The 72,089-nt window shown below is 41.3% G+C and overlaps 1 long non-coding RNA gene and 1 other non-coding gene across 2 annotated transcripts; both read right to left on the bottom strand.

Moving 5' to 3' along the window:
* Positions 1–21,448: 21,448 nt before the first annotated feature.
* On the bottom strand, positions 21,449–38,222 carry LOC113937745. The gene is made up of 3 exons (XR_003524705.1): positions 38,088–38,222; positions 35,079–35,200; positions 21,449–22,697 (listed from the first exon to the last, which is right to left on the bottom strand). It is a non-coding gene; the product is annotated as an uncharacterized LOC113937745 (long non-coding RNA).
* On the bottom strand, positions 30,526–30,634 carry LOC113938774. The gene has a single exon (XR_003524981.1). It is a non-coding gene; the product is annotated as a U6 spliceosomal RNA (small nuclear RNA).
* Positions 38,223–72,089: the final 33,867 nt, after the last annotated feature.

Raw genomic sequence — 72,089 nt, forward strand, 5'->3', positions numbered from 1 at the left:
CAGATGTTTGCTTACACTTGACTCCCGGGGCAACAACTGTGCTCTGAAAAACTCTTGCCCATGGTTGACTTCCTAAGCCGGACACAGTCCAGGGTTCGGACTCCTTCATCGCCGGGCGCTGAAGGCCGGAGGCTCACCTGAGAATCTGGCCGGGTACCTCGTGGGACTCAAGTTTTCACATTTGAGGAAACTTGGCGCGGGTCAAAGACCTCAGCTTGTCTTTATCTTCCTGCTGAGTGTCACCTGGAAGTGGATGCTGATCTCTCGGGAGAATTGAGTGGTTTCTTGATATTTTGACTTTAAATTAGTCTAATTAGGTTACCAAAATTCAATTTGTCTGCTGGAACATTATTTTTGGTAGGATCATTGCAGTATTCACTCACCATTCAATCCATATTCCTACAATTCAACTTGAGCATGACAAATATAGTCTTTGAAGGTATGGTGACTTCTGAGTTATATTGCCATTTATTACTATTTTTTTGATCTGTATATTGGGTGTGTGATAAAAAAAACACTAATAATACTATTCACTGGGACTGCTTTTGTCATTCAGAAAACTTCAGTCAAAAGGTCTTTTGTTGGGGGTGGGAGGAAGAAAAGCAAGCATCGGACCAGAACAAAAGTCCCCAAACAATGGCCCATGGGCTAAATCCAGCCTGGCCCGTTTGCTTACATATTATCTGTAGCTGTTTTCCTTGCTACAGTGCCTGCAACAGAGACCAGAAAACAGTAAAAGACTTACTACCTTGCTCTTTACAGACCAAAAACCAAAAATTGCCAACTGGATAAATTGCACTAGAGAATGGCATGGATGTTATGTGGATTAAAGTCTTTACCACGGGAACATTCTCTGGTTTCTCTATCATTATTTGAGACTCTCTTGATGGTCCTCCGCACCTTCTGTGATCAGGTCCCCCATCCCGTTACCCTCCCACTTACTGCCCAGTCCCATCCGGGACCGTGTTCCCCAAACCCACGGTACTCATCCCCACTTGCCTATCGTTGTTAGGCATCAGGGACACTAAGTCCATTAAGATCGGGTTCCTGCCCAGAAAGCACTTGCTGTCTAGCAGGAGCTCATTAACTAGAAAGCACAGCGCCTGCAACAGAAGAGGTGTCACGTACACGTGCACCTTATAGGTAGTTGAAATCAATGGAGCCAATTTAAAATACATGGAAGAGAATGGTTGCTCCCATCCTGGCATCATCTCCAGATCAGCCTGAAAGGTCTCCTTTGTTTGTACTACAAACTTACAGAAGAAACTCCCTGATAAATCCTCGAAAAGTTTACTTAACAGCATTTTCTAAGTTCAAGTCACCCAGGGTCACTAATCTACACTAATGGAAACATTTTACTAAATCTGTCTATATAGGTCTTGAAAAATGTTCTATCTTTCTTTGAGAGAGAGAGAGAGAGAGAGAGATACAGGCCTGATGTTTTGAACATGAAGGACTGCTTTGTTTGGGTTATGGATAATGATTTGTGCCATGTCATAGATTCCATTATGATATGTCCTGGTATAGTAATATTACTGGAGCTGCATTTTTCTCCTGAGGTGATACTTGGAGGTCCACTTATGAAATTGTGTTTAAATGAAGACTAATTAATTGTAAAAGGACCTCTTGGCAAAGATTGCTCAAATTAAATAATAATTACCAAATATCCTCTTCATGTTGTGCTATGTAGACTCAGCCCTTAAGTTCCACCAAGCTCTTCACAAGTCAATCCTGCCCGGTAATTACTCAATAATCTCTTCCTTCAATGCTATAAACTCCTCAGTTTTTTTCACAGCTTCTAGAAAGGAAGGAAGGAAGGAAGGAAGGAACGGAGGGAGGGAGGGAGAAAGGGAGGGAGGAAAACAAGGAAAAGAAAGAATTTCACCTCTGATTCCCGCTAAGACGGGTATCACCTAAGGGCTGAAGGCATTTTTATTTCAACAACTCATCTGAAGTACTCCAACACTAACTGGGTGAAGAAAATCATTGGTGTTGCTTTCAGGTATCCAACAGATGTTGTCATGTAGCTTTGGTTTCAGACTGGAATCCCAGACCTTTCTGGCATGGAGATCTGAATACTCCTACCCACTGTGACAATTACGGAGTGTTAAAAAATAAGTGTGTCCGTTAAGCACTCAGTAGAAAGGAGGAGTGGTGGCTTAGTGTAAAAATGTACATGTTATTTTGGATCTGTTCTAGAAGCAAAGTACTTTTTAGTACACGTGCTGCCGAAGCGAACACGCAAAGTACTTTTTATTGGGACGAGTGTCATAATCATTCCTCAAGTCTTACCACATCTAACTGGTCCTGGGTGCAAAGTAGTTTGCTTGCCTTTATGGCAAATTTGCATAGTGTCTGTCTCACTTGTGTTTAAGGGTGAGGAGCATATACAACTTGGGGAGTTACAGCAAGATGATTTCCTATACTCTTAGGAAAAAATGGAACCAACTCTAAGAATTCATTGCAATATACCTGGAGCTCAAAAAAAAGTTTGTGAGCAAAGGAGAAGTAAGGTGGGGGGGTGTCAGCCACACTCCGGTGCCATGGACTGAATTGTCCCTCCAAAATGTATATGCTGAAGCTCCAACCCCTCATATGATAGTATTTGGAGATGGAACCTTTGGGAAAGAAATAGATTTAAATGAGATCATGAGGGTAGGGTTTTATAAGGGGAGACACCGGAAAGCTAGCTCTCTCTCTCTCTCCCTCTGCCATGTGAGGTCACAGCAAGAAGGTGATGGCAACCATGCCAGCAGCCCAATCTCACACTTCCGGGCTCCAGAAGGGTGAGAAATACATTTCTGTTGTTCAAGCCACCCAGTCTATGGTACTTTGCTGTGGCAGCTCGAGCTAAGACACCTCGTATCCAGAAGAGTCTCATATTTTGTAGTAAAGGATGCATCTGAAGGAACGATGTTGAGTCTGATGCCTTGATTAATACATAAACAGACTCTGAGTGGCTCTTCTACTTATCGCCAAGATACAATCTGGCACAACAGTTTTGTTTGACAGACAGCATTGGCCCATGCTTGTCAAGTAGCCAACGTGAAATAACATTATTACTGTATAATGCCGAGGTAGGCTGCATAATACTTCCGTGGCATGACACACACAATGAAGAGATTTCCGAGTTCTCACCTGCTTGCGTAATTAGCATCACATGTTTGGAAAATTGAGGTCCCGCGATCCCTGTTCTCACCAAATTTCCTTCCTTGCAGGGTGCTGCCACATTATGTGTGTTCACTTTCGAGAATGATCAGAGCGATGCCTCCATCTCCAAAGGCTCTCTGTGTCCCTGCGGTCCCCACACACAGCATCCAAAGCCCCCACTTCATCTGGTGGCCTTGCCCCAAATAAAATAACCAGGGCCAGCTTGAGGAATGAGAGGAGAGAACAAGAGGCCGTGGCCTAAAAGCCCTGGCTTGGAGTGTGGTTTATCGCTCTCCTGCTGGTTTGAAAGGGTTCTGTAGCCATAGGCTATCTCCAGATAGAAAGATGGTTCAGTGACATCCCTTTGGTAAATAAGTAGCTATCCCTCCTCCCTCTAAACGTCACACTGAAGTAGGCTGTGTTTTCTGATTAATTCAGTTTGAATACCGCTGACTGTCACGGTAGTCATATGTCACTGGTGGCAGCTCAGAGAGCCTAACCTTCTCTAACATCAGTGCACACAATTCATTTTAAAATGTGGTCTAATAGTTACTGAATACCTGCAAGGTAAAGGGAAGATGGGAGGCATTTTCCCTCAAAATAGCCTGCAACCAAATTTATGAAAGCAAACTCTGAAGGCACCGCAGTGTTCTTTGCAATGCAAAGGCTGCAAGTCACTTGGAAGTTTCCCCGAAGGACTGTCTTCATCCTTCACCAGAGCCTGACCGAGCCCGTGGTACTCAGACATGGGAGGAGATACGGCACCTCTTTAATTTTCTTGGGTGTATAATCAGGGAGGGACAAAAGACCACGGTGCTTGTCCTCCCGTGGTCTGAGAGCATCACCCTAGGGGTTCACGTCGAGCAGCAGAGGTAGGCAAGCCCTGTGCCCAACGACGCACCTCGCGTTTGCAGCTCTGGAGGGAGAATGGTGTTCTGGAGACCCTGGGCTTTGGCGTCAGAACTCGGTTCAGATTGTCACTCTTGCTGTTTGTTCATCAGCTTCCTAGTGGAAGGTGAGCTACTAGACGTTCCCGGCCCTCAGTTCCGCAGTCACAAAATGGCAAGAGGAGCACCTCATTAAGTTGCCACGGCGAGCAAATGAAACCCGGAATGGGAACATCGAGCCCTGGTGCCTTGTTCTTTGAACGCGCGTTAGAAAATACTACTGCTAAAATATGTGTAGAGCTTTTATGCATGGCCATGTGCAAAAGTGACAAGGCTTTGACCTAATCTTGCCCCAGGCTTTGGCCTCTGCCTCCAACAATAAATATACGCTCCCCTGTTTACAACTCCATAAAGAGGGACATGTATTTCTCTTAACAATGCATGATCTGAGCTGTCTCCATGATCAATTACTTTATATCATTTTCAAATTGCCACATGTTTACATCTTTCCAAATAGCTGTCTCCTGAACCAAAAGGGCCTGCCTGACTATGGCATGGTCAGAAGGGTTCCCTTCAACTTATCACATCTAGAAATGCCACAGACAGAAATGCTTCTGGGCTATTTGCTAAGAAAACTAGCATAAGCTGCTTATCAGAAAATATTACATTTTCCCTGAAAGGTGAGCTGCGTTGTCAGTTGCTTGGGCTGTGTGAAATTCCTTTTTTTGTCATGATAGGTCACTGCACAGAAGCTAACCAAAGACTGCCATCTCCCTGGTGGAGGCCAAGGCCCTGGGCGAAATCCTGCAAAGCTAGCTTTTGTTTTCAGGACAAGTATGCGATGGTTGGAATCCAAGCCCTATATAAATCTAAGTGGTATTAGTGTTGTTCTAATTGTGCAATTTTTAAAGACATATCAATCAACTCACTTTATGGGTCCAGACCCTATACAAAGTTTGGTGTTCTCTAGTTCCTTATGCTGGCAGAGTAACTTGGCAGAAAGTACTTTATTCTCTTTTCTAAACACCTCAGCTTTAGGTTCAAGATCCAAAATTTCGGTACCCGAAAGAGGAACCGCAAGGTGCCAAAATCTTGAGTTTCGGGTCCCGTTTTGTTTGTTACTGGCGGCATTGGGCCGGTCTTCCCAAATCTCTGCCACTCGGTTTCTACATCTGTAAAATGTCAACGAAAGTACCATTTCTCTCTTGGAGTAATTATGGGGCTCGTGGGAAAACACTGAAGTAAAAATTCTTGCTCACTGCACAGGCCAGGACGAATGTAAGCACGGAAATGACTATGATTACAGTCGAATGTGTTATCAGATCGCACACAATCCCAGCGAGAGGCTAATCACGGGCATTTTCAGAGCTTGGTTTTATGCTCGGTGTGTGGGGCCCGGCCAATCAGGTGCTGGTTTAATGCGGGGTCGATAACGACCTAGGAGGATTGGATTCTGCCTGGTTTATGGTCTGGACTATACAAATTTGCATTTTGACCAGAGACCTGTAAGAATTTACTGTGCTTCATGGGGTTTTACAATTGAGTCTATTATGTATCATAATATTAATAATAACAATAATAATAATAATTGAACAGTCACAGAGGGTAAATGGCTTTCTCTAAGACATAATGGCTAGTAAAGATCAAGACTTAACTTACACCCAACTCTGTCTGAGTCCAAACAGCATAACCCAGAGGCATGTGGCTTCATAGACGCTGTACCCAATGAGTCTTCTGAGAAAGGCGGTGACCAAAAGTCATGTTACCTTAAGCTCTTTCCTTTAATTCCCAAGAGCAAATAGAAATGGTTTACATGTGATTCCTGTAGATGTAAAGACAGAGCACCCAGTCACAAATTTGGAGCAGAAGTATGAAAAAAAAAATAGAGGAATGTTTTAGTTTGAATTTACCTCCCTTGCATTTAGAAGATTCAAATTCTCTCTCTCCTTTTCCTCCCTCCTCTCCTCTCTGTTTCTCACTCTCTCTCTCCTACTTCCTATGTCTCCTTCTACCCTTTTTTTTTTTCTCTCTCCCTCTCCTAGGGAAAACATTGGCCCAGGAATAAGAACACGAGATTTCTAGGCATCAGAACCATATTTGAACAAAAGCTCTACTACCTCCTAGTTGTGAGCTTAGGTACTGACTGAACTGCTCAGACCTCCACGGCCTCGCATCTAAGATAAAGCTACACTCCTTCCCTCTATGTAAGGCCATGGGTGAGCCATGGAAAACAGCATAAACAAGGACCCTAACAGGATGCTCTCCATTAAGGAAGAGAAATTCCTCCTCAAACCTATACATAGTATCTGAACAACTGGTCCGGGAAGAGCACATTCAGATCACTCAGATTTTATCACTTTCTAAATATAAAGATTCCTATCACATTGATGTATTTGCACTGAATTGAGCGACTATTTTCACATCACGCAGAGGGAGGCCGTGTTTTTCTGGATCGTGTGTCATTTGGCTACCAGCTCACGGATGCACCTTGCATGGCCTCTACCATTCTTTTCCATAGTTGGCCAGTGGTCGGCCTCAAGGACTCTCACACGTGCTCGGTGACCAGTATTTTCCAGCCTCGTCCCTTCTCCAGCTCCCCCTCTCCCTGGTCATTCCGACACCTGCTTTGCAGCCAGCCCAAGTGCCGAAATCCCGAAGAGGAGTCTGGGAGGGTTCTGGGAATGGGTTTGGCTTGCTTTACTTTGCAGTTACTGGTTTTAGGCATTATTAGCTTCTAACCTCATGTTCTTTTCTGAGCTTGTCACACATTGCCTCTAATTACCAGCCTCAGTGTCCAGTATGAGGCAGGAGTTAAAGCAAACAGTGCCGAAAACCACTACTATCTGAAACCCAAAGTAGCCCCCACGTGAGGGACAGGAAACAGGCCCCGAGTCCCCCGGCATCCCTCCCATGGACATTCCCTGAATTCCTTCCAACTTCCTTTCCTTAAATGTGGAGATGATTTTCTGACGATGCAAAAATCACACGCCACGTGCCTTAGAAAGCATACCCGTGACACCCAGGTTATTTCTGTTCTGAAAAGGATTGCACCAAAACTATGTTGAGTGCATGGGAAAGCAAAGTGATGGAAGAACTTACTAGAACCTTTTATTTATTGGGGAAAATTGTAGCTGAATCACTTAACCCACTGGGGAGAAGCACGGTAAAGAAAGAATTGTTTTTCTGACAATTACCCGTGGCTCCAGTAATCAGAAGGCCGAGCTAGAACCCTCGGAGCTGTGCTGCTTTGGGTTCGCTCTGAATAAATACATATAACCTAAGACACTTCGATCTTACATATTCCAACATTGTCTGCCTCCTGGATTTGCTATTATTCTTATTATTCCAAAGCGTACCCATGTTTCTGTTTCAAGCAATGGTAATCATACACATTTTTGAATTGAAGGAAGGCTCTATAATCTAGTGTATCTTTTTGTGGTGCATTCATCTGTAAATGTACTTTAAAAACTGCAAAGCACTATACAACAAAAGGTATTTACTGCGTGTGCTAGGTGTATTTTTTATTTTTTATTTTTATGCGTAACCACGATAATAATAAAAGGATTCCTGACTTGGTTGCAAGCTAGCCATACTATTTCACCAAACTCACCCCTCCGCCAGCTTCTCTGCTTCCCTGTGAATTTGCAGACCGGGCCTGGTGAACCCTTTCCAATCTGACAAACGTCACAACCCACCCACCCGAGTTACCATATGTGGCTCCAGCTAGGAGTATCACCACACAATCATACATTTTTACAATGGGTCTATAAAACAACCATTATAATAAATGTCTGCTTAATTAATACATTAGGACATAAAGCAATTTATTATGCTCTTATTTGCTATCATTCTCCCCGCTCAAATTTAATAATGCAAAAAGGTTTCTCAGATGCCAACCCCTGGAAATAATAAAAATACATTCATCATGGATGTTGAATGCAGACACGCCTAGCACCACTGCTGGCAAAGAGGACGCGGTCAGATGTGGAGAGAGAAGTCGGGGCTGCGTGCACAAGCCAGGCTGGCGGGGAGCGAGCCTCCACGATGGAGGAAGGCGCCTGGTGCAATGCTGGGCATGGCAGCAAGGAAGGTGCCCGGAAGAACTAGTATTACAATATGCAACAAAAAGGGGAGGGAGAAAGGGAGCAGGGGTGAAAAGCTTTCAAGTCAGTTAAATTCATGAGGGCTATGGAGGCTCAAATTGAAATTATCTCACTCTGTGCTGATAAATAAAGGAGCTCTGGTACCTAAATCATGACACTAACTATACGTTTCGATTTTTTTAAGTAGTGATTAGGTGGATACTCTGGGGAACCTACCAGCCTTCACAGAGATAACAGACTCAACTTAATATCAACTTAAAAAGAGACTTGAATTCTAACCAATCTCATGTAATGAATTGAAATTCTATAGCTTTCAGAGGGGGGGAAAGATAAAAAAGCGGCACGGCTCCATCCTCTAACTTGCTGTCAGGAAATATAATTTGTGCTCTCGGTGATTCACCTAGCTCATATGCAGCATGCAAATTTATTTCCCTAATAATCAGACCTGGAGATTGCCCAAGAGGATTAATAGCATCATTCCTTATGACCGCCAGGATATTATGCACCTCTGACATGGAAAAATTGTGTTAGTTCTACAGAGAAAACGCAAGGATATTTGTCCTGCTAGACAATATAATAGGCTGGTGCATCATCAGATTACAATGTCATTTCAAAAACCTTGAATACAAATAATGGACAGTGGGGGAAATGTTGGAACAACCTCCCTTAATTCAGTAGCCTTGAATTCACATGTATTTTTGTGTGTGCTAGGTGGTGTATGCATATTTCTTTTATTAGAGCTTTCCAACATTGCATGCGAAAAGGCAGGGGTATTATATATTCCATGAGATCTCGTCATTGTTTCTTGGAAAACGGATGAAAAAGATGTGAGAAAAGGGTGCTTTTGATGGTTTGGGTTTATTTTTAACCTACCCATACACAGCCAAAGATACAGCGTTCAGGAGCAGAACTTTCATTGGTATCCACTGATTATCTGGAGTTTACATGTGGGGTGTGCTCCTTGGTATGTACACAAATACAGGCATCTAAGAATTTAGTTTCCTCTCCTGTCTTTATTCAAACACGAAGTCATCAGTATCTTCAATCGCTTAATATTTGATAACCAAGGTAAAATAATACATTTCCCAATCGTTGTTTGGGACTATATTTTATTTTATTTCTTTATCTTTTGCAGTGAATCGGTCAGAAATTTTCCAGAACAGTAATGTCTCCAGCTGTACTTTAGACCAAAGAACGCTGCCTTGAGACAAGACCAAATTTCATTATTATGCGCATGGGAGCAATAAGATTAGCTCCTACTGCTGCCCCTAAGGTGGAGCAGCAGGATGAACCAATGAGATGATGCTAATGTGCATGTTAATAGTATTCTGCTAGAAGAAGTTGGGATAATTAAACATGTACCGTCTCTTTAAGACAGAGCCACACACATTTTCTTCGGATGGGTGTTTTCAAGAATTCCAATTTCAGGTCATAGCCATTTCTGAGATTGCTTAAGAAAGAGATGGGAATAACTTATCTTATTCATGTATTCAAGGAACCTTATAAAATGTGCAAAACATAACAGTTTTAAGGGGCAAAACATGCATCTTATCTTGACAGAGCTGCTTTATTATGTGTACTGTTGTATACTGACCTAATATATGGAGCATTTTTAGCTAATATACCTTGCAGGAAACCAGCCTTTAATGTGATGGATTTTATGGTATCTCATTAGGGTGTGTTTATATAACCTGATACTAAACACGTTTTCAGATTCATGTTCCTTATTAAAATTGTGAGCCACATTGATTTTTAGTTGGAACAGCAACAGAGTCATTTTTACTATTAAGAAGGGTAGCTCTGAACTTATTCCCAGAGCACAACTGTTTTCTGTACAAACTTGGGGACTTCCCCTTTCACAGCTTCAATTAGCATGGTCTTCATGGGATGGCCCACTGGCCTCTGATTGCTTAGAAGCCTCTGTTATGTTATTATCCATCATGCAGAATTGTTAATGTCATAGGAAGTTTTTCTTTCATTCCCCGCCCCCCCACCCCCAGAAGGTAAAAAAATAAGTCTGTTAATCCTCCTCTTGTTTTGTCATCAGTATCTTTGATTTTATGAATTAGCCCCAAATAATACTGATAGATTGACCCTGAAGAGATACATATCTTCACATCTGAGCTGTGGGGTTTTCAGAACTGACACTACCAGTCACTCAGTGTCTGTGCATAAGTGGCAAATTAAAAAAAAAAGGGGGGGGAATCCCTTAACATTTAAAGTTGTGCTAAACGAAATAATGACTTTCACATGGTGAAGTCTCGTTTTTGTAAACTGATCCTGTGGGGTAACTCAGAAAGTCAGCCGTAAATAGTGTCCCAGGGTATTCCAGCAGAGGTGGGGGGAAATAATGACCTGGAGGTACTGTAAATAGTTTAAATTATTGGAAGGTCTTTCTAAGAAATGTAATGTGAGAAGGGAGAGAAATGCTTTTTCTCTATTGTGAGGCGAGTACCCTTTGGAGGTGATCCAAATTCACAATGCAAATATTTAGAGAAAAGGACTATCTTTTGAGAAAAGCAAAAACTTTTCTTACTTGTTTCGGCGAAGCTAATTAACACAATCCAACCAGGATGGAAAAAAGAACATCCAGACAGAAGCACGCCCTGTTTATTTCACTTTTGCATTTCAAACTAAAGTCACAAGACTTTAACAGGGGCAGGGAAGGGTGGGGAGGGGGGGGACTAGATTTTTAACAGTGACATAAAAACCTATGGAATGAATACCGTTACCCCTGATAGATTGAAAATTGTTAATCATGTGACTGTACTTTAACCATATTTATAACTTTAATTATAATCCTGGAATTGTAGTTCACAAACCTCAAGCAATCGCTCTCTCTATTTGGCCTAAGAAATTTTAAGTCAGAACTTGTTCTCAGAAAAGAAGACAGTTTCCCTTTATTTTGCCCCTGGCATGCTATTCATTATTAAACATTAACGTTGTGTCAATTACTTTCGTATTTGATTATTATCCCCGTTATTGCACCAGCTAATCAAGTCTTCTTTAAAGACGTGTCTGGCAGTGACTGCAAACCAACATACAGGAGAGAACTGTTTGTGTTTTCTGTCTCCTCGTTAGCCATAGCAATTGGTTATTTTAATTCACTCCACCACCCTACTACCCATCACCATCATCCCCAAATAAGGTAACAGGATGACTTACCCATTTATTTTAATCAATGTGAGATTGAACTTTCAAAGAGTTACTCTTTCGCTACATACAAGAACCAGGTTCCCAGACTTGTTTTAAGTGAGGATGAACCGAGCTATCCTGAGAACAACTCTGTTGTTAGTATTAACAGCTTCACAGTTATTCGGCTTGAGGTGTAATTATTTTACCATTATTACATGCAAAGCTTTTAACAAAACAGTCGTTCCCTCCATTTAAGCAGAGAGTTTTATAATTTATTACATCTCTTTGGTCATCAACACACTATACAAACAGTTGGCCACCGGTGACCAATTACATTAAGGTTAAGCAACATAACTTTAAATTAGAAATAAGCTAATGTATCTTCATCAAGGGCCTGCTGTGTTTTCACTGCTGTTTATGAGATGATACTAAATGTGGATATAGAGCACGCTCACTGGGACCAATTCCTTTCGGCCTGAAAATGGGTAAGTCTCGAGTGTACCCGGGTCCAGAGCTAATTAATGGGATAACATCTGCTTTAAGCATTCAGCTGGAGTAATTTCTATCAACTTCCCAGCGAAGGTGCCAGGGAAACTGTCAGAGAACTAAGTATCTATCATGAGCCATATTAATCTGTGACAGGACTGCAAAAGGCACATTTCGGTCTTGGTTTTCTATTTATTTGGGATGTTGCTATTATCAGCACAGGGTTCCCTCCCACTCTCCCTCTCTTTGGTGTGTGAATAATTGTGGGGGTCTCTGCGCAAATAACCTATTATATACACTCAGGCCAGGGAGCAGGTCCTGTTTTCAAAAATTCAGTGGCAGGGAGATAAAAGACAAGAATAAAACAGCCACGTTCCTCCGGAAACAATCAGTTTTAGCCACAAAGACATTTATGTTGTTTTATCATATTACTTAAAAACGCAGCAGGATTTGCGAAAGAGAAATACCAGTACTGTAAAACAAGGTTCAGAAGGGATAAGCCCACTTATTTCATGTTATTTCATGTTATCAGCTCTTGCACAACACGATTCCAGCTTCGGTAGCAACTAAATAAAGGCACCTGTTCTGTGCGGTCATTTACATAAATCCAACCCGAATGGAGGGGGAAAAAAAATAGTCATTCTCTGCCACCACCCTGTCTGGTACGTGACGTGTGCAGAGGCAGCAACAGCAGCGGTCCCCTCAGCAGAAGCCTCCCACCCAGCTAAACCTTTATTCTGCACCAATCCTATAGTCTGTATTTATTTTTTGTCCGTGTCTTTGTCTGGCAGCAGAGCCAGAGAAAAGAGTTCGTTTTGATGAAGAGTTCGGGAGGACGGGGTTCCGCGTGTCTGCGCTTTTGGAGTCCTGTACACTGCCCAGGCAGTCACGCGAGCAAGCAGCGCTGAGCTTTACGATCCCGGCGGTCAACAGAGAGAGAGGGGGGAGAATATACATTGTTTTTAGCGGCTGAGCTGAATTATGCTGATGTCACTTTTTAATAATCATGGACCCAATAACTGGCATACATAAAATATGATCCTGAGGAAGAAATTAAAATAATGACCATTCACCTTTACTGAAAGCTGATGGGTCAGAGGCCAAATGTCAGCTCACACTGAGTATGGGGGAATTCATGGTCTCAAATCCCACAGCCTCCTAAAAAGGGGGCCGCTCAGGGTTATTTATGGAAATGAAACTGAGAGGAGAATCAAGATATTTTTTAAAAGAACCTTAACACTTATACCATAGAGGGGGGAAAAAAAGACACCATTTTTCTTTAGATATTTAATAATCCTACGAAATTTTTAATATTGCTAACTCGAAAGTGTGGTTGTCCCCAATTCACATATTTATGCGATAATCTTGTAATAAGCTAATAAGTTGTACTGGTTAATTGCCAAGCTATTTTGCATACAGTTAAGTTGTGCATATAAAAATATGCATGATGAAACATGTAGTATTTTATCACCCAAAGCAACTAACATGCTCATACCTAATGCATGCACACACACTGTAACCCAGGACAAATTGCTCGTGTTAGTTACTACCACAGGCTGGCAGGCCAGAAAATACATTTGGTGCCTAATATGCATAAGCACAGAAATATGGTCAGGCTCATTACTGTAATAAAGCTGTGATTTGCCAGCAGGATCAGTAGAAACACACTTGCAACAGTCTGTCCCTTCCACTGGTTCATGTGCCATAAAGCAATAAGGTTGTAACAAGGGTGAATCCTCAATTCAGTTGGGCTACCTTGTCTGGGTTATTTGAACCCTTATTTGCCTTAAGGGGCCCATTTGCTTGTCCTAATGTGTACACAGTGATAATGTAGCCATTTACGCAATAAGGAAGGTCTGCAAAACAGTAGTCTGCTCTGCAATAATGTGGAGTAGCGAAGAGTGTGGGGGACTGGCAATGCTGGTCCAATTACATCAGTCCGTGGAGGCGTCTTCAAATCAGAGAGGTGGCTTTCGAATGTGCTTCAGAGCAAGTGGAGTGCCGGACAAGAGAAAAGCCAGGTAGATTTCTTTTTAGTGCTCCAGTAAAATTAGAGCCAGGTTGATGAAAGAAAATGCCCTGGGTCCCCTGCTTGAAGTTTCCATATTAAACAAAAGACTCTTGAAAAATTATAGTATTTACGTTGAGTAGAATTTATATTACTTCCATGAAGATGGAAGTTTCCTAGTAGGAAAGAAGGCACTACAGGGTCATTTCCCACGGGGAGGGAAGGGACATTCAGGAATGAGTGCAAAGGACAGTCTGAGCGCAAAGATGAAGGTAAGGTGGTCCCCAGTGACCTCAAGCATTGTGGAGCCCTTTCTTTGTTGTCCCAGTCATCGATCAGATGGGCTTGGGAAGGACATTCTTTGATGGTAGAGAGCTAGAAAATAGAAATGCAAGTTCTGGGTCCACGGGCAAAAATGCTGAAGATCATATGGTACGTATTTTACTTTTACTTTCTTCCTTTTTGATTTTTCTAGCTTTACATGAAAACTAGCTTTGCATCCGTACCCATGTAAACAGGGTGAAAAGCTGGGGGTGGAGTATGAGGAAAAAAATAACAAAATTGAAGTATCTAGAAAGCACAAGTCTTTCCCAAGATTTGGAAGAGAACCTATTCATCAACTAGAAAAAAAATAATCCAGAAACTTGCACATTCTACTTCCAGCAGTGTTTACCATACTTTTCTAGGAAAAATATCAAGAGCGCCAAAGCAGCATCGTTGCTCTGGGCAACCTCAATGAACTGCTCTTGGGACACCTGTGCTGAGGAAGATTCTGAAGTCACAGGAGGTCTCAACACGCACAAAGAAGGGAATGGCGGTGTGTATTCCAGCTCTCTCAACCCTCAGGTGCCAATGACCGGCTTCAGATGTCATTCACTAAGCACTGCCATCCTCTCTGGTCTGAGTGACCCCTCCACATTCCTCATTCTTCAAGATGCAACCTCACAGAACACATCCTGGCTTGCTAAGAACTTTGGGTCAGACTATATAAAGAATGATTGTACATATTCACGTTAGATATCAGGTTTATGTTCTATATGTTATTAAATATGACTCAGTTTTTAGCCACACACCTTCACACGGAAAATAGAATGTGTAAAAATAAGTTGAGGTTTATGTTGATTCTTTCTGGGAAATGGACATGCCTGGTGTAAGTGAAACGGACGTCCCCATGGCTAAAGGGGGGCACATCCAGGTTGGCCTAATGGAAAAATGGAGAAGACAGCTCTGGGTAGTGTAGCTTTGCTGGAATTCAGAACATTCACATCCTGCTGCTGCTATCGCCCACTGGGTCTCCCAGGCCAGCAGAACTGCTACTATGAGTTGATACCTCATCTCCAGGATGCCCCAAATTGAAGGCAAACACACTACTAGGCAGGGGTCACACACAAAATCAATAACCCTATTTCCTATTATCCAACCAGTTAATAACTTCCAAAGAGAGGGTAGGAGTTAAGGGAACTGCAGGATCTTCTCTGTTACTTATTTTATTTTTATTTATTTATTTATTTATTTATTTATTTATTTATTTATTTATTTTAAATGAGGTGTGCTTTTTTTTTAAAGATTTTATTTATTTATTTATTTGAGAGAGCGAGAATGAGAGAGAGAGAGAGCACATGAGGGGGGGGGAGGGCCAGAGGGAGAAGCAGACTCCCCGCTGAGCAGGGAGCCCAATGCGGGACTCGATCCCGGGACTCGATCCAGGGACTCGATCCAGGGAGTCCAGGATCATGACCTGAGCCGAAGGCAGTCGTTTCACCAACTGAGCCACCCAGGCGCCCTCTGTTACTTATTTTAAAAAGATGTGACGTAGACTGAGTAGGAACATTAGCCGCAAAGAGCTGTGCTGGAAAAGGCCTCTGTGGACAGAGCTGACTGTGAAGGCTCTGGGTTCCTGAGAAGAGAGGATGGCAAATCAAATCCACGAACAGTTTTTACCTACCTCCTAGATGCTCTGAGGTCCATTGCACAACACACAGGCATGGCATGAACAGACGGTCGAGGGTCACAGATAAAATGGCTTAGTAGGAGAGATCTCACGGTGCTTTGGGAGACCACTTATCTTTGTTTTTACTTATTTTCATGATTTTTTTTAAAAACTGAGATTTTGTTTACTCTGTAGCAGAAGATAGAGAACTACAGCTAGCATTTCCCCATTTATATAGCTTGGGAGCTTTGTCACATTTCTGAGAACCACATGGGCACTTTCAATACCACATTTCACCTGTGAAATCACCCCCCCCCCCCACCCCGTGCTCTGCTTACCGGCATAGTGTCTGCCTTTGAAGTGCTTCTGGTTTCAAGGGAGAAGACAGATGAGCCAAGTGGCTAGAATACCTCCCCATACCGCATGTCACAAACACCCCAGGGAGAACAGCAAACAGACGGCACACCGTTGCCACGTGCATCATCATCGGCCTGGACCCCAAATGGGAGAGACACAGTCCACCTCAGCCACGGGCGATCAGGGATAGGCCTAGCGTATGTTTCCTGAAGTTGCTCCGGGCTGGTCCTGAGCTTCCCTTCAGAGTGGAGACTGTATCTCATCCTGGGAAGAAAGTCTCCTTCAGTGGGAACACAGACATCAGTCTGGACCATCATATGTGGCCACTTTGATCACTGGGGCAATCTTTTCCAGACTGGCCCTTTAAAACTTGAGTTTCCTGGGGGGGGGGGGGGGGGATCCTGGTGCAGGGAAACAAAAACAGCTATTGATGTTTAGTTTCAAGGCATTTCTGTACTTTGGCTTTTCTTGTCTTCCTTTCTCCCCATGTTCCCTTTTCCTCCGACGCCCGCTCACAGCCTCCCTAAGGTCTCCCTGGATTTGATCTACTGACCTGGGTGCTGAGGCTGGATTTGAAATCTTCTGAAGGGTCCTTAACATGCCAGAGTTAACAGGCCTGCCTGGGCCAGCTGCTGTCTCTGAGCTGCCACAAACTCCAAGGATTGTTTGGCAATAAAAATCAGCTATAAAAGTGTGAAAAATACCAGAGACCTAAATGCGAGAGGGAGGCAAGGGGGGGAGACATGGCTCTTACACCCTTTTAGTGGACATCTGATTTATTTTTTAAGTGGAAAAGCCACTTTTATAGCTACTGTAGTTCAATTATCTCTAATTTTACACATTTTATGCAAATTCTTCCATCTTAATTGCAAATGAGAAGGAAACTTATTTTTTAAAGCAAAAAACAAGGTATAGTTTTGTATTTCCTTTTCAATTTTTAATTCCTATTCGTGGTTCAGCACCATTAAACTTTTAAAACTCTTTTTACACAGTTGTTTAAAATTATACGTAATTTAAAGCACACTCGCATGTTCACAAACACCCATAGCCTTAAACAAGTAGTTAATTTTATTCCCAGACCTCACTCTCCCTCTCCTGGAAGATACTTTGATGTTCTCCTACTTGTAGTTTCAAAAGACTGCAAAAGGATATATTTAAAAGGTTTCACAAAGAAATTTAGTATCTTATAAAGCAAGCACATTGGAACACATTCTAAGCGTCAGGAAACCTGCATGCAGGTTTTTTGCCGAGTTGCCCAGATTTCTAACCAGCAGTGCGCTGGTTGATATTTGACAGCCATCTCTCTTGGGGAGGTAACTAACCACTCTCTCTGATTCCTGGTGGTCGACAATTTCCATGGTGTAAACACTGCTGTCGTGGCCAATATCAGGCTGCTGCCGTGACATCACTGAACCTGGTGGCGGGAAGAGACGGTCTCCTTTGGCCCCTGTGAGGCCGAGGCACCTGGAGCACACCACTGCCTCCAGCACCTCCCACTTGCCTGGGGGTTTTTCAACTGGCTTTGCTCAGACTTGGCACCTCTAGAGACAAAAAGCCAATAAGAAACAAGGTTTCCACATTGGAGAGGTGTTTCAAAGATGTTACAGACTGACGGGAAACAGCATAATGCTTACCAACCTAGAGTCAGGAGTTTCCCTGAAGAATCTGGCAATGAGCAGCCACCTAACCTGTGCCAAATCTTTGCCCTGGAGTCTGTCTCCTCATGTCTACAATGAGAATGAAGTTTGCTCTGCTGTGGGCTTATCTTCTAATGGCAAAAGAGCTAATCGTTGTAGAATCACTTGGTAAACTGAAAGGGATATGCAAATAAAGACTAAATATCGTCAGGGTACATTTAACAATGAGACACCAACAGTGTCTCAAGGCCACCATGGGAAACACAGAGACATACATGACAGAGTGCACAGAATTACTCTTCGATAGATTGTGATTTAGGGTTTTCATGACAAAATTGCCTCCCAGTCCTTTGTGGGAAATTTAAGTATTTTTCTGAGCCCTGAATCTGGAGAAAAATCAGTCAAGGCATCAGGAAAAGAGAAAAAAAGTACTATGACTCTCAGAGAGGATTAAAGCTTAATTTTGATCTGAGCTGGCCTTCTCCATTGGGAAGGACAAAGTGAGCGCTGAGAAGGCTAGGGCTGACAGTCCCTGGCAGGAATGAGGGGCGCCCACCCAAGGCTTCAGAGATGGTGGTGGCGCTCAGGGGCCCGCATGGCCTCCTCCCCTCACTACACACAGTATTACACTGGAACCTTCCTCTGGTGCCCACACAGATAAGTGGTGGCCAAGACCTTTCCAGGCCAGGTCCTCTCTTCCTTACCAATCCTATTTGATTCCAGCATATCGAGCAGAGGGGACACAATCATTTGCCTCCAACAAAAATCCAGGCTCCCCTGAAACCAGAAGCACTGGAGAAGAGACAGGAAGGTGGCGTGCGTCTCATTAGGCGCTCTGCCTGGCAATAATCAGGCTCGCTTGGCTAACGGCGGGCTCACGGCAGCTGGGCGCACACTTATTTCCGTGAAGGCAAACGAGGAGCACACATGAGTCCCCGACTTTTACCTCTTCTCTTTTCTCTGTTCCCTTTGTGACTTCATGCTGGTTTGCAATTTGTGTTTCCACCACTGTAGTTAATTCTAAGACACAGTCGATCAACTCATAGTCTTCTTAGTAATGGAAGTGCCTCTAAATAAAATTGCGTGAAGCTCCACACTTCAATGGAGAGGATCCCTACCAGCCCTTCCGTCTTATACTTAGCTGGCTACCCTTCACTGAAGTTACATTGATAGCATAATTAATGAAATAAGCTTTTCTTCTGACTTGCCTAACTAGCTATGCCAGGTGACTTGGAAATTCTCTCTTTCTTAGGCAGCACTGCTACCTGGATGGGCTGAGACCTTCCCACATCACCTTGAGCAGCCAAAATAGTCCACCTTGAGCACGTGACTGAGACCTGACAGGCTGAAAAATACACAGGCCTCATAATGCATGTCAACAATTTTACTATCTGGTACAAATGGAAACTTGCTGAATTTATTCCCTAAAATGCTTTTTATGCTTTTCTTGGTTCTGGCTTAGTGGTAATGTATTTAAATGTCTGGGAGAAATATTCAAAAGAATGAAACACATAACTTCAGTTGAGATGCCTACATTTCAAACCAAATACTGGCAGATCAGTGAGTATCTAGGTTAATACCATCCTTATTTGATTAGGATAATTCACAGAGACACTGGCTCATCCTGCCTTTTAACCAATCAATATTTTTAGGGTTATGGTTTTCAGAAGGCAGGTGATAATTTTGGAGATAGCATCTCAAGGTGTTGCTGACATTGAGATGCATATTTAATATGTTCTTGGAGTGACAGAACACAGCAATGTTGGAATCTCCCCCTGCCCCAGAAATACACACCCACCCACAGTGCCACTAACCTTTAAATATTTGAAGTTCTAAAATAGATTTAGCAAAGGGGCTCTTATGAACATCAATGAAAATTTGGAAATTTAAGGGGTGGGCAGTGCCTACCTTTCCCGCAGATGTGCTTGCTGTCTTTTCAGTGTCCCGGAATCCCCGAGAAGGAGAAAGAAGAAGCAGGTCTCCACACAAAGACCAACAGTGGGGATGGGAAGCAGGGGTGGTGAGGACGGCTGTAGCTGTGGGCTGGGACTTCACCTAAATTAGCACATGTCGCCTACACGAGTAGGGGATTACATGAGAACAGGGTTAGGTAGGGGAAAACTAAGGGCAAAAAAAAAAAAAAAGAGAGAGAGAGAGACTTGGATTTTTTTTTAGAATGTCATTAAAAAATATCTATTTTAATTTCATGTGACTAAAATTATCTGCTTGCTTTGTATTAATCTTGCCTTGACTGAAATTAGTTGTCAGACCTCTGTTTATAGCCTAATTACCTTTTCCCTGAAAAAAAGGAGGTAAAAGAAATAACAATAAATTTGTAATGCAAAAGCTACAAGTTTGTAGTATTAGTACAGATTAGGGATGGTTCCAGGAACAGGGTTTGAAAATAATTTAAAGGAATCTGGAGGAGGCTGGTATTTCTCAGAAGACTATTTTGCCCTTACTCTCCTCATTGTTTAGTGCCACAGTTATGACTCGTGGCCACAAACACTTGAGAGTGAGTCGTGCCCGGGGGCGGCTAATTTAGTGCCATCTATTTTATTTGGCTCTTACCAAGCCAGCTAGATCCTCGAGTGTTCACACTCAAGATTGTGGTTGGCAAAATTTCCTGTCAAGGGCCAAACTGCAAATATTTTAGTCTTTATGGGCCATCTAGTCTCTATCCCAACTACTCAGCACTGCTGTTGTAGTGTGGAAACAGCCACGGACAATATGCAAACAAATGTGTGTGACTGTTTTCCAATAAAATTTTATTTACAAAAAGAGGCAGTGGGCCAGATTTGGCTCACTGGCCGTCATTCGCCAAGCCCTGCTCTGGACAATTCAACCAATGGAACACGAGGAGAAGCTAATGTACACACAGCATGGCAGAGAACTAGTGTTCAACAAATATATTTTAAACAAACGTGAGTATCAATGCAACAAACAAAAATGTACTCAATAGCAGAAATGCAGGATTACCTCCAAGTCAGAATTCATGGGTTCAAAAAAATCACTGCTTCAGTAACTTCTTGTAATTAATGAAAATCAGTAGCAGATGAATATGATGGCAACACAGAGAAAAGATAACCAAGAGCTCCCTGTTTACCGAAGCCTAGTGAGAGGCAAACTATGTCCGATTAGCCATAGACAGCACCACCACATTACCATGCCACGTCTGGCTGAAGTTTACAACATGCCCCTCCACCACTGAAAGTGGCTAAGTCAGGGTGATGTGAAATGTATTTTTTAAAAATATGCATCAAAATGAGCAGCATTTAAAAAGTTATCTCCCTTGAAAGGGCGAGCTTCAGCTGTCCCATAAATAAGCACCAGATTTGGGAAGAAAAGTTATGGGTCTCCATTTTGTCCTGCTTCTCGCCTTGTGGCCGGTTTCCTCATCTGTATTATGAGGACTGGACCAGATGATCAGTGGTTCTCAAACTCTGACTCTAAGCCCCTATGATGCCAATGCTACTTCAACTATTTGCTTTTTAGGTAGAGGATCCCTAACTTATCCTATTATGCTTTTTCCCTAAGGGTGATATGTTGAACTGGCTTTTTCTCCTCCACTAAGCAAGTTTCCATTCCCCCCCAAACCCTCCCCAAACCCCTTGAGCGGAGAGTCTCATCTGAAATGTGAAGACAGCCCATCTCCCCACAGATAGCCAGAGACCCAGAGCAGTCAGGACAGCAGCTGAAGGCCCCTCTCCAGGCCGAGCCTGCAGTCATCTTGGGCATCCTGAGCATCCCTCAGCTGGAGGGGCTTTCCCCGCTCAGTGCCTGGACCATTGCCAAGAAGATCTGTCCAGCTGTAAGCCTGATTTTATATAGTTATTTTCACTTATTTTTTATTTCACAAGATGTAAACGAATCTGTTTAACTAGGAAATCACGTCCCTTGAAAGTGATTATAACCTAATTTGACATGCAGTATTTGTACACTTATTCTAGTGTTATGATGCATTCACCATGTTTACATAAATAGAGATTTCTGTATAATTACTACAAGATAATGTAAAGAGTTAATCACATGAAATCCCCCAAAATCTCATTTGGGTAAATTTTTTTTTTTAATTTGAAAGTAAAATTTCCTTTGGAAACAAAGTGGGCCCATTTCCAAAATGTTCTATAAATCATCTTTGAGAGCCTTAGAAAAACATCTCCTTTCTTCATCCATTCTTGTTTGCTCATTTATTGATAGAGTCAGATAATTTACTGTGTACCTATATGTGCCAGATACCAACAGAGATAAAATTGACACATTTCTTGCCTTCAAGAGCATTACATCTAAAGAAGTCTGGAAGACTTCTTGGAGAAAGGTGAAGCTCTGCCTTGATCTGTTCTGCTTACCTTTGACTTTCTACTATGTTTTCTTCATGAAAAATACATTGGAAGAAATATACAAGAATGATTTGCATAGAAAGAAATGGAGGAGGGAGAGAGGCCAAATTAGCATGAAATTCTAGAGGAAGAGTTGCAAATATTTGAAGTGTTCTCTTTTTATATCTTATTAGCTAGGAAAGGTATTTCCCCCAAACTGAAATATTTTACTAAAATTAAGAAGGAACAATCACATAAAGAACAACCCAATAGTTCTATACCAATTTAAGAAGGGCCTATTTGTCTCTCTTCCTGAGGTTAAATAAATGCTTCTCTTTGCACTGAGTTGCTTCCATTCATTCTGTTCATACCATATGTGTAGCCCCATCTTAGCATCTTTGAGGGTTAAAATTTAGGAAAAAGGCCTGCCAAGGTAGATCACGCTGTCTGAAGAGTATAAAGAGGGCTGGAAAAACGTCTACAGTGGCATCAGTGCTGGAAAGGTGAGGATGTCACTGCAGGTGCACATTTCACAAACAACATACTCTCTTGTCACTTTCACTGGACGCTGCACATTCAGGTGAACCACGGATGAGAAAGTCCTTTCATTTCCCCTGGGAGAGCTATTCCTCCATCAACACGTTCCTTCTCTCAAATCCTTGGGCTCTTCTCTTTACTGTGTTTTCTAGAAGACAAATAACATTTAGACATAGTTGTAAAATAATATCTTCGGTGAAATAGGACAACTATTTATTTTTAGGATGAGTTCCATACAATTCCCATCCAAAAATTGTCAGGATGAGAGCTAGAGATTCAAGAATGGAGTGTCCCAATACTTCAATGAGATGTTACTCAAATCAGTGTGCACGGGTAAAAGTACCGAGTATGCCTTATTGTTCATGAGTTCATTTAGTTTACTTCAGAAAGAAAGAACCCAAAGTATACATCGTTTGGCCACAAGGTCCTACAGAACTGAAACATACTGTGTATTAGAGTGAGCATGGTATTATACCATGATTTGTTCAACTATGTATTCCTAAACTATTTCTAGAATTGACTTATTCCTAAGCCATCAATTAGGCAACCCTTAAAACATAATACCCTACAGGCTAGCTAATTAACCAAGTACAGCCTATTTGCTATGTAGGTTTTCCATTCAGGTCTGAGTTCCATTTTGTCCTCCCATTACAGATGCATCATAGAGTCATCTTTGTGAAGAAGCATAATAATGTACTTTGGATCCTAGTTCTGCTGTGAGTCCCATGGTCCTAGGAGCAAGTTACTCAACCTCTCAGTGCTTTGGTTCCACTTGCTGTAAAATGGAAATAACAATTCCCATTGTTGTGGGGATTTAAATACCTTATCACAGAGGGGACTTAGAGCTTTGCCTGGCACATTGTGAGGGGATAGTCAATGTGTGCTAATTATAGTGGAAGCTGCAGTAATCATGCTGGCCTTGGATGGCATTCATACACACTCACTGCTATATTGTACCTGTTCATTTTCATTCAGCCTATTCCCTAAATTCTAAGCCCTTGTGAAACATTATTAATGCCAATAGGAGCCTAAGGTAATGAAAAATAATCTGAGTATATGTATTCTCTCTACTTCCCCAAATCCCTAAGGTATTTTTGTCTTCCATCAATGTGGCTAATTGTGAAGTGACTACATTCATGACCACTTTTTTATTTGCATATTTGATGTTTCTAGTGGAAACACTAGACACTAACAATGACACTATCAATAATATGGGAAACTTCCTGATTAAAAAAAAAGTCCCTTTTTATTGTCTGCCTCTCCTTTTGGCCCACTTTCCTTTCTAAGTGACCCTACTCACCCAAGCCAGACTACAGAAGATGAACATGCAGGAAGTGCGAAATTTCCAAGTTTCACCTTCCCTCTCCTTCCACCAATCTGTGCTTATTAAGCTCCTCGGGTAAGTTTACTTATATTTGACAGGAGTTCTTTATTGGCAGTAATCATCTTAGGAAAAGAAATGCTCTTTCCTGCTGCATCTGTAGCATTTTCATAGAGCCACATCCAAGATAACTGGATATAGTCTCAAGGGAATGACAGCAAGTTTCTGAGGAGAGTCTTCTCTGTAAGAGCACCACATGCCCCAATTTTGAGGCGAATGCCCCAGTTTTAACATGCTGTCTCCCCTGTGTTCCCAAGAGCAGATCTAATGTTCTCTTCCTCCAGGTCTCTGTTGATTGCCTGAACTGTGATAGTGCTGCTTGAAATGGCGAGGGAATGGGGTAGAATTGGAGTTATCCAAATCAAAAACATGTCGGATGAGACTCACAATCCAATAATAGACACTCTATGAGGCCTCCCTGAGGGTTGTCGGGTTTTTAGCAGAATATTAGCTGGCTACTTAACACACTCTATTGTCTTCACTTAAAGGCTCTAAATCCGGAAGCTTTGTTTAGTTTTACTAAATAAGATACCTAAGGAAATGGAATCCCTTTTACTCTCAACTACTATGGATGAGGGGAAAGCATTCCACTGTATCACTGCTCTTTGCACACTGCAAGAAAATGCACTACCATGAAGACCTGTGTCTGGTCTGCTTATTAAAGTGTTCATAGAATCATTTAATGCAGCTACTTTTCCTTTCATGCTTTTCAATGGAGGGACATGAGAAATAGGTTTTTTGTTTTTAATTTCCTCTAAGCTCTAAAATGCAACATTTTGGATTTGAGAAACCCAAATAAAAGACAAAAAAGTACAGCAGTGTCTTGCTAAATGTTATATTGGTTTCTAAATAAGCTTAGGAGAGAGCTTTAGTCAAAACAGGATTACAATTTCTCTGGCTCACCTTCTGCAAACATAACTTGCTTCTGCCTGTGGCACACCCAAAGCGGAATATTAGATGTTAGATGTGAGATTTATAAAAAGTGATACAGACAGAAAAAAAGCAACGCTTCTAATAAATAATATATTATTATAAGAGAAACAAAGTGATTGAGTAATGTCACGCTAAAGACTCCTCTCCAACAGCTAGAACACCTGCTCCAGCATTGTTTTTGTTCAGGTTTGTTTTCTTTGCTTGGTAGAACTACATCCAGGAAGAATAACCTACATGAAGTCATTTACCAAGGTGACTAAACTACCTTCCGTTAGGATGTCAAACTGTCCCAAATTGGGAGACCAAATAGGAATTGGGATGTTGGAGTGAGCACATACTGTGAAACACTGATGGTTATTCTCATCCTAACTGCTCACGTGGACCTCAGACTGCTTTTGAGAAATCTCACCAAGGCCCAGGGACCATTTTACACACTGCCTTTCTAAATTTTACAGTGAAAACAACCCAAACTGGAATGAATCAACATGTGTAAAGGACTGTGAGGCAGCTCTTGTCTCTCCCTAGATCTCAATGATTGTTACAGAGGTGAAGTTTCCAGTCATTCCTCCAGCTCCAAATTGTTATTTGATCTATGGCAAATGTCAACAGTTACTGGGGACCTATTTATTTCTATTGCATGGGGGAAAATGCACCTTATTTATCAGAGGGATCAAATGTAGGCAAGAGGCCAAAATGTGGCTGAAAATTTACAAGTGTCCTGTGATCAATATTAATAACAAGTTTGGGCCTTATTTGGTTAGAAAAATCATTATTACTAAGTAAGAACAAGCTTGGATGTTGTAAACACATTTCTTATACAAGATTCCTGATTTATCCACTTGCTATCTAATCTATAGGCCACAAAATATATAGTCATCTTGATGCCATCCATCCTCAAAGCACTGACATCTCCTATTCTAGAAAAGGCCATTTCACATAGTTTTCTATTATAATAGCTGAACTTGTCTCTTAATGGGATTCAATGGGGTTTCTAGAGTAGAGGGAAAAATAACAATCATTTCCATTTCTTCTACGTCTTCAAAGCAAGATTTAGCAATGATTTCACATCTTTTCTAAAGGAACAGGCTCTGAATCTTGGGCCATGGGAATCAGTTGTGATAATCATGCAATGATACTCTTGAACCTCTAGTCTTTTCTAAAGACTATTTAGCATGGGTTGGCCTATATTTGCTAGGCAGTCTGGGAAGCTGAAGAAACAGAAACTTATTTTCTCACAATTCTGGAGGCTAGAAGTCCAATATCATATTGTTGGAAGGGTTAGCCACTTCTGAGCCATGAGGAAAGGGTCTGTTCCAGGCCTTTCTCCTTGGCTTATAGATGGCCAACTTCTCCCAGTGTCAAAAAAAGCTCTTCCCTCTTTGAGTATGCCTGTATCCTAATCTCTTCTTTTAAGGACAGAAATCATATTGGATCAGGGCCCAACCTGGTGATCTCATTTTAAAGGCTCTGTCTCCAAATACAATTACATTCTGAGGTGCTGGGGGTTAGGACTTCAACAAATGAATTTTGGGAGGATACAATTTAGCCCATAAACAGTAAGGGATGTACAAGTCATCCAGCCAATACACGGGAACAAAACCCATTCTGTCTACTTCCACTTAATTCTAGTCTTGGGTTAGTGATTATTGCATGGCTATATGAGTCAACTTTTTCACAACTTAACATCGTTGTGCTTTAACTACCTAATACCGCATGCTTGGAAACTTAGACTTTATGCACGAGTGTGGAGGAACATATATCAGTGTGCAGAGATCCTGGATATAATAACACTCTTATGATGCCACTTACTTTTTATGGACTGTAGAGCATTGAGCTCTGATGCCCAGGGATCCTTCTGGACCTACTACTTTTTTAAACAGTAAAACAGCAATAAACATAACATTAAAGTAAGTTATCTAAATTGCAAATTAATGTAGCAACTGTTTAGCATATAACTAGACAAATGCATATGAGAATGTTCATCAAGCCTATATGGTGGGAGCCTCCTGGCATGAAGAGAAAGTCTTCAAGTGTGTCCTGTGACATGTTTTCAGATAAGTCACTGGTGTATTGTGGCCAACTTGGGATGAAGAACTTGGAAAAGTTGCCACGTGTGCAGTTCATTTTAGGCAAACCACTACTTAGCTAGTTGATCTGGGGTTCTGGGCTTTTCAATAAACTGTACTTCATTTCAGGGCTGTGGATGACATCAGAGAAGTGTTCTAAGTCCATGAGAATCACTTGTAAAGAAAAATACCCAAAAAACTTTTGGGTGCCTGCTTTGTGCTGAGCACTGGGGGGTTTGAGGTGCCTGCCCTCAAGGCTTGTGGACAGGTCAGACACCTACCTGAGTGATGATAAGACAATGTGCTGATTGAGAGAGGGGCACACTGGCAGGACCACGATTTGGGGAGACTGAAGAAAGCTTACTGAGAGTGTAACATTTGACCAGGCTTTGAAACAATGATATCACAGGTAGAAAAGTGGGGCAGGTCATGGACATTTGAAAGTGTGTGGCATATTCAGCAACCAGCACGTGGTGACGTGGCTGTGTGAGGGGAGTGAGAGAGAAATGGGAGTTAAGGTTTGAAAGCAGGATAGGGACACCCAGTCAACGGCCTTGTACACATACTAAAATGTCCAGATACTGTCTTTTGGACAATGAAGACCAGTATTTATTTTTTTTAAATTTACTTTTGCTAGCTTTATTGAGATGTAATTGAAATTTAACTTTGTATAAGTTTAAGTTTTACAATGTGTTGATTTGATATATTTATAAATTGTAAAATAACTACCACCATAGTATTAGCTACTCCCTCCATTGTGTCCCATAATTACCATTTTCTTTTCGTGGTAAGAACATTTAAGATCTACTGTCTTTGTAACATTCAAGTACATGATACAGTACTACTAGCTACAGTCACCATACTGTACATTAGATCCCCAAACTTAACCTTGTAACTAGAAGTTTATGACCTATGACTGATATCTCCCCATGTTCCCCAACCCCTGGTAATTACCACTCTACTCAGTTTTTCTAAGTTTGGCTCTTTTATATTCTACATGTAAGTGATATCATATAGTGTTTGTCTTTCTCTGACTTATTTCACTCAACTTAATGCCCTTAAAGTCCATCCAAGTTGCTGCAAACAGCAGAATTCCCTCTTTCTCGTGGCTGAATAATATTCCACTGTATGCCTATACCACGTCTTCTGGAGTACCTGAATCTGGTTTCATCATTTTAAAGTAAATACTTCTAGCATTAATGTAGCAGAAGACCTAGAGGGACACACTGGAACTATTTTGAGCTCAGAAAACTATGACAAAGAGCTCAACTAGGGCAATGTCAGCAGACAGCATGGACGACAAAGTAGAGAGAGTTATAGGATGCAGAAGGAACAACATGAGTTAGATGCAGGGTCTAAAAGAGAGAGGGAGGTCTTCCTTCTTTACCCTGAATTCATATAGCTTTACTGGTGTCTCAGCACAGGATTTTGCTGAGGCCATTATGTTACCCCATATTAAAAAAAACAAAACAAACAAACAAAAAAAAACAAAACCATGGCTATAAAGATTGCCTATAGATAGTGTAGAAATGCACCACTCACTTTTGCCATTGAAAAAACCCCCACACTTGTTTATTCAATCTCTGATTCACTAACGTTTTTACATTGACAAGTTAGACAAAAGTGAAACTGCAAAGACCAGTGCTGGAACTTCCCTCCATCAATGATATCGGCAACTTCTTTGCTGATTAGATAATCACTTTGAATGTTTTCTTAACTTTTTATGCTGTTCACAATGTAACAGCTATAAACCCAAGATACCTTTAATCTGTATGATTGACATTTCTCCCACCATTTTCATAAGTTTTCAAATCAACAATTTACCAAGCCCTGATTTGCAGCATGTGCTCATTTTCAAGGTACAAATACTCCCACCATGGCTGAGTTCAGGGTCCCAACATGATGCTATTGAGCACAAAGTGGGAAAGAGATGAACAGTATCGCACCATCCTGTAGTATTTTAGCGCAGGATACAATTGACCTAAACATCTCGAGAGTACAGATGAATGTGGTAAGATAATTGGGAAGGGAGAAGTGTTGAATATATATTACCTTTCTTTGTAACATGATTTCTCTAAGTTTTCCTTATTTACTTTTTAATAGTGGTTGTACCTAATCAGCAACTCAGAAAATTCCTGAAGAGTTAGCCATCAGTTCTCACAATCTCAGCATATCCTGACTCATATGAAGGATACACTGAGGGTGAGCAGAGAGCTCTAAGGCAGTCGCTCAGGGACCCAGGCTGAAAAGCCTCCACCGTCTTGCAGCTGTGCCATCTAGAAAAGACTGCCTCCAAAATTACGACAGAAAGAGGTGGGACGGTCACATGAGTTGGACAGAAAATGACATATTTTCCTTAAAATTCATTTTCTTGAAATGTTTAAAAGATTACAATTTATGTCAAGGCTGGTAAACGTTTTCTTTCTCATGCTCAGGAATTGGAAACACTGAGTTAGTCTATACATTGTCTGCTATGGTCACACCACCACAAGATGAAATATCTTCTTGCAGGGAACCAGAAATCTTCCTGACCAGGGGCACCTGGGTGGCTCAGCTTGTTGGGCGTCTAACTCTTGGTTTTGGTTCAGGTCATGATCTCCGGGTCGTGAGCACAAGCTCCACATTGGGCTCCGTGCTCAGTGCAGAATCTGCTTGGGATTCTCTCTCTCCCTCTCCTTCTGCCCCTCCCACCACCTCAAAATAAAGAAATAAAGTCTTAAAAAAAAAAAAAATCTTCCTGTCCAAAACTGTCCTTTTCATAGTCTTTCTCATCAGTAAATAGAACCACATACAACCAGTCATTCATGTCTGCAACTGGGGACATTTGTTCCCCTAACACTTAAAATCCAATAATTTGACAACTCTTCCTCCAAAACATGACCTGATTCTTCCATTTCTTTCCACCTGCACTTGGAGGACTCTGCTCCAAAGCCACATCATCTCTCCCCAGGACCGCCTGAAGAGCCCCCAACTCCCACGACTTTCTTCTTTTCCAAACTTCCTCACTTCAACCCATTTTCCACAGTGCAGCCAGAATACTTTTTAAAATGTTAATCAGATTATGTCATTCCACTGCCTAAGTTTATTTTCTATTAAGCTTAAAATAAAATCCAAATTTCTTAACTTGCCTGACATAGCCCTATAGACTTTGATCCTGTCTGTTTCTCCAACCACATCTTGTTCCCTTTTCCCTTTTTGGAGTACTTCTGTCACACAAATGTTTTTGAGCTCTGTGAACATACCAAGTCTTTGCCTACGCCGTCCTCTCTACCTGCAATGCTCCCATGCTTGCCTTCGAGTTCTCAGCTCAAATATGTCTTCCTCTGAAAGATCTTCCTTGGTTGCCTAACCTAAATTAATCCTCCCTAGAGTTTTCCCATAGAACCCATAGTGCTTATTACGAATTATTTAAGTTTTTATTTAAATTCCAGTTAGTTAACATACAGTGCTATATTAGTTTCAGGTGTACAATACAGTGATTCAACACTTCCATACATCACCCGCTGCTCATCACAAGTGCGCTCCTTAATTCCCATCCTCTATTCAATCCATCCCCCTGCCCACCTCCCTTCTGGTAACCATCAGTTTGTTCTCTAAGAAATATGGAACACTTCATGAATTTGCCTGTCATCCTTGCACAGGGGCCATGCTTATCTCTGTATCATTCCAATTTTAGTATATGTGCTGCCAGAGTGAGAAGAGTACTGACCACAATTTAAATTGTCTGTGTGTGCATGTGTTCAATGTCCATCTCCCCTACTAGAATGGCAGTTCATGAAAGCAGTATGTTTCATTTGTTCAGGATGATATACCCAGTACCTATATACCACCTGGCACATTTTAAGTCCTCTTGGAGACCGGGAGGAAAGAAGAGAAAGAAGAAGAGAAAGAAAGTAACAAGGAAAGAAAGAGAAAAACAGAGAGAAAAGGAAAGGAGGCAGGAAGGAAAAGAAAAAGGTAGTCAAGCTAGCATATTTTCATTTCTACTCATTTTTTTCACTAACAAGATGGGTGACCTTAAGTAAGTCACATAACCCGCTTTGTCATTTTTCCTGCCCGTAAATGTTTGAGCGTCATCCTAGATGGGATGCCGTCAAGAATAGAGACAACTGTCTGCATTTGTGGGGGAGGGAGGGGAGGAAAGTTGGAGTAGAGGGGGGGAAGATCTAGAAACAGGTCGGTCCTACTGTGGGGTTGGGTCTCTGGGGGTGGGGAGAAGGCAGGGGGCGGAACCTCAGATACCTTTGTTTTGCGAAAGCAAGGAGCACCCAGCCAGTGATACAGGAACTCTGTTAAGAAGATGGCACTGCATGGTCCTTCCAGGCCGATGGGCTGGTGGACTTCCCCACCCCCAGCATGGAACAAGCACCGTGATCCTGTAGTGGAGGAGAAGAGCACGGAAGCGGCCCTGGGAGGCCCTGAAGGCAGCTTGCCTCAGAGGTGATCCGTATGGTTTGGTGACTGTGGCAGTACTGACACGTGCCCAGCAGACAGATGGCAACCAAGGGCACACACCCCACCCCTTCCAGCCACCTCCATCACCTCGGTACTATGATGAGAGACAATCTCAGGGATTTGATGGGAGGAAGCTCCAGAGACTGGGTTGACATGACTCCCTCCTGCAAAACAAGGCCTCGAAATAGGAGAAAAATTCACACAAGAATGGCTATATGTACTTGCACACCTGAATCTATGAGTTGAACTCCAACCTGCCACATAATAATTTTGATTAGTTTCCTTTGTCTTCCACCTCATTAACCATGTGCTCTTGGTTCCTCTCATCCCTCACTCTTGTCTGATCTCTGTCTCCATCTATCTTCTCCCCATTTCTTCCTTTTATTCTTCCTTCCCCCAGTACCCTCCTCCAGACATTTCCTTTTGTACTGCACACTACCTTGTAGCCCACAGAATCCAGAGCAGAAGAAGCCGAACCCCGAAATGGAGGCCCCCGTCTAGTCTCTGCCTCCCTCATGGTCCCTCCAAGCTCTGTGGCCTCAGTCATGTTTTCTGATGTTTTAACGCCTCTCTTGTCTCCCCTGCTCCCCCAGTGATTTTCTGCAGTCTCCCTTTTTCTTTCCATGTTGGTCCTTAGGACTCTTCTGTGATTTCACTAATAAAAACATTTCCATTAATCAAAACACCTTAAAAAAGAAAAAGAAAAATCTCTCTGCCTATGATATAATGGCCAAAATCCTTCCCCTGACTTTCCGTACTTCTCTAAAATGGAAGACTCCGCACTCACTGCTTCCACGAGTCTCTTACCGAAACCCTTTTCTCCAGATGGACCTGGACTTGTTACTAAATTCACACACGTCTTCATCTTATCCAAGTCCCTGCTTTTGCACCTACTGTTCCCTTACCGAAGTGACCGCTCTCATCCTCTCCCCCTGTGCTCATATCATCACGTTTCAAGGAACAGCCCAGGCCTGCTAGAAGCCTCCCGGTGCACACTAGCCACGTAACCAGTCCCCCATACTCCCAAACCTTACAGCTTTTATACTTCTCTTGGACTCTTATTATCACTGTCATGTACGGTTATTTATCTTTTTAGCATATACATTTTCCCTTCTGAATGAGAGTATTAGCTCTTCACCATCAGGGACTTACCTTTTTACTATTAGTATTGTTGTTATTATTCTTTTTAACAGTGAAAACAGTGCTACACATGTAGCAGGTTTCTCCTTAAAGATGCACTGAATAACACTTACTGAATGAATCAATGGCATCAGCTTAATATATGTCTATTAATTGAATAAGGAGACATGGTAAGAACAAAGTGAGGATGTACGGAATAAGTGAATGCCTGCAATGAAGCCAACAGACTGCCCAGATGTTCTCACCCACGGGGAGAGTTCCACAGCTCCAAGTCACAGTTGGATGATATTTACAAGGCTTAATACCATCTTTACTGACTTATCTCGAGTTTTCACTGATATCAGAAATAAATGTTTTTGTCATGCAGCCTAATTTAAAATTCTTGGCATATATGAGCATTTTATTCATAATGGGACTATTTATAATCATGTGTTTTGTTTTAATACAATTTAACTCAGAGTTACTATATAGAGACCATTATATTTTTCTGATGGCCCAGTAAAGCCAAAGATATTTTAGACGCACATCTGGGCCAGAGGCCATGACTTTGGGGATGAGGGCATGGGGGTACAGAGAGGTTAAATGCTATGGCCCCACGACACACAGCTGAACTGGTGAAAAATCTGGTCTGGAATCCAGACCCCCTGAGTCCCCATGTTGTATTGTTTCCTATACCCTGGTGCCTCTGTCAGTGAAAGGATGAAAGGACAGTGTGCAATAGGGACACTCCCACCCCACCCCATTTTTAAACACTATAAAAGATGACAGCACAACGTATTCTGTGCTGTGAGCAGGAGCAGAATTTCCAGCATCCTGAGCAAGTCCCTGTGGCAGTTCCACTCAGCTCAGGCTGGACTGAGATGGGTCCATGCGTTTGATCCAGCCCAGACACACGTGCGATACCCAAATGAGCTGCAGCCAGAGCTGAGACTCAACCACGAAGTGCAGGAGTGGCCAGGTGGGAAAGAACCGCCTCGGCCCCACATGTGTGTGGCATTTAGGATCGTCAAGGGCTTCTGCTTACTCCATCCAATTCACCTTGACTCATCAGACTTCAGACCTGTCTCAGCTCCGTGCGAGAGGAGGCCCAATGTACTGGTCCTCCCAGTGTCCCACATGTACCTATTAACAGTGGCCTGTAGGTCACAAAAACATAACCCACCAGCACAGGTAGGTGATACAGGAAAAAAACAAAAACAAAAACAAAAACACAAACAAAAACTTGGCTAATTAGCCAAGAGATTGGATTCCAGAGATAATCCTGCTGTTGTTCAACTGTGTGGATTTGAAATTAGGTATTCAGTCTACACACTTGACTCAAAAGGGGGCTGGGATTAGAAAAATGCTTTCCATACAGTGCTCAGATAGTTTCATAGAGGTACAGTAGAGTCTCCTAGGAGCGTCTCTGTAGCTTTATCAGCTGCGTTATCACACTGGGCGTCCACGCCTCCCGACCTGACTTCACAGCTGTTCTGTCTTCACCTGGGTCAGTATCCTGCATTATGCTTAATCGGAAAAAAATAAATTCTGCTTTAAAAACAATAGTAATAAAAACAAAATTACTGTGGAAATCCACTGGAGTAGCTAATGTCTAAGGTGCCTACCAGGTCCTTTAATCTATTAGACATTTGTGGGCAGGCTGAGCCTAGGGTGCTGTTCAAATCATCCCAAGTAGGTCTGATCCGGCCTGGGATCAGTCTGTGTTTTTAAAGGAGCCCACCAGAGAGGTTCTTCGAGAAACACCCCTTCCCCTTGAGGATCCTCCAGGCCATAAAGCAATCCAGAATTCTAGTTCAAATCAGGTCATGGATGAAGTAAATGCCTTGTAGTTTTCCCTAGGGCTTAGACCCACTGTGAAGAAGCTCTGATCTGATTTAATTGAATTCATTTCATTGAACATCAATTATATGTTAGGTATTCGCTTGGTACTGTTATGTACCAAGGGGCTGATAGTTGTCCTTTTGTTTTTTGTTGCTGTTTATTTGTGTTATTTTCTGTTTATTTTTCCATACTTCACACAGAAACTGTAACTCCTACTTCTCCATAGAGTAGGGAAACATAGGGACTGGTGTCCTTTCTTGCCCTTACATATCTCCATTGAATTCTTCCAATCCCTGCTTAACACCAACTGGGTGTCCATTACCGAATGAGGCACAGGGATAAACAGAGGAAAAGTTCAAAGAACATGGGCCCTATCTTCAAGGATTTAGAGTGTGTCTGAGAGAAGGGCCTCCCACAGGTAACACCAGCAGGTAACAAAGGAAGAGTGCTAAGCCAGCTCAGATCACCTGCCAACGGTAAACACTAGATTTACTTGGCAGAATGAAAAGGGCAAGCTAGCATTTTTAGAGGGCTGACCTGTTTGTTGATGGACTAAAAGAGTTTGGACCCAGAGAATGATCCTTATGGGAATGGGGAGAGAGTGGAAAGAGAAGCCCCAAGGAGCACTAAGGGGGCTGGCCGCTCTGGAGCCAAAGCCGGCGGTGTGGAGAGCGCAGTGCGGCAGGCAGTCTCTGCCACTGCCTCAGTGGAGGTGGCCCACCAAGTGCCTCACCTGCTCCGGATCTCAATCCCTCAGCTCCTCCACGGAAAGCAGCTCCTGGGCTCCTATTTATCTCAAAGATGCATCTCCATTTCAATGCGTTTAATGCTTGCCACGTGCTTGGAGCTCACTACCTGTGAGAGAGGCATGCGTTATTATTACCATAATCATCGTTTACCACCTGCCTGCCCCACTTGAACCCATTACTCATGCCATCCCTCTCCCAGGAGGGGCCTTTCGCCATCTCCCAGGGTCCTATACATACGTGCTCTTTGGGGGATGCATTTACCAAACGCTAAATCTTAAAGCGGCTACTTCCAAATGCTTGGGGGAACTTGAAAGGGAAAATGGTATTCGATTTGGATTCCTCAATAAATATGCTTATTTTTTTCAGAAGTTGAGGGCGGGTCAGTGTCTCTCAAAGGCAGGAAGAGAAAACAGCCTATGGGGCGACATAGAGAAGGTAAGAGCCGACATACCCAAAGTAGGGGTCTTCCTACACTCGCACAATCTTTCCCCACTTTCCTCTTTCTCCCATGATCTCGGTCTCCTAAGCCAGTAATGATAATCTGGGAATAAATTTGCATTTTCTAAGGGAGAAATATTGCCAAGCCTGTTAATCTCATGCAGATGTGATGTTACTTTTACTATGTTGTAATATGGCTTCTTAAAAAACAAGTCGGAAGGGGGGGGGGATGCCCACCAAAAAAAACAACAAATATTCGCCAACCCATATGGTCAGTAATTGCTGTTTAATAGTCCTCCTATTACAAACCTGAGAGGCAGCAGTCTGAATTACCAGTAGAGTATTAATAAACAGGAATGAGTTAATAGTGCATAAAGACCTTCTAGTGGAACAGTGGGGGAGTTGAATATTCTTTTCTTCAGTCAGCTGTAAGTAATTACTGCATGGTGTGCTTCTGACTATTACCATAACAGAGCAATTGGACGTGAAGAATGGATAATAGTACGGACATGGAGGTATTTTTAGAATATCAGCAGTGAAGCAGGTAACTGGCCTACTCCAGTAGAAACCTCTAAATAAGTTTAGAAGACTTTTTTTTCCCCTCTCCTTATGACATTTAGCCAAGGTAGAATTTTAAAAAGATCAATCTAATAAATTATTTAAAATAACTTTACAAAGAGGATGCCTGTGATATGTAAATAAGAAGGCAAGAAGGGAGGAAGCAAAAGTGTAAAAAGCCCAGGCGGACGGCAGGCATGGAGCCGACGTTACTGTAACTACATAATCACAGGTTCCTTCTTGCTCCTTTGAGAGTACAGTCTGGATGCGAATCTGCTTGACTGGCTCCCACTGGCTGCTCAGGTGAAAGTGAAAATATTCAAATCAGAGCTGTAACTATGATTGCTGGAGTTGTGGGTTTTCTAAAATTGAGTTAGTCATCCTCGGTGATTTAATGATGCATATCATTTATTTTAAAATATTATTACAGGGGCATTGACTGAGCTGCAGCGCCTTCTTCGCGGGACCGTCCATTATGCAATGCGGCAGGGTATGTCATGGGCGGCGGCAGCCGAGATATTGTCTCACGGAACACCATATGTTCTCAGGCGAAAACAGCTTGAGACTTTGATTCAGAAAGCGGTAATTTTGCAAATGCACACAAATATCATTTAAGGAATATTTTGAATTTTTTTTTTCAGGGTATAGGTCCTTCTCTTGCCTCCTGGCTGCACAGGCCGATGCTGATTTTTCAATTTGCAGGTTTGTTAAGCATCATGGAATGTTTTGGTTCTCAATCAAGAATATTCTTCCCAAGTGGTTCCAAAGTCCTCCGCTTGAAAATAAACGTGTGTCCTGTTTGTCTCCTAGCAGCATGCGTTCCAATGTACAACAGCGGCACAGGACAGAGGAAGGCAATGCCTTTGATTGAACCATCCCATAGGCTTTTAACCTGCCACTCTCCTGGGCTGGGAGCTTTCTGCAGGCCAGGCGGCATGCTGTCTTCTTTGGGCGGTGCTGGCAGCTGGAGTCCCGCGGGGATGCTTAGGAGCCAGGACCCGGGTCCTCCTGCTGCGGGATTCCTGTCCTATCTTGTAGCACAGGAGCTGAACTGAGGAGGGGCTGTCTCAGCCTCAGGGCTAATGACCTCAGAGACCCACCTGAAAATGAGGCGCCACCTATGAGACAGGTGGCGATGCTTAACTGATCTCTGCCCAGTGCTCTGAAGTCTGACAAACAAACGTGTGTGAGATACACTGTCGCATTTATTTCTCCTGAAAAACTACATTATTGTGTCTGAGCTCTGCCAGCCAGCATATTCTGATTCATCTAGACATGGCCCCTTTCTTGCCAAAAGATGCTGCGGTGAAAATTTATACCTGTGTAGTTTACCTCTTTAGCTGGTCGTTCTTAAAAGAAGTCAAGGGCACACCTGTGGAGGTGTCATTATAACCCAGGGACAGCAGTAGCTTCTCCCTGTTGCTGGTTTTCATTTACTTTTTTCATGTATTTGAAAAAAGAATAGTTCTCTTTCCCTCAAGTCTACAGAAAGACGAGGACAAAGGAAAATCTGGTTAATTAAATACCAATTTTTAACAAAAGTTTTCACATAGGACAAAGGTCAATGGTCATTTCTAGAAAGTGCTCAAGACCTCATGATTTTGGGCAGAGTGTTTAGCATCTTTGAGGTTTTGATTTAGTGAGATTCTGAGCTACTTAAAACCAACTTTGCATGTAACCACACTCTCTGTGGTCATGAGTATGCCCCATAGAAAGTCATTCTTCACCCTCATCAGTCATGAACTTCTCAAGGGCAGGGGCTATACCTCCAGGGTTTTACACCTCAGCTGACCACCCTGTCTGGCACGCCAGCACATAACTTCCCCAGGAGGAGATATCACCAGCAATCGGAGCTGTTGCTATTTCAGCTCTAGAAAACCCTCTGGAGAGCAAAAGAATAAGAGGTTTTTCCCAAGAGTGAGAGTAAGGGGAGAACGGAGGCTCCAGTGCCTTTATATCTCCATTTAGCTCTAAGAAGCTCACGGGGAAATAAATACCTGGAGTTTTTAAGAATCCAAGTAGTTTCAGAGGCCACCATTTTCTCTGAGTATTTTAGCTGGTCCCTCTCTAGTCAAGAATCCTTTGTATCTTCAGGTATTCCCATTGAAACAACTTAGTAGGCCAACACTTCGCAGGTTATAAGAACTGGCAAAAGGGTAAATTATTTGGAATTGGTTATACAATTCAATTCGTATAAAAATTTCCCGACTGGTTGAACTCATGGGTTATCATGACAGCCAGTAAAACTCACAATTATTTTTCAGCATTTGGTAAATAATCCTCTGAAATGTCCAGAATGATATTGCATATAATAGTAATTATAACAGAGGTCTAAATAACGTGGTCTTTACCTGCTTCATTGATTTCATCTCCTACCATCCTCCGCATGGTCTTATTTCAGTTCCCCCATCACCCTCAGCTTATCCTTGCATCCAGGTCTTTACGCCATCTATTCCTTCAGGCTGGGAGACATTCAGCCTCAGTGTAAATGTCATCTCCAGGAGACTATTCTTAACAGTTTTCTGGGCATTCTCTAAACATGACTCTGCTCTATTTTCTTAACAGCGTTTATACTAGTTGATATTTTCTTGTTGGCATGTGTGCTAGATCAAACTGTTCTCAATTTTTAATTCCCACCCTGCTATAACATGCATGCCACGTAACTACAGGTAGAAAATGACCCCCACCCAACTGACATTAGGCTTAGCTATGTGACTAACTTGCATTGGGTAATTAAATGTTGGCAGACTTGATAAGAACAGACTTTAAATATGCTGTGGGTCTTGCTTATGTCCTGGTGCTCTTACTATTCCCTATAAGAAAAACATATCATAATTAGTCATTTTTTGAAGAAGAATGAGGACACTGTTAGAATAAAACTGAACCTAATCAGAAGCCTAGAATCAAACCCCCCATGACCTGAAGTAGCGCTGTTTCAGCCAACCCACAGGACCATTAACAAGAAAATAAACACTTGTTGTTTGAGCCTCTGATATTTGGGTTTGAGTGTGAGGCTTATCATTCATCATTAATGTGGCAATTGCTAATTAACATGGAAATTATACCAGAAATGGCCTTCTGCTGTCAAAATCCTTTAAAATATGCATCATTTGGTTTGGGATCATGTAGTAAGTAGAGAGGAAATGATAAAAAATTATAATAAGAAGCTGGAAAAAAATGACAATTCGTATTATAATAGTAACAAAACACTTGATAAAACCATTGTCTGCAATAACTTAGAAGGCAGAAGAATATACTACAGTCAATTACTATGTGGGCTGGGACATTTCTGAGGCAGAATATTCATGGTATGAGTTGGCTGCTATCATCCACATGTGATAAGTAACTACAAGAGAGAAATGAGCTTGGGAAAAATGGACTAGTTTGCAAGGAGGAATGAGGGGACTTGAAAGAACCTAGAAATTCTGGGGATTGTAAGTTTGAAAACTTAAACCATTTCCCTGTAAATGTGTGGCATTCGAACACTGCCGTATAGCAAAGACAAAATAAAAAAAGTGGTTGTCACACCCTCTGTTAAGACCCCTGAAAAGATTAAGGAGATCAAGGGTGCAACTCATAAATGAGCAAAGGACCTACACTTACATCTAGAAAGAATCATGTCTCTAAAAGAATAGTGGGTTAGGCATTTGGCACATGTAGTAGACCAGAATCTACATGGGAATCCCACAAAATATTCTGGGAGAATTGGTTTCGAAAAATTGCCACTAGCCTGGATTTAAAAAGACTATGTCTGTTTGAGATACATAAAGATCTCTGGGCCCCCAAAATTTTACAGGCAGGAAGCAGGCTGAGAAATCTGCTCAGCAACAAAGAAGGGCATATTCTCCAGTACTTGTCAGAAAGGCCAAGATGAAAAAGGAAGAAGCTCCAAGGGCCGAGTAGACTGCTGATCAACTCTCAGGTGTAGAACCAGGGCCTAACCAAGGTATAAACCAACCTCTTTGTAGGGGAACCAGCAAAATTTACCCAGAAGAATTTCAAAATTGCTATAGAGTTGTGACTTCTATCTTTCTCCTCGTTTTCTCCGTGTTGAATGCAAGTGTTCGTTTACCCTGTCCCTATTCCAACACTGTATGTTAGATATGTGGAGGCAGATAACACATCTCCTCAATTCACAGATGCCATAGATGTCTAAATCAAGAGCAGTTCCATCTAGACCCGACATGGATCATGAGATCATGGACTTTGAACCTGATGCCATAACTGGGTGAGCCATGGGGCGCCTGGGTGGCTCAGTCGGTTAAGCGACTGCCTTCAGCTCAGGTCATGGTCCCAGGGTCCTGGGATCGAGACCCGCACTGGGCTCCCTGCTCGGTAGGGAGCCTGCTTCTCCCTCTCCCTCTGCTGTTTCCCCTGCTTGTGTGCTCTCTCTCTCTGTCATATAAATAAATAAAATCTTAAAAAAAAAAAAACAACTGGGGGAGCCTTTGTAGGTTTCCTGGGATGGCACTGAGTATATCTCAAATGCAGAGGGATCCTAAAAAATTGTGACCAAGAGGGAAGACACTGGTAGATAGATTGAATTATTACTTTTAATTCTTCATTTATTTCCTAGCACAAAATTACACACTCACATTTTTTTCCATAGGACTTAAAGGTATTCCCACTATGAATGAAAAATATTTCCTTGATCCATTCATAGTGGGTTTGGCATGTGAATTGTCTTGGTTAATAAAATGTTAATAAATGTGACAGAAGCAGAGTTTTAGACTTGCTGGCATGATCTTGCTTGTTCTCTTGCACTCTTGCCATTCTTCATGAGAAGCACAGGCCCCAGATAGCAACTGGTCCAGGGATTTGTTTTCTCCGGACTAGTGAATCAGATCCCAACTGACAGTTTCAAGCCATGGTAAGCTGAACCCTACAACTCCAGCTTACCTAAGAATTGCTAATGAGGTAAGTGAGTGTTTGGTGTTTTAATTCAGAGATTTCAGAGCTATTTGTTTCACAGCATTATTGTAGAAAAAATTCTGGCTGATACCATTTACATGTTTGTTTATCGTCTGCTGCGTGGGCATAAAAGGTCTAAGAAAATAGGAATATTTTCTATATTGTTCGTGTATATATTCCTGTGGACAGAAACATTCTAGGTTTATGGTCATTGCACAATACACATTTTAAATGGATAGATGAAAATGTAATATATAGTAAGAGACTACCAACTTATTTCTATTTTTTTAACATTTTTAAAAATTTATTTATTTGAGAGAGAGAGAATGCACAAGCAGGTGGCAGAGGCAGAGGGAGAGGTAGAAGCAGACCCAGGAGTCTGATGTGGGGCTCAATCCCAAGACCCTGGGATCATGACCTGAGGGGAAGGCAGACACTTAACTGGCTGAGCCACCCACATGCCCCAAGAAACTACCAATTTAACACTAACTATTAGAACCCGATTTGGCTATCTCATTTACTGAAAACTTAAGGTTAAATTGGCAGTGGGCACAGAAGAATGGCATACCTATAGGAAAAGAAGCCATTTGGAGTTCTTCACAAGAAAGCATTAGAGATCTCCTTAAGTGGCGTTATGAATGTCTGATACAGAGACAGCTGTAGTGATGAGAATAGCTAATTCGGTTGAGAAAAATTATGAGACAATGTCCTAGTTGTCTTTATATCCATAGCTGCAGCACAAAGTGGGCTCTCGATTACATGTATTCTAAAATGAATCGATTTTCAGAGCTCATAGAAACTTCTTATACCCTATTTGGCTTTTAGTTATGGAAGATATTAAGACATCAGCAAATAATGCAGGCCTGTGCTTAATTCTTCACTCTGCTGGAAATTCTCTAACTTGGGAGGAGCTAGATTATGCCTGTGGGTCAAGCAAAGTACTCTCTTCTCTTTCCACAGATGAAAAGTGAGGAACTCTGCAGATACTAATAGAACTTGGTTTTTAGCTTTTTGTATTCTCCAAATCAACTCCTGTTACTTTCTTATTCTTCCTTAGCGATCCTTTCCCTTAGCCCAAACATCCCACCCTTCATTTCATGCAGTGATTCCTCTGAACAGTCTATTTTCCATCCGTTGTCACACAGCCTCTACTAAGGACTACATCCTGTGCTAAATCCTGGGGATATAAGCTAGACAAAGTTCTTGCCACCGAGGTGTCTATTGGAGAAGGAAGACAAATAATTGGATGATGTTGTTTAAAGTAAATGCTACAATTGAACAATACATCATAAGAACACAAAAGTAGGGCATCTCGATGATACTGAGGCACCAACAAAGAGTGGGATTTGAAATAGAAGAGGAGATACAGAAAGGAGATAGTGATGTGAAAGAAATATTCCCAAACATGTTTTTGCTTATGCTTATAGGAAGGGTGGCCCCCATATAAGAAAATAAACACCAGTGTATCCCTAAAGGAAAATTACAGGGATGAGCAGATATACACTTTAGTATAATGGAAGAGGAAAAAGAAAAAAAGAGTTTGCAGAGTCCTAGAAGACTCTCTCCCACCATATAGTATACATACCTTACCACAATCTTAAGGAACATGATGAAATGTCAAGGAAGCAAAAAACAGCAATTATTCCAGGAGAGAAAAAAGCAAAAATCTTTTGAATGAAGCAGTTTTGTCCACTTGTTGAAAATGCCTTTATTTTTTTTTTTCTTGGAATGGCACTGGGAGTCTATAAAGAGAAATTAAAAAGTAAATGAAGAAAGTCTAGAATGTAAGAAGAAGACCAAATTGTATAATAGAGGAGAAACCAGGATGGAATTTGGTCTGCCAAGACCAGGGTGTGAAGGGACAAAGGATCATCAGAGTCTGGAGCACTTCACAGAAACTCAAAAACAATTCTCGTGAGTTGATTGATTAGACAAGAGAAGGTGCCCTGAGGCCAAGGGGTCAAGAGTTTATGTGGTCAATTTAAAAGTTTTCTGACTTAGCAGAAGGCATTTTGAAGATAGCTGGAAAATGTTTAGTTAACTGAATTTGTGAAGTGAATGTATATCCCCCAAAAGTGTTTGTTCTATGTCTGCTTTCTATTTTTTAATCTTTCATATCTGTCAGAATGAAATTGTGCCAATGACATGGAAGAGTTAGCCTTTTAATGCTATTTATCTTTCCTTCCCTCTGTATCACTCTGCTCCAACTTCTACTCCCACCATCCTGGAAGGCTACGTGGATTCAATATTCTAATGGCAAATCTTATTCTAATACTTCCTGAAAACAATTGTTTCTCATGTAAGTGTATGTCTTTTTAAAAGAAGATAATTTTAGTAGGAGAGCATATCTCCCAGAGAGCATATAATTTCCCAGACAACCTTGCTTTCAAGGGATAACATTAATAGGAGTTTGACCACATTTCTTTATTAACTGCGATACAAATAAGGAAAAATCATAGATAATTCCCTCCCAACCACAAGTTCTAATACACAAACTATAAATAATTTTATGATTCTTCAGACAGAAGCCAAAGGCAAATCAAAAAATGGTGCAAATAGGCAGATGCCATTATATCCTCTTTTTTCTCTTTAATTCTTTATAATCATCAACACATGTCGTAATTGTTATTTTCCATTGTCTTCCTTTATATATTTTTATTAACGGTGCAAAGATACAAAATATAACTGAACATTGAGAGGGAAAAAAATACCTTGAAAAAAATTTGCCTAGTTGAAAACAGCTTATGTATTTACATGCCTATTTTGTATTATCAAATTGCATATCAAATTATGTATTTGAGCTTCATAACAAATTTGGTAGGGTAGTGTAGGGAAGGGAGGTAGTGCATCAAAGTAGGTAGGGAAGATGGTTTTTTAGTCATTAATGCCTAGATAGAATCCCGTTGGTTAGCTGTAGGATGTAGGGCAGGTTAGTTAATGTCTCTGAAGCCCAGTGGCCATTGTTTGTAAAAGAGGTCTAATAAAACCTACCTCATAGGTTTATTGAGAAGACTAAATGAGGGAAAACAAAGGCCTTGGTACATAGGATTAAATAAATAATATTGATTTATAAAGTAAATAAATAAATATAAATACCATCTAGGATCAGTATGGCAAAGGTATTATTATTTTTTCCACCTGACATACGTGTCCGGAAGTGTGACTAACTACACCATTGACCACACTGAAGGAAAATTCTCGCTTTTAGCTTGCAATATTCAGTGTCCATGTTTAACACTTCTAACAACAACAACAACAACAAAAGAACCTATTAGGAAAATATGTATTGATGCCATTTTAACTCAGTTATTAAATATCTTTCTAACGAATGTGTCCATCTAGTTAACAATCTTTCAAAAATGCAGTGAGTCACAGTCTGAGCCCTGACAGAGCCCTGAAAGATCAGGCGGTCTCTCCCCCGCATTGCTAGCCAACTCTCACGTTAATGACATAATTAAATGGCTATAAAGTTCCATAATTCTTGCTCCTTTAATTAACCAGAAGGAAACCTCTTATCTTCTCAATGTTGAAGATTCTGCTGTTTCATTCTGTGTAAGTTTCAAAAGGCTACTATTCAAATTCCATAACAATTGCAAAGAGCACTAATTATTTTTAAAAAGAACGAAGTGAGAATTTGAGCGGAAATGCAAACTTTCAGCTAAAATTGTTTCTGTATAGCATGCTGTGAGTTTTCACCAGAAGTTGTTCTAGATGCCAAACATAAACTTAGCAGAAGCCAAAAGCACTGAAGCAGATGATTCCTTCGAAAATTCTTCTGGACTCAGGAGGTGGAGCACTAAGACACTTCCAAAAAGATTCAAGTTCTTTATGAGGAAAAAGTGGGAACTTGGGATGAGACACAGAACACACATTGTAAATCGGACAAAAGTTTCTTAAAACCTCTCCCTTTGTTCCTCTGACCTTCCATTAATTTAACAGTTCTAATTCAGGTAGAAGCTGAAATCATCTCAATTAGAAGCACAATGGGGAATGGCTACACATAAAAGGAATCCAGTGGTATTGTCTTGGCAGGAAGAGGAAGGTGGGGAATTTATATTCTATAAGCTGTTCCCACTTCCTGAGGAGCATGAGCAAGACCCAGAACGCAGAGTGGCCTGGCTGAGCATGGGGCTCTCTGTGATGGAGGGCATGGTGCCTTCCCAGCAGACACTCAAAGAGGACTTTCCAGGACAGAGGCTGGCTATGCTATATAGCACAGACTCAAAAAGCATCAACCAAAACTGAGGTGAGTCAGAGGCATCCGGGGGTTACCTGAGAGTGCTGACCAAACAACAGAAGAGCAGGTCCCAATTCAAACCTGCAGACATCCGTGGGGCAAAGAGCAGCCGGGCCCAGGAGAGACCTGGCCACGGAGGGCTGCCGGACCAGACACAGGACAAGGACTCAAGCCCCCCTTCCCTCTGCCTCTGATCAAGCCCCTCGGCAGGCATGTACCTTAGGGTAGGGAAAGCTGTGCCCAAATGTGTGCTTCAGGGTGTTACCCTCGCTTGGCAAGCCATGTGCCCTGGGCTGGAGTCAGGAGTTTCTCTGACATCAGTCCTCTCAGAAGAGTGGCTTTCTTGGCCTTTTCGTATTTCATTCTAAGTTGAAGTCTGTGTTAGCTATAGACACCAGGACATCATCTTGAGGAAGGGAAGGAGGAGGGAGTATGAGGACAATCCGAAAGACAGAGCATTTTCCTCAAGAGACTAAGTCTTTCAAAGAAGACTCTATATAAACCATCATAACTTTGAATGGATTGAATGTTAAAATGAAAGGAGACCCCACAAACCAGAAATGACTGAAATATTGCTAATGGATAATAAGTTGTTTTTACCATTCAGTGAAGTGGAATTACACGGACCAGATCAGAGTTTTTAGAAATTAAAGGGCAGCATTTATTTTCTGCATATCTGAGCGTAGCAGGAAGAAATTTCCAACTCCATTGTGTGTGTGTGTGTGTGTGTGTGTAACATAAAACTAGAGGATTGTACTCTAAATATAATCACTTTTTTTCTGCATAATGAGATTATGGATGTTTATATTTTTGATTTTTCACTTTCACATCCCTCAATTTTTCTGTCATGAGCATGTATTAGCTGTTTAAAACCAAAGATGGATAAATGCTATTTTTAAATAATTTGTTTACATCTTTTAGTCATTTTTGTCTAAACCCCAACTGTTAAAAAAAACACATGAAGTATTTGGTCAGTCTGTTACACACACACACACACACACACACACACACACACACACACACACACATATATACACACATACATACAAATATATATAAAAAAGTCATAAATTCTTTCTAACTTTAACCTTGCTCTGTTGTAATCCCTTTATTCCAAGATCACGTCGTATGTCCTTTTTTCTCTTAAAGTTTCAAAATGGCCTTTGGCCAGATGCAATAAAATTTTGCCCTGACCTGACATAAAGAATGGAGTATGTATATGAAAGCGCTTTGAAAACCTTAAAGGACTTGAAGAACGTCTGGTGGTATTGGTGGTGGGAGGCAGGGCAGTCGAGGGGTAGGGGGAGGAGGCACAAGAGGAGGAACGAGGTTGTATCTTTTCATAACATAAGTTTCAAAGGTCCTTCCTGAATTAATTTGCAAACAGAAGTAAATGGCGTCACTGTGTGGCATTCCTGAATGCTCACAATTTTTTACAAGTTAATCCCAGGCCTGTGATAACATGGTACATACCTTCAAGCTGACATTTTTCTGTATCATTTGCTGCTAAGAGCAATGGACCTCCTTCAATACAGTCAAAACTACTTCAGAGCTATTGTTCTCCTCGTGTGAATCCGGAGGCCACCTCCTGTATCTATATTGTTAAGAGTGGTCCTAGAAGGGAGTACTCATTAGGACAACTTTGAATCTGAAAACTGTCTCTTGAATTTGGGTTTTTTATTTGTTTGAGAGGAAGGACCTACAGATGTCAGAAGGACAAATTCTAAGAACACTCCAAATTTGGATCTCCTTAGCATCCCTCTCCCTCAGATTAAAAGAGGAATGATTTGTTGACAAAGAGTCTGTCTTCACTGTCCAGGTTTCCCCGTGCAAGCTTACGGTGGAATAAGTATGCTTTAATGGTGAAGAGCATATGACATGAAGTCAGACATCCCGATTCACATCCGAGCTCTACCACTTGTTAGTTACATGACCTTAGAGAAATCGCTCAACCTGTTTGCCTTAAATGCCTCAGCATACATGGGGATTATAATAGGACCAGTTTCATAGGGTTCTTGAGAGATTTAAATGCATCGATATATGGAAAGTGTGATGTGAACAGCATCTGGCCTTACTAAGGACTCCATAAGCGTGAATTGTTATTAAGAAGGGAATCCTATCCAGACCACCACAAGCCTCTGAGGTTTACAACCTATCGCCCCTCAAGGAAGATAATCCTGAGATGGCCTGGTAATTCTGAGAAAGAAATACTTCTCATAGTTCTTCACAGTTCAAGCGTGTGTGGTGGTGACCAATGTGTGCATGAACAGATGTGGAGTGAGCCTTCTGAATTCGCTTTGGCAGCAGCAGGGCTGCGTTTGTGGTGAGTTAGCCACACTTTCTGGCTTGGTTGTCTCTGGGATGACTCCATGGCCCTGGATGTAGTTTTGTGACATACGCAACTGGGACAGGGTTCAAAATACTGGTCTTATGCCTCATAGAAAGCAAGCAATGGAAATTGCATAACACAAAAATAATGTTGAGCTCATGGATTCACTATTTTCTCACCAGCCTTTCTATACTAACGGCTCTCAAACAGGCATTGGAATGAATACTACTGAACCATATCAAAAACCTAGAAAATGTGATGCACAAAGTTGTGCTTTTACCTGGAGAGTCCTTCTCTTTCCTCCCTTTTTTTTAAAGATTTTATTTATTTATTCATGAGAGACAGAGGGAGAGAGAGAGAGAGAGAGAGAAGCAGAGGGAGAAGCAGGCTCCCAAGGAGCAGGGAGCCCGATGCGGGACTCGATCCCAGGACCCTGGGATCGTGACCTGAGCCGAAGGCAGACGCTTAACCATCTGAGCCACCCAGGTGCCCTCTTTCCTCCCTTTTTTGACCAGAGGAGAAAGTACAACTAGAGAGGAGGGAGAAGAAGACTCTTTGGGTATCTGTTAACATTTTTTAGAAATAAGAGTATTATTTCTAGGGCATCCTCACCATACCCTCGAAAAGTGACTTTCATATGATTTCTGGCTTTTATGGGGTTTAGCCAGCTCTTTAGCAGTCTTTGGTAAATTAATATTCACTGAAATTTTTAATAAACACACAAAAATTTTCTAGAGGGTATTAAAAATTGATCAGTTGGCTTAATACCATACCTCAAATGCCTGCCCAGAGGGTAAGTCCATCTCATAAATACACACTTGGGAAAAATGTTGAAGTCAGTCCTAAGCCACCCCTGCTCCATTTTAATTCATTCACCAGACAAGTAGTTCTGGGTATTATTCCCTCTGTCCATTCTTTTCTATCTCTGGATCCTTTCTCTCTCCAGATCTCCCATTCCCTTTGTTTTCTCCCATGATGTTAGATTATTAAATATATATGCTTTAATAGGCTCATAGAAAAGAAAACCACATCAGATTTGTTTTGGGCAGGAGGGGTCAGCCTGAATTTCCAGAGTAGGGCTCAATCCTCTACCACACATTTCCTCCCACTCCAGGGATTGCATTTCATCTTCTATCCATCCAGCTAAGGAGAACAGAGGCTAATTTAGGAGCCTCTTTATGCCTGTACATATTCAGCCAGAGGGGTCACTGTTGATTGATGCAAGACACTCTGTCCTCCAAGAGCTCGCCAAGTCCCTGCTGGTCCAGAGAGAAGCAACCAACAGTAACTCACCCTTTAGTGCCTGTGCATTTCTGTGCCTCCAGCTAGAAACTGTCAATAAAAACCAGAGGCAACTTATGTTGCCTTAGATCACTAATAAACGCCTCACACCACCACCTCAGAGCCCTTTCACAAAAATGTACTTCTCTACAGATAGATGCCAAGCCCCAGCAGCCAATTACTACAGAAATGCCTCAAAGGCTTGAAGGAGGAGGCAGGGAGAGAGAAGGGGCTCTTTTCAACGATAAGAGTTATATGCTTCCTCCTAATAAAAATTGTTCCCTTTTGTGGAATGCTTCCTCTAAGCCAGACACTGGGATACGGTTTAACCTACATTATTTCATTCATTTCCTACAATTCTGGGACTCCAAAGCTCCAGCCCATTTTACAGATGAGGACACGAAGGCTCATGGGGGTTAAACAGCTTCTACTTTCTGCTTCTCTACTCCCCTGGCCCCCCCTAGGTGGGCTTGTGGGTGTGCGTTGCAAAAGCAGCTGGGAAATGCCCAGGTGCCAGGCAATTCAGGTTGATGTCTGGGCTTCAGAACACGGCCACTCCTTCTCTTACATTGGAAAAAGACTCAATGGCTCATCTAGTCCACAGACTGCTGGAAACAGACTCCACTGTATTCTGTCCATCATCCAGATGTTGTCAACACCTCCAGGGCCTTCCACTTTATTGGTCAGTGTGGAATATTCCGGCAAATTTCTTTTGGTACCACAGAGCACTGGGTGCCTACTCTGTATATGGCACTGTGCTAGGTTCTACATAGGCTTAAGGGAGTGGAGAGTTAAATTAAAAAAAGAAAAGACAGCATGGTCAGAGTCTTCTACAATTATTTTCAATCATGAAACATTCAAAACAACAACAACAACAACAACAACAACAACAACAAACGGCCCCTGGGTTAAATGCTAGGGATAAAGAGAACAAACATGCCCAGGCCGTAGATTTTATCATTTCTTTTCATCCTTTCTTTGTTCTATCCCTGTTTCCTAAGGAGTCTTATTATCTCTCTTTATACATACAAGTCTTGGGCAGATTATGTGGCAGGATGAAGTACCTGCACTGACCAAAAATCCACTTGGCTACTAACTACAGAAAAGCTAATGTATCCACATCCTGAAAAGACCATGTAGCTGGTTACGGTCTGACAGGTTAGAGCTGTCAGTTTCCCACTTCATCATGCCTCTGTCCTGCAAGAACTGAACCACAGACTATTATAAACTTTTGACTTTTTCTCAACCCTCCCTGAAAACTCACAACACATGAACATTAAATACCCAAGATGATTGCTTATCTGTAATATGTATGGCATGAAGGACCCGGGGGATGCTTCCTTACATCCCTTCTAACTGAGCTGTTCTGCAACGTTTCTGTGAAGTGAAGGAGCAGACATAAGCTGTGTCCTCTTTGCAAGAGAGCCGAAGAGCCTCTGGATATGGTAGATCCAGGCCTGAATTTTGGGATGAGGGTCATCACCCATTTCCGGTGTGGAGAAAAATGACCTACTATTTTGAAGATAATACTACTACTAAGGATGGTAATATTTTGTCCTTCTGCAGTGCTTCCCTATTTCTCAAGCACGTACACAGCATGGTTTCCTGGGCTCTATGCACCAAACTTTACACTGGTATAAACATTTTAATATTCTTCTCAGTGATAACACATCTCTATATTTCATTTGATTGCCACAATCAGGAAGAGAAATATTGCTGTGCCCAGTTTACCAAAGAAGAAACTGAGGGTTAGAGAGGGTACTTTTCGCAGGTTATAAAGCTAGAATTTAAGCCCACATCATTCTTGGCAAAGTCCAGCTCTTCAATAATCTTCATTTGGTGCACGGGGAAACTGAGGTTCTTCCTTAGGGAATCATGGAAGAACTAGATCACATGTGCCTAATCAGCCACGTTCCCCACCTCATGGACAGGAGTCACAGTGTTAAGTATGGACCATGGCCAATGAAAGCTTGCCCAGAGCCTTTGTGTGGACTGCAAATCCAGTCTACTTCCAAAAGCCAGGCTCTAAGAGAGGGGTTTCTGTTGACACTTTCTCTGTATGTTTTGTTATGCTTGTTTTTGTTGGCCTAGAGAACCAGCAGCCAGGGACAGCAGGATGACTTTGAGCCAAGGGGCGGGCTGTTCACACCCTAGGGACAGGAGTGTTTCACTAAGTTGCTGCCGCTTGAAAGGACAGCCGCCACGCCGTCTTGCTCTCTCCCGGTTTTGTTATCCCTGAGATAATAAATAAAGGCTCATTCTGTTGTGTCCAAAAGACCCTTTTCAGGAGACCTGCTCTTGCTGGAAGTCTCCCGAGCCTCCTCACCTGATTACAGTCAGATGCTGGGCATTTCAAATTAAATTAGAACAAATAACAAAAATGAAAGGAGAGTGGGAAGGAGGAGGCACAAACCAGCAAAACTGTATTCATGGAAAGTAGCCAATGAGGAAAATGGAGCCTGAAAAACTCAGCTGATGTCAGCAGAGATTGACGTTTGCTGGCTCATCTGAGGCTAAAAAGAGCCACAAGTGAGAATGTGTAGGGATGACAACTCCAGGTCAGTTTTGTATAGAATATTCTGATGTAGATATGGGCAAGAGAAACAGGAAGATGTTTTAAATCTAGACCTGAATTTTTATGGCTCTCAGACTACGATACGATCTCTATTTGCTTACACGATGGTGTAAGCAACCTACAAGCTACCGATCTCAGAAGGTGGTAAGAATATTTGTCCCACTGTGCCACTTTTTCCTCTACCAAACCCTGCCAAGGACGAAGTGGCATTTGAGCTCGAAATTCTGCTCAAGATGTGCCTAGAGAGACCCACTGGAGTGTGGATGGATGGGAAGGCAGATGAATTTGTGTAGTACCTGCTCCCAATATTGCTCTAATGTCAGTAAGATAGTTTAAAATCACATGGAAGGATTCAGAGACCAAGAGTACAGTGTGTCCATTACCAGAGTAATTTAAAACAGAGTCCTTATAGTTCCATTAAAAACAACTCGAAATCAAGCAGCCTAACGAAGCCGCAGAGGCACTTTGGCCTCCTTGATACCACTTTACCTTAGTTACACCTTCATCACAGTTGCCTGATTCGTTGCTATCACCTATTTCAACTGCCCTAAATATTGCTGGATCCTAGAACAGCATTAAGATATTTGATAAGACAATCTAACTTCACCATCCAGATGCTGAAAGGACATTTACATTTAATGTGCTTTTTCAATCCTATTAGCCCAAGTAATATATTGTACAGTAAAATATATTGTCTTATTACCGTACTTTCATCATGAAGAAACAATGAGCACACAGAAACATAATTCATATTATACTGTCTGTCACTAGAGAAGGGTTCTTCAACAAACTCAAACTCAATCTGGATAAAATAAGCTGCTTGATGCTAGAGCGTTCACTTATCTTGTGCCAAAACTAGTTGCATCCACATATTAAAGGCCATTATTAACTAGGCAAAGAGATTCAAGAGAACGGAACAGATGATTACCTTCTAAAAGACATTCTTGCACATAGCATTAAAAACACGATTTGGTCATGCGGCTGTCCCCGCACATCACTCTTCACTTTGATTTCCACTGGCCAGGCAGACGTAAAACTTCCAAGTCTCTGAAGGAGCTGGTGCTACTGGGTATTACCTCAAAAGTGCCGGGTATTACCTCAAAAGTGTGACAATTCCTTTATTAAGAAAACAATAAGCATTCGGGAGTGATCAGTGAAAATGTCTCTTAAGGCCATTTATTTTTAGCTGAGCGTTGTTGTGACTGTTTCCATGGCTAAACCATGAATATGTTTTCTGCACAAGCCTGGTCAGCTAGTGGCCTTAATTAACTTCCAAATGGAGAATGCTGTGGTTTACCACTTTTTAAATATCCACCACACCAAGTTACAATTTCACCCTTCCACACCTCACTTAGTCAAGATACCTCAGAAAACTCATGATGCTGAATTACTGGTGATTTAAAAATAGGTACCACGTGTAATTATCAGACTGAACACACAGGCTGTGAGGAAAGTTTACTAAAAGCTGGGCAGCTTTCATTTCCAGACTGAATGATATAATTTGTAAATTGAGGCAACAGGATAAGTCACTCAGAAAAACTAGAACAAGCTGTTCTTACTCATCCAAAGGACTTTAACACATATTTATTAAGGGCTTGCTTTGCATTCCAGATACTGAGTATTCTTCCAGATTCTTCACATCTAGGAATAGCAGGAGGTGGTAAATGGAGTTCAGGATATGGTGAAGAGGGAAGAGGGCACCCTCGACATTCAAGATTTTAAAACAGTATGCCCCCTAGAGAAGGAAGAGTATGAAATTACTCATCGAGCTAATCTACTCCTAACATACAAGTAGACTCACCAAGCTCATTTCACCAAGAATTTTATTCATGAGGGAGATGATGCAGTTTGAGATTCAATCGAGATAGAATTAGTTTCTGTGATTAGCTAGGTGAGTGGTTAAGGTATAGTAATAATGATATCATTATTCCTTCTCTCCTCTCTCTCATACAATACTCTGAGACACATTCATACACACAGACGCACACAGACGCGCGCACACACACACAGACACACACACACACACCCTCACCCGTATCTGTTTGGATTTGGCTTTGTGAATCTTCAACTAGTGTTGTCTGTGTTTCAAGTTGTGTACTCCCAGGGAAAAAAAAAGTGAATTCACCTCTCGTCAAAATTCCACTGTGTATAAAATGGTCTTGGAATCTGAAGGAAGGGGAAAAAAAATCCTTCTACAAAGAGAACATGTGAAAAGGCCAAGGGAGAGCATAACTGAAAAAAATATATAAAAATGCAAATTTTCCTAAACTCCAGCTTTGGATGGACTGAAGCATAAGTGAGAACTTCAACAAAGCAATAGAAAAAGATGACAGCTCAGAGTTTCAGAAATTTAAGACAGCAGCAGGATTAGACACTTTGGGTTGTCTTCGCACACATTTCTTATGGGAGTTAATTCCATTTGACATGCAAGACCAAAGCAAGATTACAGAGGCATAGCCCCATGGCGAGGTGTATGCTGTAGCTAAAAGCTAGGATTTGAATAATTGTGCAGGCTTACTCCAAGAATCAGGCGAGAACAGAATGAATGGATTATTACAAGGAACTTTGTACATTTTTAACTGCTGGACTTAATAAAATACCCTCTATGTGAGAGTAATGTTATGGTCGTCTGCACTCACTCTAGCTGAAGTTTATAGTAGGATCCATCAAAAATGAGGAAAAACAGAAGCTGTTTTTAAAAAAGAAAGAAAAGAAAAGAATTTTGTAATGAATGACTAGGCTGGGTCGTGCCCCTGTGATTTACAGAGGAACAACAAATTTGGAAAACTTAAGATCAACACATTTAAACCCCCCCTCACCCCCCAAAGGTAGAGGGAATTCATTTCCTGTGCAAAAAAAGTTTGAGGAAAAGTGGAGAGTAGAGTTCAGGGAAAGTGGGCCACAAAAGGTGGATTTTTACTTCACTATTTCAGCTCGTTAGGGAGGTCATTTGTTACTGAGAAAAATTACTAACCCACACGTCATTTTATATATATGTATAAATGTGACCTCTTTTCGTTGGAATCTGTGGAAGCACTTGTCTGTAAAAGGCAGAAAGAGTAACAGTTCTAAAGACTTCTCACTGCTTAATTAACTGTCCAGTGAGAATTATTAAAATTCTCTATATAATTCTTATTTAGCTCTCATTAAAGTGAAAGATACAAATGCTGGACAATGCAAGGTTCAGAGAAGCTTTAAGAAAGGAGAGTTAGTCTTGTAATAGCAGAGAATTATGAAAAGCCGCCCATTAACAGTAGCCAAGTAGACCTTTCATTTTAAAAGTCACTGATGCAGATGGGAAATGATTTGATTTGATTTTCTCCCTTACAATATTCTTCATCTCCTCCCTTTGCAAGAGCCCACGTCTGATCCTCCAGGAGCCCTGACCAGCCCAGTGAGGAGAGAAGTCAACCCCAGGAGAGGAGGAACTGCTCTGGGGTTGCGGCACTGGGGCAGCACGCCCTCTGCTGGGAAACCAGTCTGCAGTCCAGCCTGGGAAAATCCCCCAAAGAGCCTGCCCCTGGGAAAGCAAAAGAGATGCGCATCTCTAGGAGGGACCCACTGGTAGACAAGTGGCATCTCTTTCTCATCACTGCAAGAAGAGATGAGAGAAGGGACAGGAGAGGGGCTGAGTGCTTGATTTAACCCGGACTCCGATACGGCTCCCCTCACAAAACATGTCTGCCAACGTCAACCTGCCATGCAAAATGGCAGCAGGAATGATGAACACATTACAAATTTGTAGACCCTAAAATTAAACTCCACCTCATTTATTTCATATTTCAGCATGCTGGGGATGGCTGACATTACAGGCACACATCTTTCCTGATAAGCTCTGTTGTTTCCTTCCTGGCAAAGGGATTTGTGCTCTGTATGGATGCACTCAGTCTTCTTGAAGCCCCAGCTCTGTGTAGTATAGCTAGGAAAGAGGAGGCATGCTGCAGTAATCTGCAGAAGAAAGTCGTCGAGAATCGTAGCCCTGGGAGGAAAGCAAATGGATATGCTACCAAAGGAAGATAAAGAGCTAGTCTTTCCCCCTTTGTCTCTGTGCATCATTTAGATCCTTGCTACTAAGAGTGATTCGCAGACCAGCAGCTTCAGCATCACCTGGTAGTCTGTTAGAAAGGCAGGAGCCCAGGTCCCACCTAGACCTACTGATTCAGAGTCTGCATTTTAACAAGATTCGCGGTGATTCAGAAGTACACTAGACTTTGTGATGCACCACTGTGGACACTGGAGGTGTCTACACTGGAGCTAATCGCAAGCAAAACTAGAGCACTGAGCTTTACAAGTGGAAGGGAAGCCCAGATACCACCTGCCTCCTTGGATAAGGAAACTGAGGCTCTGAGAAGAATATAGTTCCTTACACATCTGGGAAGGAAACTTTACATAGGCCTGAATTCAGTCTGCGAGGAAAGCTGGAAAACACGTGAGCTATCACAGACTTTTTTTTTTTAAGATTTTATTTATTTATTTGATAGACACAGCGAGAGAGAGAATACAAGCAGGGGGAATGGGAGAGGGAGAAGCAGGCTTCCTGCTGAGCAGGGAGCCCGATGCGGGGCTTGATCCCAGGACGCTGGGATCATGACCTGAGCCGAAGGCAGATGCTTAACGACTGAGCCACCCAGGCACCCCGCTATCACAGGCTTTTGCAGTTAGCCTCATCACATACTACAGAACCAACAGAATGTGGCACCAGCACCACAGTGATGCAGGGGATCCTTCTCATGTGGGAGGGACCTTGTCTTCTTCTAATCCGCTCCATACTACTGAAATGACTTGTTGAAATTCTTCAGCAATTGACATAGAAATGAGATTCTGCTATCCCTTCTATTCACATAATGATTGATGAAACACATGGGGAAATAAATTGAATTATGTTATAATCTCCTAGGGAAACATAATTACGTTTTAAAGCATTCCCATGGAATCCTAAAAGCCTTATATTATGTAGACAGTGACTTCTACTACATGATCAATAATTATATTAATTGAAGATAATTATTTTGATAAGATGGTGTGACTTTGGGGCTCCACTTATTCTTGATCTGATGTATTGATCAAATAGTAAAAACTTAGTTGGAGCCAGAGCTAGATATAGAGAATTCTTTGGAAGATCCAGAAAGCTTTATGATATTTTTGCTAAAGTGTACTAGTTTGTAATTCTTGACCAGTAATTTGATGCTTATTCTTGCAATCCAGTGGGTAACATTCCATTCACTATTCTTAATTCTATACAAAGTAGATGCAAGCGATCATCAGCATGTAACAGGTAATATATGAAACATAAAATCCACTATTCCTTGAACTTTCAAAATTCCAGAACATCCAATACATTCTTTGTCTGTGTGTATATAGGACCGCTGAGCACATTCAGGGCAACTCCGGGGCAGTGAGCTAAAAGAACTTGACTTCAAGTTAACAATGCTCAGAAAGTTGCCTTGAGCATGGACCCTTAAACATTCACTAACTTTCTCTGCAAACATCTCATTGTGAAGATCAGCCCTGGAATGCACATCTGGTAGTGCACACTTTAAGCAGAAACTGAGACTTCTAGTTGATTCCCTCTCTGAGCTTTCCAGACACACCCTTGATGGGTAGGTACCTACTCACCTTCATAAAAGAATTAGGGATCATCCACAGAAAGTCGAGTGAGACAGAAATGTAAATTCTAAATAACACTATAAAGAATCATATCACAAACACACCAGATTTGGAATTTTTTTTTAAAAGGCAACCACCATTATATGTTATTAACTTCCCGCAATTCTCTACATTATTCAAGATAGAGTGCTGGGTTGTTTAAATATTAAGGGATAAGGTAGTCGAAAGAATCACAATTAAGGTATTAGGAATGAAGTCATTACCATTACACATTATTTCATCAGAATTTCCTTAAATTATTTGTGAAAGATCTTGCTGATTGGATGCTCAGTATATGAAAGGCTATAGATTTTTATCAATGAGGTAGAAAGTGCAGTATTCAAGACTCAAGATTCAGGAGCCAATGCCACCTGGTTTGAATCTTGGATCTGCCACTTACCACTGGTGGCTTGAAAATGTAAAACCTCTGTCTATGCCTCAGTTTCTACATCTGGAAGATGGGGATAATAGTAATATATACCTAATGGAGTTGAAAAAATTAGTAAATTAATAAGCCTGAGGCAACTGGAACACACACGAGATGTACTAAGCACCCGATTTATAGTGTCTATTATCAGCATTGCCCTCATAATTTGTGTAGGTTAATTTATTCATGGTCATCATATAATTTATTAAAGAACGTTCTTCCTTAAACCTTCCTTTCACAGTATCTGAAAGCCAAGTTTTAGTCTTTAGCTTAAAATATACTTTCTTAATAATTATAAAAAAGAAGAAGGTACTCTTGGGGACTTGAAAACACAAACTTATTTATGTTACCATTTGACAACAACAACAACAACAACACACACACACACACACACACACACAGAGGCACAGAACAGTAACACCTCATAGCCCAATGCCAGAAGTTCCCCCACAGGGGATTTGCTATAAAGGAAGCTAAATGTGACCCAATATTCTAGTGAGAGATCTTACCATTCAGAACAGAATAACCTGAGAACAAAATAATGCAGAAAGCAGCCCTGAGGTTCCTTTGTCTTTCCTCGGGTAAAATCAATTCTGTTATTATCCACAGTTGGGTATAGAATGGCATATGAACAGCGTGGCTTCAGCCAGCAATACCTCTCAGAGAGTGGGTTGCATGGGTAATATTCCACACCCTGATTTACTCAGCATTGTCAAGAGAGAAAAGGGGAGATCCATCTTAGGTAGGAAAATTTATTCTAAGGACATATTAAGACACTAGAAAAGACAAGAGAGAAGAAAAACCAGAGCAAATTCACATAGAATCAAATACGCTCAGCCTCGGACATAGAGTCCAATGGGTAATACTGCCAGGATGAATATCTTCCTCTCTGCTCTTTTAGAGGAAGATAGTTTAGCCATATTTCCTATTCGTGGGAGGGAAATGGACCATGTACATGATGTTGCACGTCAGAGTGAAATAGAAAAAGCTTTCTGAGGAAAGTAAGCAGACACGTGAATATGGCATTGTGGACCCCATAAAATAGACCAGAAATGACTGAAAGCAAGAAAATGACTTGGTCTTTCTTAAAACTACAACAATTAGGCAATTAAGCTAACTACTAGGATCTGAGAAGATGTAAATAAGTTTTTTTTTATTACCAAAGGGAGTGAGAAGACAGATTTCAGCCCGAATGAAAGAAGGTAAACGATTCCTCCCCAAAGGCAGAGCCAAGATTTCTCAGATGTGCTTCCTCTTAAAAGAGATAGAAGTAAAATATATGAAGCAAGATGACATAATATGCTGTTGCCTAAATGTAGGCAATGATGGTATCCTATTCTAAAGACCAAGTTGTGAGTAACTGAATGCAAGATAAAGCAAAAATATAGAAAAGGCCACGCAGTAACAGAAGCATAAAAATGCAGTGTGTATAAAGGTACCGAGAAAGGTACAGTTGTGTAGAACTGATTAATACGGACAGCGGTGAACAGAACAGAGTGGATTTGCAGAGATTAGGATGTACCAAGCTTTGTCCCGAAGATTGTATAAAGTTCTTATTGGTCCTGAATCTCAAATAAGGTAAAAAACTTACCTCCCATCACAAAAGACCCCCTGTGAGCTTTTGGTATATCTTAGTCAAGCAACTTATCTTTTCCCATAAGCCATTTAAAAGATACAATTTACAACCATATTTGTATTCTCCTAGGCAATTCATTCCCTGTAGCATCTCTTCTTTTGGGTGGGGGTCGGGGGGAGGAAGCACATGGTACTGTATTTTTGATGTTACACATGACAGAGACCTTAAAGAGAAGAAAGCAATTTCATCCATAATAGCTGAGCTCTGGGAAAACACAGAGCTTCATAAAACCTAAAGGTCAGCTTTCAAGGTGAGTAAGAACAAGAGTCAGAAATGTGAAATTGCCAGGTGGGTGTCAAGAACTTGGGCATTTGTATTTCCAAACTCTGAGGACTCCACCCCAGAGGTTGTTCCAATGTGAAGGGCATTGCCACTTCTCCAGGTTCCAGGCAACAGAAAATAAGTTTTTGAAGGAATAAAAGAAAAAAAAAATCCAGTCTACAAAGTGCTCAAGAATCCCAAACCAAACGTTTGAGAAACACTGCAGTACAGGCAAGAATTGACCATCACCCACATGTGGGTGCAAGAGAGCTCTTCAGGCTGTGGGCTCCACTTGGGCAACAGCGAGGTAAAACCAGGGACCATCATTAAAGAGGCAATGACAGGTGTAGCCCTTCGAGGCTATGAGAGCTACTCAGCTGAGGGCCGGTGGTCCCTCCCTTGTTTTAACCCGAGGGTTCTAAGGCCACCTCTGTTGGCAGTGCTCTAACTCCTTCTGTGGGGACTCTGAAGATCTTGATGCCAGGGGAGGTGTTTGTGTCTCCAGTGATAAACAGGTGGGGAAAAAATAGTTCTTTGACCTTTACCGAGGTAGACATCTATGCCAGGATTCAGAAACAGAAGGTACAGGGGCAGAAAGAAGCCAAAGGCCTCCTGCAGCTGTGTTCATAGATCACTCCCACCCGGTGCTTCTGGGAGCAAATGATGACTAATTAGGCGGGTACGGCAGAAAAATAAATAAATAGAAAGAGGAGCTGGTATTTTTAGGAATGCAAATGCAACTCAAATCAGGCAACCTTAGCCAATGACCGTTCTCAAACCTTTCACTTGTTGCGAGAGGGGAGAAGGAAAGATCTGCAAGCAATCCAGCATCGGCTCAGAAGCCAAGGGAGTTGCTGGGGCTGTGGGAAAAATCACTACGTACCTCTGGGAGCCGCAAGCCCGTCTGCTTCTTTCTTTCATTTTGACTTCCTTGGTGCGCTTTTCCCTGTGGCTTTTAGGGAAATTTATAAAAGAAGGAGAAGAAAAAATACACACAGATACTGACATACACACACACGTGTGCATGTTTATTATGTTCTTTCCTACAAATGGAAATAGAGACAAAAGGAAGAAAGTCTAATTTGCGGTTCAGTTTTCCGGCCTCAGTTCTGGCTCACCAATGAATCTTCTTATATACAAAGCTGACTGGAGGGAGGGGGGGATTGAATAACAAATTTATGTGATACAATCACATCATTTACAATCACATAATGGACCATATCCCAATTTTCAAAAGGCATAAAGTATCCTCATTAATACGATAAGTGCAGCAGTCAAATCAGCACTGTGATTTTATCAGGGTTTTTGACTGTACATGAATTAGAATGTAAAATGCATACAGAATTTTTAATGGGAAGGCTTTAACATTCACTGAATGTATTTCTTACTGTCATTTGCATCACATTAAAGTGAAATTCTACATAAAAGGATAAAGAGAATATGTCCTAAATTACAGTTTTTCCACAGTTGTCATGTCCACACATAGAAAAATCTGATTCATAAGCTTAAACATGATCCTAAATCTGAAAAGGCTGCACCAGTTCCCTATTTGTTTGTGGGTTTTATGTGGCTGTCAGGACTGGGTTGAGCTCTGTAAGGTCAGATTGTCAGGACAAAGCTAATAAAGATCATGGGGGTTGGGGGGCAGGGAGAGGATGATGGTATTCACTGTCCCTTACTCTAGTACGTTATTAATCCTGTGACTGCATTTCTCATTCCATTCCAGACTACTACAAAGTCACTCATGTTCCCTAGAAGTATTTTGTTGCATCATATAAAGCTTCTGTCTTCCATCTGATTCACTTGAATAGAGTTTATGGACCTAGACAGAATGTTGTGTAAGTGCAACTTTGCATATTCTGCCCTGAGTGAGTTATATATATATATTGCTATGTACACAGCATATAACGTGAACGCTAGCTTCATACGAAACCTGTGCGTGTCTGCTTGTGTGCTGAAATATGATCCAGATGTCAGAAGTTAGTCTCAAGCTAATGGCAGTTCGGAACGTGTGCTCGGCGGTTTCTACACACTGAGGCAAAAAAAAAAGCAACCTGTCATTTCTCATTAACCTCACATCACACACAGAAGTCAATGATTGGTACATAACAATTGATGCAGAATCCTAGGAGTCTGCGAAAGAGTGTTTGGCTTCCTCAAAGAGGCCAAGGTATCACCTGCCCGGCTAAGACGACAGACTAGGGTTGGTGAGTACCTGTTGCAAACATACTGACCACCTGCCCCCTGGCAGGCACACCTGCTCCGCATGTAGGAATTCACACTCGGAATGACACAGCTCTGCTACAATTTTAGAGTCTGGGAAGAGGATGCTACCATTCACCCAATAGAAAGACACGCACGGAACTTGGAGTGAAATAGTTGGAACTTGCAACAAATCCTGCAAGTGCTTTTTGCTCCTAGAAAAAAGCATTTTATGTATGCACGTGGCACCAGCCCACATAGAATGAATGGATTTCCGGATGGCCAGTCTATCCATTTTAATTGTTTTATCTTTAATACTTTGTTTAATCACTATCTTTGATAAAGATCAAAGGCTGTATAGAATAGCGTTTGGCATTGATGGCCACATATTGCAGTTAATTCTGGTTTCTCCTCCTTGAATATATATAGATTATAGATTTTATCTATATTGTATACCATTGTTAGCAAAATGCATCAATGTCCTTCCATATCTAGAAACAGTTTTTTTTGTTTGTTTGTTTAAAGATTTTATTTATTTATTTGCCAGAGAGAGAGAGAGCGCACAAGCAGGGTGATTGTGCAGGGGGAGCGGCAGGCAGAGGGAGAAGCAAGCTCCTTGCTGAGCAAGGAGCCCAATGCGGGACTGGATCAGGACCTAAGCCAAAGGCAGACCCTTAACCAACTGAGTCACCCAGGCGTCCCTTGAAACAGTTTTTAAAACATTTATAATGATGACAAACGTTACCCTAGGCCCCTTTCTTTTCTTTTCTTTTCTTTCCTTTCTTTCCCCTCCCTCCCTCCTTACTCACCCAGCCTTCCCTCCTGCCTCCCTTCCTTCCTCCTTTCTTTCCTTCCTTCCTTCCTTCCATCATATTCCTTGCATTAACATGGGAATTAGAGTTTGGCCCCCCAAGAGAGATATATTCAGGTATCTGGATCACTTTGAGCCATGATAAAATTATCCTTTGTGATACCTAAAATACTTCAAATGACAAGAAACCTGTGGAGAAGCCATTTACGTATTGATGGATCTTAAAACTCAAAGAAATTTCCTGACAATAATATTACTCAATGCAATGATTTCTGTCCCCAAATGTATGCCTATTACCATCATAGACTTCATAATGCCCTTTCAGTGGGCAGTTCACCTGTTGGAATCTTGGCCTTAGCTGTTCACTGGCTGAGAGAATATTAACAAGCCTCCTACCCTCTCTGAGGAACAGTTTGCTCATTTGTAAAGTGGAATCAATGATAATAATTTACTGACTTATTACGGCTATGTAATAGGATGATGTACATCAAGTATCTAAAGTAGCTCCAGTCACGATGGAAACAGTTCATTCTGTCTGATCTACCATGCAAGATGTTTTACCTTGTTTTTGCCAAAAGCTAAGGGCGTCCATACCTATTTTAAGAACGAAATTAATGCTATGAAACCTGATTACCATCATGACGACTGTATAAATTCAGGTAAGTTAACCACCTTTTCTTCTCCAAAAAAATTAGGATAAATATCTTTAACTTCCCTTTTAGTCCCTACTGACTCCCTTGGAGCTATTAGTAAAATTCAGAAATGGAGAGAAGTTATATTAGAGCAAAGAGAGACTATGTTCTTTTTTATTGTTTGATCTGGTTTAATAAAAGATGTATATATTTAAGGTGTACAACATGATGATTTGATATGATACACATAGTGAAATGACTATAGTCAAGCTAATTAACATATCTTCTCCACACATAGTTGTTTTTTGTATGTGAGGAGAGCCACCCAATTGTACTCTCTTAGCATATTTCTTGTATTCAATACTTTATTTCAATTATAGTCATCATGCTGTACATTAAATACTATGTCCTTTATTATGTATTGGAATCAGAAAACAAAATTTATTTTAACATCTTCTATCATCTTTTGTTTGTTTCATAATTTCATCAGAAATATGGTAACAAGATGTCTGTTTGACCTGGTATTTCTCTGAATTATAAAAAAGCAAGACATAAAGTTTTCTAGTTCTAACCCATCTCCTAACTCACCTTTAGCATAACACAAACACATTTTTACCTAATTTATACAGAGAAAGAATGTATTCTTTCTGTGACTGTAGACCTGTGTAAATAATAGCAAAGTGGATTCACATCTCCTCAAACTCTACGTTTGTTGTATGACACAAGGTATTTCCAAGGCATTGCCTTTCACCTCCAGATAAAACAAGTAATTTATCTCAAGGGAGTCAAACTTGATACCACTGTCTTTTCCTTCCTGTTAAATGCATGCTGTTTGTTTTTACCTTGTTACTCATGCTTCATTCTTTTCACATTATCTGTTCTTAAGAATGATTCTAGTGTTTTACAGTATATAGATGTGTTAAAATTATTGGCCAATAATTTTTAAAAGTATCTGAACTTTTTACTTTGCATTCCCTTCTTCCCTCCTGTCAGCCCATATGTAGGTGTAAACATTCAGTAAACATATAGGTCAGATACACTACAACCTCAAAGATTTTGTGTATCAAAAAATGCCTGATTCCATTTAAATCATTGAGGCGTGATAGTCCAACTTACACTACTCATCATCTTTGTTTCACCTCTTGCTTTATTGGAAAGAAATTGCTAATGTGTAGTATTTGTAATATCTCTAACTAAATCTGCTAAATAAGGTGTCCCTAATACTGCTTTCACTATTCTTTGAGGCTTTGTCTATAAAAGATGAGGCAGGGAGACTGATCTAAATCAGCAGTGCAACTAATTTAACGAAACTTGGTTTGTATTTACTCCTTAAAATTTAGGTGTTCGAGGTCAAACATTGCCCAATAAAATTTATTTATATAAGGAGACAAAGTCATAGGTTTGATCTTGGTAGACATGAGGACTTACAAATTTCTATTAAACAATTTTAAAATGGAACAGAAAGGTTAAAAATCAAAACCACACAGTTGCTTCATTCATGCATAGCTTTATTTCAGTCTCATTGCTTATAGAACCTATTTGTATAATAAGTAATTTGGGTCCTCACTGGGCTTCATCTACTCTCAGAACTTTGATTTCTCTGACTATGCTTTTTAAAAATTGTCTGGGGGCACCTGGGTGGCTCAATTGGTTAGGTGTCTACCTTCGGCTCGGGTCATGATCCCAGGGTCTTGGGATGGAGCCCCGCATCAGGCTCCCTGCTCAGTGGGGAGCCTGCTTCTCTCTCTCTCTCTCTCTCTCTCTCTCCCTCTGCCTGCCGCTTCCCCCTGCTTGTGCTTGCGAGCGCTCTCTCTCTCTCCATCAAATAAATAAATAATCTTTTAAAAAAATAAAATAAAAATTGCCTGAACATACTCTAAAAAAACTTTATAAAAATATGTACCCACCTTTCTTTTCCAGATGATAACTTTTTTTTTTCATTCTCTCCATCTACCAATCTATTAATCTTGATCTACTTCCCTTGGTTTACTCTAATGTTTCAGTTGCCCTTTGAGAAATTATTCTTCAATAGAGGACTTTTTATCCCGTACATTACATTGTCTTTTTTCCTTTACACATCTGGTCTATTCTCCTTCTCCATCCTTTGATAAGTAACAGAGTAAGCATTATAATAGTAATCGGGCCCATCTACGATATGTCCATTAAAGCCTAGGGAGCTAATACACCCAGAGGACAGGGATGTCCTCTGAAGATTTATGAGGAAAGGTGGACTGTGGCTCACACCCCCCCCCCCCGCCAGAAGGCTGGACCCAGAACCTTTCCTCACCCCAGTGCATTCCAGAGGTACTTTGGGATGCCCTGAGGAGCAGGAAGCAAGAAGTCAGGCTACAGTCATTGCATTTATATAACCCTTTTCTTTCAAACTGCTCACATAATGTTTGCAGATGCTTTAATCAGAAAGAATTTATAGGAACCTTTGCAGATTTCCCATTCCCTCCAAGCCCCACACCCCATTCTACAGATGTGGAAATCTCCCCAAAGTATCAAAGTGCTAAAGAGCTGAATTTAAGCAAAACCTCAAGTTTTCCTATTGTTCCACAACTTCTGTCTTTTTAGACTCTGCTGAAACCCTGCAGCAATAAACTTCTACAGCCTGCTAATTCTGTCCACCGGTCCCCATTTCCAAATGTGAAAAAGGCCAAGGAAGTTTGTCCTCTTTTGAATTCTCAGCTCCTCAGGTCATGAAACTGTCCTTCCCCTTATTGTAAGTAGATTTGCATCTTACTCAATTCTGTATCCTACAATCTGCCTCATAGTTAAGGTACACTATGAGGAACAATACCTTGAATGTATTTATGTGAAAGTGCGGTCTTTTCTTTCTTCCCCTCACACAAGAGGATATATAGAAGGGAACTACCGTTACTTATTTTTTTCCTCTTGCTTGCATCCAAGGAATTTCCCAACAGTCAAGTTGAAGCCTATACATTGGAGCAAAACTGCTACATATTATCTTCTTCAGCCCGGTCACTTCCTCTTTTATGCCAGGCACCAGTGCACTGACACTGACACATCGACGTTCTCCTGGTGAGAATTAGCCTATCACATTCATTTACATCCACTTAATTGCGGTTGCTATTGTTTAGTCCGTTAACCTCCAGTGAGGGTGCGATTCACGTGAATGCTGGGGAAGCACAACCATTCGATTAGTTCTGCAAAGTAGATTAAAATCTGCTGGCTAATTGGAGACTGTCCATACTGCTGCCTTCCTTTCAGCACTCGGTTGAACAAATGTCAGGTCTTCAAAGGAGGGCTCTTAGTTGGAATACGGAAGACTTGACCGGACCCAATAGCATTCTAGGAGCACGTCCGTGTATAGGACACTGTCTAGGCACTGTGCCAACAAGTATTGCCAATCTGGTCTCTGCCTGCAACCTGAAACTACCTTTTGATTGGCAGCTTGCCTTCTTCCTCTTCACAAGAAGCACATGCACACTGGAGAAACTCCAACTTGGTATGTGGCTAAATCATTAGTATCCCAAACTGGTAGAAATTTCATTTTGAAATATTAAAACTAAGAAAACTCCTTATGAAACAAGTTTGTCTAGTTTGGGGGCAAATGAGAATTAAGAATACGATAGTCTCACTTGATTCAAAGCATGATGCCATGTTGGACATAGCTTATTTTGTTAGAACTTACCACCGATGTGATGGCAAACACACTTTGGTAATACTAACCTGTTGCATGGTTGCAGGCAATGAAGTCCCAAAGTTTTCCTTGCCAACACATCATCACCACGTATACATTAAACTGAAATGTTTTAAGATATTTAATTATGTTTTATCTAAAGAAGATGGGAAGCTTCCATATCCACTTCAGGAATTCTAAGAAATTACAGTAGGTCAAATTTCTTCATTTAATCTAAAATGATGTTCTCATTATGGTTTCAGTCTACCTCTTCAGCACATTTTCTGAAGGTACCCTAAACTCCAACCATTAAAACTGCAACCCTTCCTCAGATGCATTTATACTTTTTTATGGCCTGGTGTCTTGATGTTGCTGTTCTGGCTATCTGGGGTTTGTTATACGAACCATGGACACATATAGGAAGAAGTGTTTACATTGACCCGAGGAATCAACATCAGGAATTGATCTAAACACCTGCCAATTTCTTTACATCAATTATATCACTAATCATCCCAACAGACGTGTGGGAAGGATCCTCTAATACCTGTTTATTGATAGGCTGAGGCTCTGAAAGTTTGAGTGAACTGTGTGTGAGGTGACCTGGTCAGTAAGTAACAAAGCATTGAATCAAAATCCAGTTCTATATGACTCCAAACCTACCTCTTTTCTGCTTCATCAGAGAGGTGTTCCCTAAGAAGAGAGAAATCCTGAGCTGCAACTTAAAGAAGATGAAAGTGCTTATAAGATAGAAGATGAAGAGGTCAGCATTTCTGGGGAGGAACCCCCCCCCCCCACCTCACCAGATGTGTGGTGGGTACATCAAAGGTAGCCAAGAGCACTGGGAGGCTGATAGAGGAGGATGAGGGAAAAGGGTGACAGACCTTAGGACCACATGATGTCTCTGAGGGGCAAATCACAAACTGGCAACTGTGCACCAGTTGGAGAACCTCAAATCGCTTGTGGAGACAAAAAGGAAGACACTAAGACTGACTAGGAATCCAGGGGTTGTGGGACTTAAAGACCATACTGCTGACTGTCTCCTCTGAAGATGCCAAAGAAGAAAGCATTTCATTGTCTCTAAAGGCTGCAGATGTGGTAATTACACAGCAGATCATAAAGTACACACCGCAGGACAGAAGGGTTTGGCTGACTCATCAGTGTTTTGTCTCTTTGTTTCATCTTTCCATTGTACATGAAGAAGATAAGCAACCCAGAAAAAGAAAAACCTAGTCGGGATAAAGTCACAAAGTAAGAATTACCCCTAACATTTGAAGGGACTGGAGGAAGACCACAAAGGGAGGCCCTCATACTATGATGTCAAAATATTTTAACATTAGCATTCAAGTTAGGAAACTACCGACTAAAATAGATCCTATCTTCTTATCTTAATTAATATAAGAACAACGTAATGACAATCTGGAAGTCCAGGTGTCAATTTAGAATCTTTGGGCACCTTGGAGTTCTATGGTTGGAATTGGCAGAAGAGGGAAACCTTACCCCAGCCCATTCTTCCCATCCCTGCACTGTGACTTCCTCATGTGTGTAGACACATCTTCCTACATTTCCATGTTCAGTCCACACTCAGCTCTTGGGAGAGGAGAGGCCATTGATAAGGTCCACCTCTAAGAGAATGGACCAAGGTAAAAGGCCTGTGTGGGCCCTAAAAGTGGGTTTGGGGCCATCTGGGTCATGAATTTGGGGATCTAGTATACCCAGAGCATGGCCTAGATGGGAGCAATGTTCATGATCCAGTTGGGGAAGTTTCTGGGTACTTTGGACAACTCACCCATTAGTGAGAACTAAAATGGGACAGAGAAGTAACAAAATGAGCCCAGCAAAGCAAAGGGAACAAGGCAGGGGTAGCTTCTGCCTGGATCTAGAAACAGCATTGCACAGAGAAGTATAAAAAATGCTGTCCTACAACCCATATATCCTGCTTTGGCACCAAAGTTCCTCTTTGTTGTTTCACTAGGCTCACAACATTGTACAGCTTCAGGTGGCCCCAATCATACTGGAGCACATGGTAGCCTTGCATTTGGCATAATCGGGGTTTTAGTAGGAGTCCTTAAAAAGTGGTTGTGGTTTTAATGCTAATCATTTTAATTTTTCAATCAGTTAAACATCTTTCAAACTCTCATGCTGTCCACATGTTGTCCCTACCAGTTCAAACATGAAGATTCACCCTGTCATAAAACAAAGAAAAATTTTTGAGATTCCATTTCATTTCTCCACTGACAACACACAAGCGTGTGCGCACACACACACAGTTTAAGTAGCTATTTAATATTGTCCTAATTAAAAGTTGTATTCACCAGCAAATTGAGCCTAAGAAGTTCCTTCTCTGCTGTAGCCTACTCATTTGGCTACAGAGCTTGCACAATCAGAAAGCCTTCAACCAGTTCAAAATGGAGAGCTTCCCTCTGCAAACTCACTCTACAAAGTGCATTAGGCTCCACATCACATCTCCCCTCCTTCGGTCCTAGTGGATAGAACAAGCTTCTCTGAGAGGATCTTTTCTATTGACCGAACTTTAAGTTCTTTTCCCAGATCCCTAACATGAGTTGACTGAATTTCTTGAAGCTTTTGTGTGTAAAGTTTGCAGAATGTCAATTCTCCAGTGATGGGATTTGGAAAAAGGAATGAAACCCAGAGCCTTTATTCATAGTGTGTGAGGAACCTCCTTTTATTACTAAGCATTTCATACAATGATATTAGGGCTATTTGCCATGTTCCTTTTATCCAAGGGTTTGACACAGTTTCTCTTTGTTCTGAGGACTTGGTCCTAAAGTTATATCAGTAATAATCAGTAGCATTTATTGAGAGCTTATGATGTTACAGACATCGTGCTTGGTATTTTTCATGAGCTGTCTTCTAAGCTTCTACCAGCCTTAAGAAGTGATTATGGTTCCTATTACTTTTTATTATTATTGCTCCTGTTGTTGTTATTATTAACATTAAAATTATAAAGATGAGAAAACTGAGGCTTGGAGAAGCTAAGTAACTTGTCCAAAGTCACATAGCTAGTAAGCTACAGAACTGTGCATTAAAACCAGACATTATGACGGACTCCAGAGGCCTTCTACGGCATGACATAAATGCCCGATAGCATTTGAAAAGCAAATTTCTGGGAGACACAAAAAGGGGACAGATGTTCTTTTGCCTCTTAATTCCTTAATCTGGAGGGAATTTAAAGGAGATAGTACCAAGTTGGGAGTAACCAGGACCATATTTATCCTCCCACCTGAAACGACTGAAAATAAGGAAGAATTTATGAATCTATAAACACAGTTTTCAAGACACTGGACATTAAGCAACTAAAGGGAGTGACAGCTGAGAGATGGAGCAAAGGAAGCAAGCCCTAAGACTGCTCCACCTTACTCCCTTGAGTGAGTTCTTGGGCTACAGAACAGAGGAAAACCATTCTACTCCTAGGTATTTACTCAAGAAAAATAAAAACGTATGTCCACACAAAGACTTGCTCGTGATGTTTATAGCAACAGCTGTATTTTTAAGAGCCAAAAATTAGAAACAACACAAATATGTAAATAAAATTTGATGTATCTCTTCAATGGAATAGTACTGAGTATAAAAAGGAATAACTATTGCTATATGCAACAAAGAGATAAATCTCAAAATAATGATACTGAGTAAAAAAAAACTAGACAAGGGAACATACCATATGCTTATAATTTATATAAAATTCTATAAAATGCAAATGAATCTAAAGTGACAAAAAAACAGATCAGTGGTTGCTTGAGTGTGGGAAAGGACTGTGATGGTAGATAAGGAAACTTTAGGGGTGATGGATATGTTAATTATGTTGACTATATGGATGGTTTCATAGGTGCATGTCCACGCCAAAACTCAGCAACTTCTATACTTCAAATATGTGCAGGTTATTGTAGGTCAAATATGCCTTAATAAAGCCTTTAAAATAAACAGAAAGGGTTTAAATTAATAAGATGAAAGATTTCTTTCTTCTTGCTGTAATTTGTTTTGGTTTGTTATCATAGAATGTAAGTGTCATAAGAGTGGATGTATAGTTTATCTTACTCATTTTGGATCTCCAGTGCCTACAATTAAGTGTGTTCCAATGACTACTTCTGAGTAAGAAATTACTCCCAAAATGGAGTGGCATAAAATGGCCATATGTCATGCTCATGGATTCTGTGCATCAGGAATTAGGGAAGAGTGGTGATGGCTTCTCTGCTCCATGATGTTTGGAGTCCCAACAAAATTGCTGGGGACTGAGAACATTGAGGGTCTTTTTAATCACCACATAGTCCCTTCATGTGATCTCCTCAGCATGGAGGTTCTGGGGCAGCAAGACTCCCATCGGTTCTGGGCTCTCAAGGTATGGCGCCTAAGAGAGAGATCCAGGAAGAAGTTGGACCTAGCTCCAGAAGTCAGGAAGAGTCACTTCCACCACACTGTTTTTAGTTGAAGCATTTATAAAGATCTGCCCAGGTTTAAGGCAAGAGAACAAAGAGTGCACTTCTCGGTGGAGGAATTCTCAACATATTTGTCAACATTTTAAGGAGAGCATACGGGATGGAATATATATTGGTTCAGCTACCTTTGGAAAAAAAAAAGGCTGCTACACAATGTTTGTATCATTAAATGAATATATAAAAAGGGTTAGTCATTTCAACTTTGCTTGCAGTCCTCCATGCTACATAAAATTCAGGCATTCATTCTACAAACAGCTAGGATGCATTTTCTATATTATGTGGATTCAAAGAAGAATGTTATAACCTACATCTTGGATGAAAAATCTAATATTTTAATAAGATAAATATATGCAAAAAGATAAAGAGAAAAATTTGAGTAATGGCAATTTGTCATGGAAGGTTTGATAGGTCTTGGGTAATATATGTAGGGACTATCAGCAATTTAAGAAGGCAGAGACTCCCAGCAGCTGAAGAAATTAGTAGATCCTACATGAGATGTGTACTATTAGAAGTAGGACTCAAAAGATGAGTAAGATTTCTACGGAAGATGATGGGAGATGTTGGAAGTAAGGAAATAAACAGAAAAGTTTGACTCAAGTAATTGTCCAAACGTAGCACGTTATCTGAAACTCCAAGAACCCTCTTAAAGTGATAGATTCCACACCCCACCTCCACGATGTTCCAATTTACTAAATGCCCCCCCCACCAAATTTTGATGACCAATCAGATTTTAGAACCACTGATAGGTCTATATAGATGGGAGTGAAGGTATCTATTTTAAAAGTTTGGGGACTCAAAATATGAGTCAACTGGTCTGCAAAGGAACTGATGATTATTCCACCTATAGTAATTTATCTCAGCACCACCATCTCCAGCTAAACCCTGAATGGTGGTGACAAATCAGATCATGAATTAGTAAATGATAAATGACAAACAATAGTAGTGTTAATTACT

This window comes from Zalophus californianus, chromosome 8, assembly GCF_009762305.2.
Source record: "Zalophus californianus isolate mZalCal1 chromosome 8, mZalCal1.pri.v2, whole genome shotgun sequence".
In the NCBI taxonomy this organism is placed as follows: Eukaryota; Metazoa; Chordata; class Mammalia; order Carnivora; family Otariidae; genus Zalophus; species Zalophus californianus.